General features: G+C 46.0%; 1 long non-coding RNA gene and 1 pseudogene across 1 annotated transcript; both read right to left on the bottom strand.

Annotated features, from left to right (window-relative positions):
* Positions 1-19984: 19984 nt before the first annotated feature.
* LOC141937839 (uncharacterized) lies at positions 19985-29718 on the bottom strand. The gene is made up of 5 exons (XR_012627083.1): positions 29595-29718; positions 28432-28579; positions 26759-26920; positions 23241-23444; positions 19985-20167 (listed from the first exon to the last, which is right to left on the bottom strand). It is a non-coding gene; the product is annotated as an uncharacterized LOC141937839 (long non-coding RNA).
* A 1458-nt stretch (positions 29719-31176) lies between these two features.
* On the bottom strand, positions 31177-55459 carry LOC141938271 (kinesin-like protein KIF20B; annotated as a pseudogene).
* Between the last annotated feature and the right edge of the window lie 213 nt (positions 55460-55672).

The raw sequence follows: 55672 nt of genomic DNA, 5'->3' as shown, positions 1-55672 counted from the left end.
GCCCAGCTCACGGGCTCAGAGAAGCAGAGCTGTAACTCGTACTGAGCGCCAAGATCTGCTCAGCTAAGCTATGCCAAACACTCAATAAAACAGCAGTTCTGGATTGGGTTTTTTGCCCCACTGGATGAATAATCTTTTCTATCTGGGTGCAATCAGGAACCCAACTCCAGTTTGGCTGGGACAGCCTTTCCTCTCATCAGGAACCTGGAAATCTCAGCTCAGCCACTCACAAGTTTCTTGCTCGCAGAGAGACTGCTTATAACAGCGCAGCAGACTAAACACAACAAGCAGTCACTGCAATAATCAAGGCAAACCCAGAGCTGCTGCTTGCCAGCAGAGCATTTTAGTTGAGGGAGCAGAGCAAAGGATCCTCCTTTCACTGATCCCTTGAAAGTATGCAACTGCTTTCCATCACTCATCGCCACCCAGATTGAGAAGGCTGAAGGGGTTCAGTTCTTCCTGCAGTCAAGGCCAAATAACGGGGACTAGTCACCACACACCTGCACTCAGAACTTGTCCACATCTGACTGACACAACCACTGCAATAACACAGCGCAAAATCCAAAGTCTGTGCTAACACTTGATAACCACACCTAGAGGGCACAGCTCATGGAACAGCAGGGCCAACCCTGAAACAGAGATCTGCCCAGGGCATGGGGGAGAACGCGGAGGAAGATGCAGTGCTGGAAGCACTGGCTTCCTGAAGCTAACAGCAGCACGGATGCAATCTAGACCAAAAGCTCTGCCTGCTGCATTCCCATTGAGTAATTAGTGGGAGGTTCAGCTTTCTGTATTTGTAAGGTTGTCCTGTACCTTGCTAGAGGGGTATGTCTCGTGCAGATCTGCAGTAGGGGATGTGCCAATTCACTCACCCCTGGCAAATCAAAGCTGTATCCTAATGACAGAAAGCAGAGCTGAGCCGAGAGATGGGACCCCTGTGAAAGCCACTGCCTGACGTCCAGGACAGAAGAGCAGAGGTCTCCAGTCTCCATCACAAGGGGCCACTCCCAAAGTGACTCCTAACTTCTGGTCAGTACAGCCATAACTTACAGAGCGGTGACATCTTTGAGAAAGGGTCCGAAACCTCCACTGCGAACAGCAGACGAGCCCCAGATGTCTTCAGCACAGGGTTGGCTGGATTATTCACAGCCAGGGAATCAGCTAAATGCAGTTTAACTCAGTTGCCTGCTTAATCCAGAGCACTTTTAAATCCCCATACACTGATCCAAGTTGCCAGAGGTATTTTAACCCTTGAGACCCCCAAGATGCTAAACATTGGTTAAGAAAGCAATTTTTAATATACAAATAGAATTACCTTCAGTGTTTAAGCAACTGCGAATGAACTGCTCATCCATCCTGGCTACCAGCTCTTGCTACGAGGAGGATTCATTCGGCTCCATCTTGCTTAAAATACTGAGCTGAATCAGCAGATCCTGTCCTGGAGGAACAGGTAACCCTGCCCTGAACCTCTGTGCATCACGCAGCCCCAATCTGCTGCTGCACATTAAGGGCCAGAAGCAAAACACAAACAGGACAAAGAATAAACTGACAAACTGCTGGATTTGGAGGCCTGGTAGCCCCCTCCCAAAAGACACGTCCAAAGACACCCGGGCTAAAGGATTGTTCCTTCAAGTACAAGAGGTAATACAGTAAACCCTCTTGTTTTCTCCTGGATTTGGTCACCAGAGAGCTGCCCACCAGCCCCTGGACAGAAGAGCACACATCCTAATTAAAGGCAACATGTAAAAGCCCAAAGCAACAAAAGTAGAGATTCATTGGTGGCATCTGGCGAGTGACAAAGATAACAGCAGCTTTTGATAACAATTCTTTGAAGGGAAAGCCAGAGTTGATAGGCATCACCGCTGGAAGGCTCTTACAGAGGAGAGTGTTAAATAGCGTCAACTGGCAGGTTTAAGCATTGTCTGGGAAATATCAAACACTGTCAAGATACCACAAAGCTCTCTGCAGCCAAGCCCCAGCGAGGGACTCCTGTGGGCTCATCTCTGAGAACACAGACTGATGGGCCACCAGACCTGCCGACAGAAAACACCTTATTAGCAGCTGGTGCAGAGAGTACAGCGCCCTCAAAACAACCAAACCAGTCAGGTCAGCCCACCCAGACACCCAGCATCTCCCCGCAGTACCTGCAGCCACAGCTGCAGCCCAGCCCTGCTGTCAGGAGTCCTCTCGGACTGGTCGGGTCAGCGCTCCCAGCCTTCCAAACCCCGCCCTTCTGGGAGCTGCACTCAGCCCAGTCCAGGGAAAAAAGATGAAGACACCCCTTAACTCTATCTGGAGACTTCCAGGAATTCTCCCACCTCAGGGAAAAGGAAATGGAACGAAAATTTTTGTTCAGCTTTTCCAAAGCAAAATAAAACCCAACCACTGCAGCAGCGAGACAGCTGTCACAGGAGTACAGATCTTCAAAGCTCTGAAATAAATAGTCTTGCCTCTGGCTTCCAGCTGCATGGGATTGCTTTATAGCACCTTACACAAAACCCACAATAAAATACCTCCTACAGGTTGTCAAAGCAACAGCATTAAGGTTGTCCACGGGATTAGGCACTGGCTTCTAAACGCCCCATTCTTTGGTACCTTCAGCAAACCACCAGCTCTGATTCAGCCCTCGGTTGGTTTTCTGAAAGGGTGACAAAAGCAGCTTCAGCAAGATCAGAGTCAGACCACAAAATCTGCTTCCTTTAGAGATCAGGCCCTGCTGCCTCTGAGCAGCTCAGATCCCCCTACAGCCGCTGGGCCTGCAGGAACTGAACAACTCGGGTCTGACCAGGGGACGAGGCAAAGCCTGGGGAAGAAGGCCAGCTGTGAAACAGTTTGACAGAGAAGAGGGGAGAGAGAAAATGTGGGACAATGGAGCTTCCAAAGGAGACCAAAAGAATCAGGGCTTCATGAACCCAATCCATGAACTGGAGGTTCTGTATCTGTACAGATGTTACTGTACTTGGAGCGGCAGAACACTAAAATCCATTGCCCAGGGAGAGCAGAGAAGCTTTGGAGATGAGCACAGAGCACAGCGCTGCCAACTCTTTTAACAGCCAGCAGAGCACACCTCCTCCCAGGGGTGGCCAGCTCTAACTGCCACACTGCTGCTCAGGGAGGACAGGGAAGGAGAGTCAGGACAGCTGCAAAAAGTTCATGAGACTTCTCAAAGGGGAAAAAAAGGAAAGAGAAAATAACCAAGATCTTTTTACCAGGCTGTCTGTGACAAGAGCCATCAAAACATGAGAGTGGGTGATAGACAGCTGGGGAGAACAGTCAAGATTTGACAAAACAGTTCAGGCTGCATGAAATCAGAATGAAAATGAACATTCATAAAAAAAAAAATCACATAGTATTTTGCTTTGCCCGAGAGGTACCTCTGTGTCACAAGGTAAATATCCCATTCTGCTGCCCAGATCCAGACCAAGACCACTCCTTTCCTGAAGGCGACTGCCACAGCCCCGAGGCAGGGTGAGGATGGACACCATCTCTTCTCCAGCTGGTGAACCTGGGGAAGAGGAGCTCCCTCTGATCCGACACACTGACTTTGGCAGGTATTCGAGTGGGCGGTGCTGCTCATACTCATGTATGGCAGGATGGGCCCATGGGCTTGTCAGAGACACAGCGGAAGCTAAATCCAAAGCTCAGCCACCCTGACCTTCCTCTTCTGCTCTGGTTTCATAGAGGTAATGCAAGTTTTGAAAATACCTCCACACACCTCAGCTTTTGTGCCAGGGATCCCATCTTCAGTAGGGTTTTCCCTCTTTCCTTAAGGAAAAAGGAAAGGGCAGGGGGGAGACGGAGCAACTTGTTTCCCATCTGCGAGGAGCTTTTGCTCAGCCCTCCAGCACTTGGAGGCAAATTATCTCTTGGTGCAAGGGCACAGAGTTCAGCACAGTTCTGCCAGCAAAGAGCTTGGCCCAGGTCTCCCTTCTTGATCCCTGCTTCCTAACAAGCATCCCATTGCTGAGCCAGGATTCAGAAAAGGGGCACCCACAAAGCTGAGGAGACCCAGGCTCCCACTCCCTCCTCCTGCCTTCCACAGCAGACCTAACACCCAGGAAAAATAAGATCTGGGAGTCATCAGACATAACATCTTGTTTATTCCTTACAGCTGACCCTGTTCTTTTCCCCGTATCATTATGGTCAAAATACAAAGCAATTCGTGTCCCCCCTGTGGGTACATTCTCCACAAGGTTTTGAAGGGCAGCTCGGAAGCAGAGCTCCATCTAAATAGAGCCAGCTCTGAGATCGGCATCCCAAAGCTCAGCAGGAAGCGGGCAAGCCAAGTCCTTGACAAAAAGTCAGTCTTCCGCAAGAAGCCACCTAGGACACAATTTCTGTGCCCTCTGCCCTGTGCTCTAGCAATTCCCCTTGTCACATCAAAGGTCTGCGATGTCTGACGGTGCAACTCAACAAAGTGCTCCCTCTTGTTGCTTTACAGCACTCCTGTTGTCACAGTATTGCCTCCAAAGCTCCTTGTTTCCCAAACAGAGCAAGGTTGCCCCAGCATTCAAACATCAGAGAACAGGTTTACCTGACGCTTTACAGTCGGCTCAGGGACAGATCAAGCCCTGCACACTTTATGGTGCTACTGGAAGCTGGTGGCTACAGTTCAGGTAGCTGTGCATTTGGACAGGCACAGCCTCGTCCCACCTGCCACAGCCCCCACACTCAGTCCCCTGAGCCTGAAGGCACATTCTTCATGGCCCTCCGAGTCCCAAAGTCCAGACGTTTCCATTCTGTTCTTTCTCCAGACCTCCACGTGCCCAGGCACTCTGCAGCATTTGAAACTATCATTATCCGCTCAGATCCCTGCTTTACTGCCTGGGCTGTGCCCCATCCCCTGACTCAGGCCGACACAGCCCTCCCCTCCTTTTACTGCCCGAGCAGCCCTGAGTAACCGACCAGCACTGGGTTCATATCTGTTTGCGAGAGCCCTCTCCTTCCCCCCAGCTTGCTACAGCCAGTTTTCTCGCTCCCCTAGAGAGCAGAGTTCAGCCAAAAGCATGCAGCTTTCCTCATGTTCTTCTGGAAAGCAGTTGCATCCCAGATCCAGCAGTGATCCCACACCTTTCACAAGGCCAGCTCTGCTGTGACAGCCCAGAACTAGATGTCTGTTCCACGCTAACACAGGGGGGATGTAGTGCCCAACTAGTACCCCCAGCACACAGCAGTAACAGACACTTCTTAAATAATTCCCATTTCTTCATAGCAAGGAGGGGTGTGTTTTCATACAACAGCTTTCCAGCCAGCTCACTACAGCACATCAGTGGTCTACACTTAACTCACTTCCCAGTACTTGCTGACACATCATGCGGGGAACAGATTTCCTGGGTCAGAAAAATCAGAGCCAGGTAAGATTGATTTGCTTTAATGTCCTGCCTCAAGAACTCCTTGTGCGAGGACTGCGTGGTTAAAACTGATGCCAGGTTTATGGTACGGGATGTCCCACTGGGGCTCACGGATGGGTCAGCAGCAGAGGGTGTCACCAATTTCCAGAGCTGTGGTTGCCCTGACCAAGTATCAGACTCAGCCACAAGCACCGTAGTAGCATAAAAGAGACAATCCCCGACCCAGAATAATCATGAACTGTGTTATCAGCATGAACTCAGATGAACACTCAGTTTTTGCCATGAACTACTTTATCCTTAAGGATCACAAAAATTGAGCAGACCAACTTCAGACAACAGGCCAAGGCTAGAAAGGGACACACTAAAACAGAGTCAGAGAGATCCTGGCTGTAGTGATGGAATAAACAAGTCAGACAGAAGCATAATGCATCTGCCATTTACTTTCCAGAAATCCTCAACAACAGACAATTATTCCACTAACCAAGGGCTTTTCTACACAATAACCTCTGCAGCCTGGGGCAATGCAGCCGTGCATTCGAGTACATGCACACCCAGTGTGTGCAGGCTTGCAGCTGAAACCTTCCCATACTTCTCTCTTCATTGCTGCTGAAACATTTTGACTCCCCAACCCTACACTCTGGTTCTGCAATAATTCCCCATACAGTCAAACTACAGTTTCAGGCACATCCCATTGCCTGCCCAGGATGGAATCCCCAGAGTGCGACTGTTCCCAATTCCATTTTTCCCGTAGGAAACAATGGGATAGAGAGGAATGTGTGCAGGCGCCTCAGCAATGCACACAGCCGAACCACACAGGAACAGCTGGTGTGATGTGGAAGATGGTGAGACAGAAGCGAGACCTCTGGGGTTGTCAGCTGCCAGTTCAACACCTGGTAATGACAGAAGTAGTAGAGGAAATTCTAACTGCTTTTAATATACCAAGAAATAACTGCTACTTGCCTGAGCTTTAGAGTAGAAAATCCCTTTATAACACAAAATTAAACTTCATGATGTCCTGGTGACCCCGTGTGACCCATCTTCAAACAAATCACCATTCTGAAACCTCTCAGCTGCTTCTCCTGTGAGACTGAACACCTGACAACTCTTTCACTGCCAGTGGTCCTGCTGCCTCTCCTGCTCCATCACATTTTCATCACCACCTTCAGATGCCTGCTACTCAGCAAGGTCAGTGAAGGATGAAGGAAAACAGGACCATGACAACAGTAACCAGAGCAGGGTATTAAATAACTGACGGCAGAACTCTGAAACAGAAGGGTCAGACAGCAAGGCATTACTGTGCACAAGCTTTCACAGTGCAGACGCAGTATAGACAGGGTAAGAATCTGCTCCCCAGCTCTGGAAAACCCAATCCCCTGAGCAGCAGCACTACTGACACCTGCAAGCTTCCTTCCTTAAGTTCTAAGGACAGAGGAGCATCACCTGGATCCAGATGCAGCCCACCTCTGACTACTGCCATTCTGAGGTGTTGCATTTTTCATATCGATCAGCAAGAACTTAGAAAGCAAGATTTCAGTTAACTGTCCTAAAACCTAAATCCCCAACAGGACTTGCCTCAAAAGGTCGATCAGAGACGAGCCAGCTCCATCTGCTGCATGGCCTCCCCTGACCACCACACACAAAGCTCAAGACCTCCCCAGCCTGTCCCAGCCAGCGCCCCAGAAAGGTGCTGTCAGACCTCTCCGCTCCCCTGACAGCCCCCCGGCCAGCTCCCCGGCACAGGGCACACGCCGGCTGCAGGCTGCCAGCCAGCCTTAGGGACAGGGAGTCACTCCAGGAAAACTCACGTTTTCCCCAAAGACCAGGTTCTGCTCCGAGCCCGAGCTACCGCCGCGAGCCCACAGCACCCTGCCTCTCCGCAGCACCCGAGGGGTGCAAACCCCGACCCGGAGCAGACACCAGCCCTGTCCCACCTGCTTCGCACGGCATCCCTGCAGCCACAGGCACCTCCTGAAAGGGGGGAACCTGCGAGAGCAGTTTTTAAATGTGTTTCCACGAAGACCAGGCAATTACAGAAAACAGATTTGACAGGGAGAAAACCAGGGAAAAGGAGGAGGAGGAAGTCGGTCTGCCTGGCTACATGAAATCGGGGTGAGAACAAGCAGAGATGCAGGGCACAGCAGAACTGAACAGGAGCTTGAAAGCGACGGGAAGAAAAAACAGGCAAGATGAACTACACAGGTGTTCTGGACAGGAGCCTGGTTTTGTTTAAATCCTGATTAGTTCTTCCTTATCAATTATTCTGATGATTAATTCTATTTCCACATGGGCATTTTGTCAACATTTAAGAAGATGCACAGGAGACCCCAGGAGGAGCCCCAACACTCACCTAGGAACAAGGTGACGATCTGCAAGACCGACAGCACATCAGGCGGGACAAGCTTGCAAAGAAACACGGTGCCAACCAGTTACATCACGTTTACAGCAATCCACAGCTATATGCAGTGAAAAGCGACTATTTTATGCAGAGCTGGTGCAGAGCAGAGAGCTGGAGATGAAGGAGCGGCTGACGGGGGAGGCTGAAGCAGTGCCACCCATGGCAGGAGCTCTGCTGGCAGTTTGCAGTCTCAGAGCAAGTGGTGCTGCCAGATTTCACAACCAGAAGCACTCCCAGGATCCCAGCACACAGAAACTTGTCCTTTAATTACTTTTCAATTACTCTTGTACCTTCATTGTGTGAGACTTCTGCTCTGCCTGCAGATGTCAAGAGATTCTTTTCTGAAAGCAGAGCAGGGTCGTTCCAACTTGAAACAAACAGGATTTGTCCTTTGGAAAAGGTGCAAATTAGAAGCTCAGCACAGAAACTGAACTTTGTCCAGAAAGCCAGAGGAGCAGCAGGGCTCTGCAAAGGGGCTGGGCTCCAGCACACCCCCATGCTCACCCCCCCACATCGCTATCAGCACCCCTGACCTGGGAAAAACTGTCCCACAGCCAGAAGGCAAGAGCCCGCCTGGGCCAGCTCTCGCCCTCGGGCTTAATGCCGGTTTCTGATCAGCACCTCTTGGCTCTGGTGACTGGCACCCTCTGAAGCACCACTCTGAGGTGTTCATCAGATTGAACCCACACAACCCAAATCACCACAGAGAGCAGAAAATATTAAATGCGTCACCTCCTTCACACTTGAAGTAAAAATAAAGAGCTAAAATTCACTTTCCCTGGGGTAACCTGACAGATAAACCCTGCAGACACAACAGACCCTTACAGACAGCAAAGACCCAACAAGTTCAAGGTAAAAGGACAAGCACAGTCACACATCAGAACATCTGAACAGCCCAAACTGTGACAACAAAACTTTTTTTAAAAAAAATCAGAACCATGAAAAAGTTTGTGTTTTTAGAACAAAGCTTTCCCCTTCCCTGGCGATCCCACCACCCCCTCCAGGGAAATCGGCCCCAGCCCCTGCACTCACCCACTGCTAGGCCGGAGCCACCACCACTGGTGCTGGTGCTGGTGCTGGTGCTGGTGCTGGTGCTGGTGCTGGTGCTGCTGGTGCTGGTGCTGGTGCCACCTTTGCAGGAGAAAAATTCATTCAGCCATCCAGAACAAAGCGAGTGTTTTAAAAGGAGGAATTCCCACTTGCTGGGTGAACCAAACTCTCTTCCTGGAACATCCCTCAGTGCAGACCACAGAGAGCTGGAGGACCTCCTGCCTAGGCCGCCTCACTGCAGACCATAGGCCCTCGCAGACTGTCAGCAGGAAGTAGGCCCTGTGGGGGCCAGGGGACCCCCGGGGGGGCTCCAGCACGTTGTCCCCCCCCCAGAACCTGCCCACACTCCTGCCTGTGCCGTGAGTGGGGGATTTGGGAGCTGGGGGGATTCTTGGGGGGGTGTTATTAGGGTTCTGTGGGAGTTGTGGGAGTTATTGGAGTCCTGAGGGGGTTATTTGGGTCCTAGAGGGAGTGTAATGGAGTCGGGGGGTGGGGGGTGTCCTGGAGGGGTTTGGGAGGGTTATTGGGGTCCTCGGGGGGGGTCTTGAGGGAGATATTGGTGTCCGAGGTGGGGGGATTGGGGACATCCTGGAGGGGGTTCTGGGGGAGGTACTGGGGTCCTGGGGGTGTTTTGAGGGAGGTATTGGTGGAGGGTCTTGGTGCTTGGGGGGTGTTATTGGGGTCATGGGGGAGTTCAGGGGGTTATTAGTGTCTGGGGGTGGGAAGGGGGGGGGGAGTGTCTAATGATCGTCTCCTGGGGGTGGTTTCTGGGGGAGATATTGGGGTCCTGGGGGACAGTAATGGGGTGCAAGAAGGGTCCAGTGGGGGCTGCTGGGGTACTGGGAGGGATCTTGTGGGGGATAAACCCCCCCATAACATTTCAAAACACCTCTTATATCCCCCATATCCCCCCAAACCACCCCATATCCCACCAAATCACCCCCAAACCCCCCATATCTCCCCAAATCACCCCAAAACACCCCATATCCCCTAAATCAACCCCAAAACCTCCCCATAACCCCCCAAACCCCCATATCTCACCAAATCCACCCAGATCACCTCAAAAGTTTCCCATAGCACCCCAAAACCACACATATCCTTCCAAAATAACCCTTATATCCCCCATATCCCCCAAACACCCCCATATCCCCCAGGTCTCCCCCGCATATCCCATCCAAACCCCCCATATACCACCAAATCACCCCCAAAACCCCCCATATGCCCCCAAATCACCCCCATATACCCCCAACCCCACCATATACCCCCATATCACCACAACCCCTCCATATATCCCCAAATCACCCCTAAAATTCCCCATACACCCCCATATCCCCCATATCCCCCCAAACCCGCATAAACGCCAAATCACCCCCATATCCCCTCAACCACCCCCATAACACCCCCAAACTTACTATACCCGCTAAACCTCCTCTATATCCCCAAATCAACCCCCAACCCACCCATATCCCCTAAATCACCCCCCAAACCTACCCATATGCCCCCAAACCCCCCCATATCTCACCAAATCCCCCCTAAATGCCCCATATCTCCCCAAATACACCCAAATCACCTCAAAACCTTCACATATCACCCCAAACCGTCCCATATCCTTCCAAAATACCACTTCTATCCCCCATATACCCCCAAACACCCCCATATCACCCCCAAATCACCACTCAATATCCCCCCAAACCTCCCCATATGCCACCAAATCACCTCCAAAACCACCCATATCCCCCCAAATCACCCGCCATATCCCGCCAACCCCTCCCATATCCCCCATATCCCCCCAAACTCCCCATATATCCCAAATCAACCCCAAAACCTCCCCATATGACCCCAAACCCACCCATATCCCCCAAATCACCCCAAAAACTACCCATATCTCCCCAAATCACACCACAATATCCCCCCAACATCCCATATCCCCCCAAATCACCCCAAAACCACCCATATCCCCCCAAACCCCCCCAAAACTTCCCCATATCCCCCATTTTACCCCCAAACATCCTGTATATCCCCAGATCACGCCAATACCTCCCCACATCCCCTAGATCACCACCAAAACCTCCCCATAAGCCCCCAAACACCCCATATCCACCCAACCCCCCCAAAACCCCCCATATCTCCCCTATATCCCCACAAATCATCTCAAAACCTGCCATTACACCCCAAAACCCCCATATCCTTCTAAAGTCCCCCTTATATCCCCCATATCCCCCCAAACCCCCAAATATCCCAGCAAATAACCCCCCAAAAACCCCATATCCCCCCAAAACACCCCCACATCCCCCAAAACCCCCATAACTCCCCAAATAAACCTAAAACACCCCCATATTCCCCCATATCCCCCATATGACCCCAAAACCACCCGTATCTCAACAAATCACCCCAAAATTCCCCATATCCCCTAAATCACCCCCAAAAAATCCCCATATCCCCTAACCCCCCCCAAATCCCTCCTAAATCCCCATATCCCCATAAATCACCTCAAAACCTGCCCATATCCCCCCAAACCCCCATATATACCCCAAATCACCCCCCCATCCCCTTAAACCACCATACCCCCCAAATCACTCCCCAAACCCTCATATCCCCTCAAAACACCATATCCCCCCAAACCACCCCAAAAACCCCCATATACCCTAAATCACCCCCAAAACCTCCCCATATGCCCCCAAGCCCCCCATATCATCCCAAATCAGCCCATGTACCCCAAATCACCCCAAAACTTCCCCAAACACCCCCGTGGCCAACCTCCACTCCAGTGACCCCCACACACACCAGGGTACCCCCCGGACACCTGGGTTCCCTCAGAGTGGGGCTGGGGACTCCCCAGGTGCCTGGTTCTCCCAAGACACCCCTCTCTGTCACTCTGTGTGTGTGTGTGTGTGTGTCCCAGGCACCATTATATTATTATTATAATATTATTGTATTATTATATTGGATGAGAAAAGGGGCTTCTGTGTTCATGGAGGTGCTGGGAATGCCGCAGCACGTCCTGGAAACATGAAGGAACGAAGGTCATTGGAACTAGGCGTCAGCATGGAGTCAGCAGGAGAAACCCTGCTGGCCCCACCTAATAACCTTCTGTGGTGAAATGACTGGCTGGGGAGACGAGAGGAGTGCGGTGGCCACTGTCCACCCAGACGTGAGGAAGGCTTTCCGCAGCGTCTGCCAGAATAGCCCCGTGGAGACGCTGAAGCAGCGTGGGCTGGCTGAGGAGAGGGGGAGGTGGGTAGAAAGTGGCTGACCAGCCAAGGCCAGAGGGTGGTGAGCAGCGGCACCAAGTGCAGCTGGAGCCCGGGAGCCAGCGGGGAAGCCCAAGGCAAGAGGCATTGCCAGCAGGTGGAGGGAGGAGGGGTCCTTCCCTCTGCTCCGTCCTGCGCTGGGCTCCCCAGGGCAAGAGAGGCGGGGCCATGCTAGAGAGGCGGGGCCATGCTGGAGAGAACGCCCAGCCTGTGGCCCCTCCCACTGTCCGTTGGGGTTGGGCTGTCAATCAGTTGGAGCCAACAGCCCCCAGCGCCGGCAGCACAGAGCTGTGCTGGCACAGAGCGGCACTGGGAGGAGGCAGGGTCTGGCCGAGCAGCGCTGACCAGGCTCCGGCAACCCGCTTCCCATCCTCGCTGTCACCGGCTGGGCCGCATCCTTGGTGCACAGCGAGGGTCCTCCTGTCCCGGGCAGGATGGGCCAGGCCAACGGCTGCTGCGGCTCCAGGTGGGCTCCCCCCGTGGCTCGGGGACAGGGGGACACGGCCGGACCCCGCAGCAGCGGCCTTTCTGATGCCTGCCGTGCTCTGCTCCGCAGGGACGCTCTCGCCGATGCAGAGCCGGTGCTGAGCGCAGACGTGCAGCTGACCCGGGGCTGCAAGAGGAGCGAGAGGCGCCTTCTCCTCCTCCAGGAAGAACTGGTGGTCACCAAGCTGCGGTAAGACCCTCCGACCCAGCTGCCCTTGCCCCATCCCTGGCCCCGGCTCAAGGGCTGGGACACCCTGGCCCCCGGCCCCAGGACCTGTGTGCTGGATGCACCAATGCCCATCCCAAGGGCAGGAGGGGAGCAGGGCTCTGCCCGGGGGGGCACCCCAAGGAGGCCACCTCCAGCTCACTGCCTGCCTCTGCTCTCTGCAGAGGTGGCACCACCCTGCGCCCACAGCTCCGCCTGGCCCTGGACCAGCTGTGGGTGCTGAGTGACGGGAAGGAGGCGGCGTGGGAGGAAGAGGTGGAGGGTGTCGGCAGCCGCGAGGAGAGGAGCTCCCTCATCTTCCTCTGGCCCAGGGGCTCCTGCACTGCCACTTTCGGGTGAGTCGTGGTGCCACGTCCCACGGCCGGGCAGGAGAAGTTCCTGTGAAGGGCCTCTGCCCTCCGTGCAGAGCCTGGGCAGGGAGCGGGCAGCACGCCGGCAGGGAGGGATGGGGGGCATTTCTGCGTCCTGCATCCCCTGGTCACCTTTTGATCCCCAGAAGGGAAGGACCAAAGCAGGTGCTGTGGCAGGACAGAGGGAGCCAGGGCTTGGGCAGCAGCTCTGTCCCGCCCCATGGCACTTCGTCCTGCCCCTGTGTCCTTCCCCAGGGGGCAGGGCTGTGCAGGCATCCGCCTCTGCCCACGGGCTGGGGGGCAGCGGGGCCTGATGCTGTTTCTCCTCTTGCTGCAGCTCCCAGGCGCTGAAGGAGCTGTGGGTGCATACATTGCTGGGGTAAGCTGGGGGGTGCTGCAGGCACAGCCAGATGGGGGAACACAGCTCCCCAGCTGGGGAGAGGTGCCCCCGCGGCTGTGGGCAGCTCTCGGGGAGAGCTGCCTGATGAGAGAGAAGAGGTGGCTTGGGGCTCACCCAGCTCTGTCCCTTCCCGGTGCACAGGATACCCGACGCAGCCAAGAAGCCCCGAGTGACCCTTGTCCCGTCACTCAAGCTCCTGGAGAAGCTGAGCCGCCGCCATGCCGTGAGTGTCTGTCTGGCCTGGGCGCTGTCCCCAGCACTGCTTCTCCAGCCGAGCAGCACAGGCATCACTGCTCACCTTCTGCCACTGCTTCTCTCTTGCCAGTGGAGGCCGTTCAGCACCAGGAGCCTGGAGAGGCTGGTGGAGCACCAGTCAGAGGTGAGAACGGCTGCCTTTCCCCTCTGGCTGTGCTGGGGTGCAGGGATGGGCGTGCAGTGGGGTGAGCTTGCGAGGGAGGGAGGGAGGGAGGGTCCCCTGGTGCAATTCAGGGAGTGGGGAGGGTTGAGGAGCCACCAGGAATGCTGGCATATCCTTGCTAGTGGCACTGGGAGAAAACCTGCCACACGGGTCAGAGAGCCCAGGAGGGCAGAGGGTCCCCACTCCGCGGTGCTCAGGTTGCTGGTGCCGGGTTCTTGCAGGCTGATCTCAAGCAAGGGCCTCCGATGGTCCCGTCGAGCAGTGAAGGGGGACTTTGCTGCTCACCAGGTGAGTTTGGGAAAGAAAGGACCCTCCTGCAAGCAGCTGGGCTGTGCTCACTTGTCCCTTGAGTGTCCCCATCCAGGTTGGGCAGCCCAAGGGAGGACATCAGCCAGAGAAGGAAGGACAGCGCTGGGCAGCGGCCGATGGACGTGGCTCTGCAGGGACACGCAGCCTCTGGTGCTGCCCACAGCCTGGAGGAGGACAGGGCCAGGACTGGGCCAGGCTGTCCCAGGCTCTCAGGAACCCCCAAGCCGGAGCTGTTGAGCTGGAGCCGTGGTTCCAGCTGCCGGCTCCCTGCCTGTCCTGCCACACCGCTCAGCACCATGCTGCAGGCAGGGCAGGGCAGGCTCCGGGAGCGCTGGCCTAGTGGCATCCACTGATGGGCTCTTGCTCTCTTTTCCTTTGCAGCAGGAGGGATCAGCAGCAGAAGCAGCAGCAGCAGCAGGAGGAGGAGGTGGAGGGGGCTGCCCTGGCCCTTCGCTCTGCGGCCGAGCCCGGCCTCTGTCCCGGCACCAGGGCAGGCGGGCTCCGGCTGCAGCAGGGCGCTCTTTGGGCAGCCCCTGGCAGCCCTCTGCGAGGATGGCACACTGCCCCGGCCCATCCAGGTCAGCCAGCCTGTCCAGGGGGTCCCCAGCCCTCCCTCCGCAGGCTCCGGAGGGGCAGCAGGTGTCCCCAGGAGCTCCGGGGATGGGGCACTGGGCTCTTCACCCCCAGCACAGAGCCAGCTCTGGGGCAGTGCTCTGGCCACCGCCGCTGGAAGGTGGCTCCTCAGCCACGCAACTGTCCTCCTGCCTCTCCTGCAGGAGCTGCTGGCTGTGCTGAAGCAGGAAGGACCAGCGACCGAGGGGATATTCCGCAGAGCCGCCGGTGGGACAGAGCTTCGGGAGCTGCGGGAGGCCTTGGACTGCGGCGCAGACGTCGACCTGGGAAGCCAGCCCGCGCTGCTGCTGGCCGCCATCCTGAAGGTGAGCGCTTCTGCCCTGTGGCTGGAGGAGCTCCTGGCTGGCCCTGAGTGTTCAAATGCTCACTTGGAGCCCTGGGCCTTGCAGGACTTCCTCCGGAGCATCCCCTGCAAGCTCCTTGTGACTGACCTCTACGAGGACTGGATGGCGGCGATGCAGACGGCCAGCAGGGAGGAGAAGATCAGGGAGCTGAGAGCGTAAGTGTGGGCAGCAGCCTGCCTGTTGAGCAGGAGCCCTGACCGCTGGCCCAGAGCACCTGGAAAGCTGCGCTGGCTCCCACCAGCCTCGGGCGAGTCTGGGGAACGCTGTGGGCAACATCTGCTTTATTAGCGCCGTGTTCCTGTTCCCCCAGGGTGGCCGAGAAGTTGCCTGCAGCCAACCTCCTCCTCCTGAAGCGGCTGCTGTCCCTCCTCCAGCACATCGGCCACCACGCAGCCACCAGCAGGATGGGCTGCAGCAACCTGGCTGTCTGCGTTGGGCCAAACCTGCTGAGCCCAGCCCACGCAGACCTGCTCCCGCTGGAGGCCATGCTGGAGGTGACCCACAAGGTACACGTCCCCACCTGCCGGGGCAGCCTTCCCGGCCCACCAGCGCTTGGCTGCGCAGAGAGCTCTGCAGGCCTCCTCCCGCCAGCAAATGCTGTCGGGGTGGCTGCCTGGAGGAGCAGCCCCACAGCCACAGGCTCTGGGCAGGAGCAGGGGGCAAGGGTGGGAAAGGCTGCTTGGTCCCTTGTCAGGCAGGGGGATTGAGACCCACGGTTTGATGTGTGCAGGTGAACGTGCTGGTGGAGTTTCTCGTGGAGAACTGCAGGGATCTCTTTGAGGAGGAAGCGGGCAGCCTTTCCAGCCCAGCAGACAAGGAGCTGCCAGTCCCCCTGGAGAGATTCAGAGGTGAGATGGGGGACTGAGGGTTGGCACCGGCTGGGGCTTGGGACACCAGAAACCTCCGTGTTGCTTCTGACAGGGCTGGGCATCGAGTGTTGTCCTCTCAGCCCCGCTTGTCCTGTGGCCTCTCTTGCCACTGCTCTCCAAACATGAACGTCTTCCTCTGCAGGATGAGCTGAAGCCTGCAGACAGGGCATCGGAGGGCTGACCACAGAAGTGTAGGGCTTCGGGTGGGGGTTGCTTTAGCTCTGTTTGCTTCCAAGAAGTCACCATGTTGCACATGCTTTTGCTTTCTAGACCTGAGTTTGGAAGAGAAAAGTGTCCCTGCAGGCAAAGTGGACACCGAGCACCGAGCAGAAGCTTTGCCGCATGCACCCCCCTCTCTGCTCGGTGTCCTCACGGAAGATGGGGGAGATACGGCGGTGGAGTCTGAAGTGGGAGAGGTACGTCAGCTCCCTAAACACGGTGACAGCGTGTCTGGGGTAGGAGGGGAGTCGCTGCTGTGCCTCTGCCTGGCAGTAGAGGTGGTGTGGGTTTGGGTTATTCCTCCACCCCTTGGGATGATACATAGCAAGGGAAATTGGCAAGGTTGTGTCTCAAATGCACTCGGCAGGTGCTTAATCAAACCAAAGGCCCACAAAATGCCTACAAAGAGGCAGAGGGGAGCAGCTGTCAACTTCAGGGGGGTTTTGCTCAGGCCCTACTTCATCAGAGCTTCCTCAGGTCTATTTGGGGGTCAGCAGGGGGACTGTGTGAACTGTGGCTGATGCAAACCAGCCCAAGGCATCTCCTCTGGAGATCTCAGGTACCAATTTAGCAAAGAGTCGCTTACCACTCCAGGTCACCCCTTGCCACATGCCAACCGTGACATTTCTGGTTTAGGCACTGCCAGCTTTGCCTCGAGCCACCCCTGAGAGCATGGCAGACTCCCTGGGGCGCCCAGAACAACTGGCCAGGTTTCCAGAGGAAAGAAGGTAAAATGAGCTTGCTTTGGTTAAAATCAGAACTGACTCCAGTGGGTCGTGGCTTTCCCTGTCTAATCCCACTGTGGGATGGAAAGATTTGCAGGCTCTGCCCACGACGAGGAGAAGAAGAGGAGCCGGAAGAGAAGAGAAGCCTGGGGAGAAGAGAGCGAAAGCTGCGTGGAAAAGAAGAGGAGGAAGAGAGAAGGTGCTTCTGGCGACGGACCAGCGAAAAGACGCAGGAAGGCGCAGCAGGTCGGGCAGCCCAGGTGCGTGCCGGGCTCTCTGCCCAACTTTCACACCTCTCCACACTCCTCTGCGTCAGCCCAACGCGCTGGCGAGGGACAGCGAGGGACGGTGCTGCGCGGGGTCTGGAAATAACTCCCTGGCAGGGCCCAGGGGCTCCCGGCCGAGCCCTGCGGCGTGGCACAGGGGCACTGCGCGTCTCTGCGCGCGCTCGGGGCTCGAAGGGCATTGCCCGGGGGACGAGGCGCCAGAGCCACCCCGTAGCCAGCGCCAGCAACAGCTCTCTGCTCTGGGCCGTCAGCAATTCCTCACACACGGTGTTCCCCGGAGAGGGCAGCACAACCCTGCCTCTTCCTGCCGCCAGGGACTCACCAGAGCTTTCTGACTCTCTCCTTGCAGGTGCCGATTCATTGTCACCGCCTGATCCGCTGACTTTGGGGCCCCCAGCGTTGCTGTTTGCAATAAAAAGTTGTTTTCTCTCTTGTGACGGAGTCTGCCACAAGACATTCTGGAGTGGGGGCTGTTGTTCTGTGATGGATCCTGGGGGAGGAGTTTGGGCTGGTCCCTTCTCCCAGCACCCTTCCCAGTGGGCGTCAGGGCTGAGTCGAGGTGCTGTAGGAGGGAAACCCAAGCCCAGAGTCACGCAGGAGGGTGGAGGTTGGACGGAGCCTGTCCAGTTCGTCTGGTCCAAGCTGGGCTCAAGCACGCTCAGCTCGAGCAGGCTGCCCAGCACCACGTCCTGGGGAGTTTGGGATTTCTCCCAGGAGCAGCGCCGTGAGCTCAGGGTGAGGGCGAGACGTAGGCAGGGCACAGTGGCCAGGAAGGGCTGAAGGTCCTTATGGGGCCACCATCCCCGGCAGCTCGCTGTCCCCCGGGGCCCTCATCCCTGCACACGGATTGTCGGGCGGTTTCCTCAGAGCCCCCAAACTCATGGCAATGGTACAAACCAAACGTCCCCTCTGGGCGGTAGAAACCCTCCCCTCAAACGCTGCACCCACTCCTGGGTTGGAGTCCTGCAGCTGCGCCTGGGGGGTTTCCTCCAACACAATTTTCCTCTGCACAGGGAAATACTAAACGCTCCCAAAGTAAGGAGCTGGTCGGGGGTTTCTGGTGGGTGAAGGGGGCAGCCGTAGCGCTGGGTCTCCCCGCCAGCCCCAGGGGGTACAAATACCTTTTAGATGGCCCGCAGGCACGGTACTGAGCAAGACCTCAGCTTGCCTTTGATTTTTTAAATCAATAAACAAGTAAATAAACAAATAAAAAATGCTGTAAATAGCCTAAAACAAAGCTTCAGATGGAGAAGACAGCCATGCTGGGGCACGCCGGGGCAGCCTGGTTTGCTGACAAGGCAGCTGGAGGCTCACAGCCCCCCCAGCCCCACTCCCCGATCCCCTGAAGGCTCACAGCCCCCCCCAAATATTTCTGTAGGACCTACACCCCCCCCCCCCATTGACACTGACTCCACCCCACACCTTCACTGCAAGGTTCTTTATTCCCTTAGGACACCCCCGCCCCCCCCCGACAGAAAACCCCCCAAAATACACCAAAAATAAAAGGGGGGTGGGACTTCCACAAGCCACGCCACCCCCCCCCCCCCCCCCCGCCCCGCCCGGCAGGTTTAAGGCACTTGTGGGGTGGGGGGAGAGCAACCCACCGGGCTTGGGGGGGGACGGGGAAGTGAGGGGCTGGCGGGGGTGACCGGCAGAGATGGGGGGGTCGCTGGGGGGGGGGTGGTCACTTTGGGGGCCAGGGCGGGAGGGGTACACCACCACGCACAGACGCTGCCCAAGGTGCATCAGGGCGGCTGCGGGAGAAGAGGGGGCGGAAAGGGGGGGGGCTGTGACCCCAAAGTGCACTACAGCTGCCCCCAAACTGCGCCCTCACAGTGCTCCCCACAGACCTTAGCACCCCCAAATCACCCCAGACAACCTCCATATCACCACAACCCCCCCATATCCCCTCAAATCACCCCAAAATTTCCCTATAGCCCCCCATATCCCCATATTACCCCAAAACCTCCCATATCCCACCATATCACCCCAAAACAGCCCATAACCCCCCAAATCACCCCAAAACACCCCCATATCCCCTCAAACCCCCCATATCACCCCCAAACCAACTATACCCCCAAACCTCCTCTATATCCCCCAAATCATCCCTAAACCCCCCCATATCCCCTAAATCACTCCCAAAACCTCCCCATATCCCCCCAAACACCCCATATGCCCCCAAACCCTCCCAAACCCTTACATATCTCCCCAAATCCCCACAAATCACCTCAAAACCTCCCCATATCACCCCCAAAACCCCATATCCTTCCAAATACCCCTTATATCCTCCATATCCCCCAAACACCCATATCCCACCAAATCACCCCAAACCTGTCATATTCCCCCAAATCACCCCAAAACTTCCCCATATACGCCCATATCCCCCCAAATCCCCCCCAACCCCCCATATCTCCCCAAACCCCACAAATCACCTCAAAACCTCCCCATATCACCCCCAAACCCCCATATCCTTCCAAAATACCCTTATATACCCCATATCCCCCCAAAACCCCCCTGATCCCCCCAAATCACCCCCACATTTCCCCCCCAAACACCCCCATATTCCAGAAAATCACATTAAACCCCCCCATAGACCCTCAAATCACACCCCCATATCCCACAAAACCCCCCCATATCAGAGAGACCACAGAGAGCTGGAGCAATACCCAGATAACATGGAATAAGCCTTATTTATCCTGTACAAACCTTTAGAGCGAATAATAACAGGAGAACTTTGGAAAAAATCTCCAGTTTTTCGTAGTGTTCCATCTTTCTTTTTAGCTGACTTCTTACTTGAAGTAGATTCTTGCTTTCTTAAGGGGTATACGTTTCTAAACAACTTTGTAGAAGACATCTGTACAGAAATACAAGATCATTGTTTAAGTTGAAAAACTGACTTATCTTCAAGTTTAATTCCATTTTATTTGACTTCAATGTTATTTTCAAGCTGACATTCTGAGCTTTGCTACTGATACCTCTGTTCATTATACTAATGATACTGCCACAGCAAGCAATGTAGACAACCTTATTTTATACCCAAAAGAAAAAGAAATATCAGAGTTTCACAGAATACATTTAAGGGCACGAGTAAGATAGGAAACAAATAGTTTCTTTTACAAAAAAGTAGATTCAAAGTTTTAGAGTATTTCATTAGACCAGCTGTTCTAGTTATAACACAGAAGGAAACTGATGGTGAAAATAAGTCTTCTGTCCACCCTTTGAGCCTGCCCAGGTTACTACTAAGGCCTAAAATCATATTTTTATAATTGTCATGCATACAGATGACACAAACCTTAGTTCTACCTCAAAAGGAATTGCCTATAACATGACATATGCTAAGAGTATGTTCAGACTAGTCTTCGTAACTACTCAGCATGCAACATCCTTCCCTGTGAATCCCTGTACGCTGCAGCTAGTACACGTTCTTGGCAAATACAGACTGACTCTCTTTGGTTAGCTTAGAAAGTTTAGCAGGAAGACAACGTAAGTGTTTAAGAATCCTATCAAAATACATAGATAAGGATAAGATACTGCTGCGTAAGAATGTTTGCTCCTTTCACGAGTCCACCTATACAGAAAAGGTGGACTTGTGAAAGGAGAAACTAACTTCAAAATTGAACATAACCAAACTATTGTCTTGTTGCTTGTAGAAGGTGAATTAGTCATAGCAGGTTTTGCATTTTTCTTGTTCTCACTTTTCACAAAATCCTAAGAAAATAAATATGACAAATTTTAACTAGGATTCTTCTGGAAAGAACAATTATCTGTATTAGAGAAGCAGCCACTGTTTAAATGCTATGACTAACAGTAGGGAGGCATTGACTAATACTGGATAGAGGTAACTATTCAAATGTGAATGAAACGCTAAACAAACTTGTGGAAGGGAACTAGAAATGCCTGTAGTCAAACCATTCTGACATTTACTATTTTCTTCTCTCCATTATTTCCTATACTTTTGTCTTTAAGAGATTTGACAAGCCAACACACAAATTGAAATTAATAAATCTAAGTGTAAATTCAGATTTATGGTGACAAGTATGAAAGCCAGGTTGGTAGCACAGTGCCTGCTTAAGCTGTCTTGTAATGACATCTTCTATCTCGTGAAGTGGTGCCAAGAGAGTTCAGATAACCCACAGCCATACCAGCTGGTAACAGCATCAGAAAATGGAAAGAGGGTTTTGTTCTTTAATTAGAAGGGAGTCTCTGCAAAAGATTTGGTTTTGTTTGTTTCTAAAAAACCAAGGGGGTTTTGTTTTATTTTTTTAAAAAATTTGACACGAGCAGTATGTGGTTATGTTAGCACTACAGGTTTCCCCTCAGTCCTTAGTTTTAGTTTTAACAGTGCTTTTCAGTTTTAGGAAATTTAAAAACCAAATTGTGTCTTCAGTAGACTTGTAACAGTTAAAGTTACTGAATCACTTTATAATCTATCTCTGTTTGGCATATGTAACATGAAGATAAATATTTAAGAGTAACATTCAGGTGAATAAAACAGCAATAAGATACTTTTAAAATTAGTTCCATGTTATTGAAAAATTACTTAGCTAAATGTTCTCCCATCGGGGTATGAACATCTACACTATGAGAGGATTTATAAACGGATCAGTACAACAGTCTTCTCAAAACATGGGTGACTACGTTAGATGAACTATATCCATCTGTAGATAAGTGCAGTACTTTTTCAGTGCCTTCAGAAGGATGATTATTTTTACACTTACTTTTCCAGCAGCCTAAGAGAATACTACTCTCAAAGAAAATTGGTTCAAGACATAGGAAGTTTAAATCAACTCTGGACATTATTCCAGAATGAAGTGTTCAATTCCAGATGAATTAACTTACACAGCTTTTAACAGTTACTTTTGCAATCCAAATTTAACAAAGTGAGTTTATCGAAGTACTGTTGAACACTAATCACTGAAGTGGCCATTTCCCTTAACTATTTTACTAAGAGATTAAAAAAACATCACAATGCTAGAAAAGCATCAGACACTTCACTCCCCAGCTGAGACAAACTCACTCAAAGCGTCACTTACCACTTATGCAAATGATCCACAGGTCACCTCCCTTATACCCCCCCCGTCAGCTGCAGAAGTCCTTACAAGTGCAGAGATTCATAAGATTACAGGTATGTAAGTACCACCACAATGAGGTGTCAGGGTTTCAGAGCCTCTGTAAGTGTTGTAGAGATAGCTGTGTTTGTGCTAGTGCTGATAAAAGGCAGAGGAAAGAAATGTGCAGTTCGAGTAGGAGCGGAGAAGATTTTTACCAGCCTGAACTGCTGTGAAGCCTTAGTCTCGCATGTAGACACCACAGCACTCTAGGAAGGCTGGTGCATATAACCTAGCACAGCTGAAGGAATTAAAGAGGAATTAAGTTCTACAGAAAACAGGGAGGTTCAGGTGCTCATGCAATTAGTTCTGTATATTCCCTCTAAGTACAAAAAGATCAAAGAAAACACAGACTGGACAAAAAGTCAAAGGAAGTGGTCTTGAAACTCTGAAATGCATTGATTAAGCCCAGGGGCTTAACTTGTAACTGCCTATTAGAAGAGATTATAATTGATACCAGTGGTTGTTTAAACCAAAAGAAGCAGTTCTATTGAACTGGTCTGTAATCCTGCAGATCACAGCTAGAGACAGAAGCAAACAGTAAGAGCAAGGAGAGAGAAATTAAAAGGTAAAGAGGAAGTACCGATCAGGGACAAGTGTCCAGAGTCTGGATAAATTGAAATCTATGACTTTATTCAACATAGGCCAGAGATCCACCACTTGGCAGGGGGCGGGGCATGGGGGGGAAGAGGTTTAAATATTCTCTCTATGTATCCTTAGGATCTCAGTGAGAATCAAAAGGATAGGATTTTAACAAATGATCGGAGTAATAAATTGAAAAACTGCACAATGTATTTTGTCAGTTGGTCTAAGTCATACCTCATCCATCTCTTCACTCTTCCTTTTCTTTCTTGGCTTGAGCATTTTAACTGTAAGTGGTAAGGTGCTGCCCTGGTGCTTCACCTCCATCTTACTGGGTTGCAGAGCTGTGAACTGGATTTCCACCTCTGGTTTTGGGAACTGACTAGTATTTCCATTTTCTGTGGACACTTCTGAAGAGTGAAGGACAATTTCTGAATGGTCCTGCAAATACATGGAAATTTTAAGAACACAAGTTTTGAAATAACTGAGTTAAAAAACCCATAATACATATCTTTCCCCAATGGATTGCAAAGTAAGCATTCCATTTTCCAGCTGTTCACTTTCAGAACACTTCTAATTGAAGGAATCTACTTCAAGCATAGCAGAGTTTAACCCTTAATTTCTAAATCTTTATTACATTTTAAAAAGTTAATGTTTCTATCCACAACCACAGAACTTGAACTCAGCCTGATACTTTGTTTCCAAGTCATTTTGCTCAAGGGCAGAGACAGTCACAGTTTTCACAAGTAGCAGGAGTAGAATTGATATGACTTTCATCTTAACTCTGCTGCTCCTGAGGAGCTAGGCAGTAATGGGAGCTTTTGAGAGAAAAGTATAACCTTTCTCTAGCCTATCTTTAAGGAACTCTCCCTTCCCCTTCTACACCGGAGAAGTTGTGCAAGTAACGAGGTCCAACCAGCAAGCTACAAGCCAAATTCAACCTATGAGAGACTTCTACATCACCACCTGTTCTCTGGAGGAAGAGCAGGCACTAAGGCAGCCCGCTGCCCACAAGCTGAAAACCTTGTCTTGTACCTGCTCACAGCCAAACCGCACGGACTGCACAGGGAGGGTGGGACGGAAAAGTCAGTTTGCACAATTTTTCTTCCTCATCAGCACTTACCTTCCACCATCCACCCAACCTGTTTTTCTTAGCAAAACCAGCAAGTTAGAGCTGTGGTCTTCCCAGCTCCTGCATCTCTGTGGCAGCAGTTTAGCTGGGACTCTGAGTGGGAATACGAGCACCACTGCATTCCCAAAAATGGAGTTGGCTAATAAAAACATTTTTCTTTGTAACTGCTACTTCATGAGAGTTAGCAATCAAAAAGTTACGTAGGAATGGCTAGCGTCGTTAGCTAACAAAGTTATACACAAGAATCCTGCAGTGGAAGAAAGCAAATCCAATTTGCCCTGCTATTTCTCATCCATTTAAAAGGGTTTATTCATCTTTTTTTCAAGTGACTTATCTAATAATCAGCCACCTCATAAGCATTGGTGAGAGGCAGGATTTCAAGAGCATGCAGTTGAAGTCAGATATAGCTATTCACGTGATTATGTTACACATCTTTCATTTCTACCAAAAGCCACTAAATCAGGTGATCTGATCACCGAGAAAGGTATTTGCAGAAGAAAACTTTAGCATTGTTCAGACAGCAGGATACATTTTCTTCCCTATTCTGCATTTAGCAAAACCCATACAACTGCATAAAATTTTTAAATTTCAGTTTTGTACCTACCTCACTTAATGAAGAGGCACTGCTAAGACATCGAGATAATGAATAATTCCTTTTAACTTCATCATATCTAACTGGAATACTTTGTCCAAGTAAAGGATTAGTTCTGCTTTGTTTTTCCATGAAGTGTAAATATTTAGAATGAGAAAAGATTATGCTAAACTGTAAACCTCAAAATATTTTGATTTTTCTAAAGCTACAATACAAAAGCTCAAGTGCAGACAGCTAATGAACACCTGGGCTGAAAGACAACACAAGTCGAAGGCAGTAACCTCGACTCACGATGCCATCATAAGACGTGCCCTGGTGGGTCTCACCAACAGTCTGTCTAGTTCAATATTCTGCCCCAAGAGTGGCAAAGGGAGATGCTATTTAAGGATAACGTGTGTGATCCTGGTCACCTTGTCATCTGTTCTCTCCATACTCTCCCAGCATTCTCAGCTGTTGCATTAGAATTGTCAGAGTCTACACCACTGCCTAACCCTCAGAGTATCCATTTAAAAATACATTTATGGATTTCTACTACAAAATTTTTCTAATCCCTGCTGACAGTACCTGTTGCCACCACCTCCAGAAGATTACTAGCTGCTTCATACAGGAATATGTTATTTTAACTGTCTTAAAATTATCTCCTATTAGTTTCATGAAGCGCTGCCCAGTTCTTGCAGGATTTTACCAAGGACAGTTGTGCCTTCTGTCTACCCATCGCAGCCATGATTTTGTAAACCTCAGCCCCACAACCCTCTGGTGGCCTTAACCTCTCCTAATCAGAGTGCCAGCTTCTTAGCCTCTCCTCACAAGGCAGGAGACACACATCGTCCTGATCACCTTAGATTTTCTTCTTTATCTCCACTATATCTTTCCTGAGAATTATTTGACTTCCCCCAAAAACTCTACCCCATTCACTTCACCACCATAACAGTTTCTCACATGATAATCCTGTTAGTAGCCTCTCCCTACTCATAACATCAAGTACTGCTGCTACTGGCTTGAGGTAAATACTTCAGCACCAACTGTTCACAACAATTCTTCTCTAGAACTAATTTTATAGCAAAAATAACTAATTTTATGGTGCTCTCCTAGCTGCCATTACAAAGCTATATAAAGCAATAACCATTCTGACAGCTACTCTCTACTCCCTCATACATCACAAGCTTTATCTATTCGGCACTAGCTGAACTGATGAAGTAGCAAGAAACTGGCCAGTCTTATTTGGCAGTAGACAGGAAAGAGATGAAGAGATGCATTTTATCATTCAGTCCAGTTCTGCCACAAGAGGAGAATCGCATCTTCTAGCAGCCAGGGGAGGGTCTGCTAGGAGATCCATGTTCAGCTCTCTTCATTACTAGTTAGCAATGAAGTCACATAGCATTAATTCAGTTTAACAGGAAAACTACCTCATTGAATACTGCTCATGTAGCACACAGGGATTTGGTCAGAATCAGAAGGCTCAGTACAGGTGCAAGCCTTTTAATTTTTGTTCAGGAAATATGCAAAGTCGATCTTTTCTTTGTGTAAACTTCAAATATTGTTTTGTTTTTAAGTAAGATGAAAGATACTGTTCTGTTCTTGTGAACCCCATATGGACTGGCAGCTCTAATTACAGAACCATCTCTATTACCACACTATAGGTGATATCGGGAAAGTTGTTTGAGCTGAAATCCCCTTACCAGTGACATAACCAAACAGAGGTGACATCACAAATATTATGTCTTCAGATCTCTAGAACCTGGATTAGTTAACTAGTTTTTCCCTCAGGTACAGAAGTTTTATAGTGTATAGAGAGGTGATGTTCTATTAACTAAAGTACTTCTTATTTCTGAGAGGGGACTTGAAAGAGGGAGAGGGAAGAATGAACAAGAACTCAGAACTAATGATACAGCTAAAGTACGAAGAACTACAGGAAGTAACTTTTGGGAGATTCCCCACATTGCTGAAATATATAGTGAGCAAACAACAAAACAACAAAGTCATTAACAACATATCATTAGTACATACTTTCTACAAATATAACAAACATACCTCTTTGTTTACAGACTGATCTATTTTATCTTGTCCTTCAGGTAAAGGTACTTCTGCCAAAGACTGAAGACTTTTATGGTTAACGCGTTGTTTCAATTCCTTTATAAAGTCATCTTTCTCAGCCACCTGTTTTCTTAGTTCTTCTGTATCAGTTTCCTTATCCTAATAAACATAGCAAAAATTGCCACAAATTGCAGGATTGGCAAAAGAAATTAACATGTGCATGAGCATCATTACAATTACTCAGCAGCATCAGTTTTAGAATTGCAGGCTCAAACAGCCAGCTGTCCAACAAAAAGCCAACAACTTCATGTATGAGTGGCCTCTATTTAAAGTCAAGAAAGGTCATATAACAGCCTGGGAAGATGTAACGCAAAATTTTTATTTTACTCTACTTATGTAGGGTTATAAAAGTTCACCTCCCATTTGCTCATGAAGTTCTTGGTTCTGTGAAAAAGGCAGCAGATGTGATAGTTGTTTCAGATTTCCAGTCCAATCAAATCGCAATCAAATGATCAAATGGACTTGAGTGTTTATTTGAACTAATAAGTTTTTTGAAACTTCAGTTACTGTTACAAATTCAGTTTCAGAAAAGCATAAAGCTTTTTTTATATTAGCTGCAAACAATTTCAATATGTTTGAAATAGAGCCAAAACTTCTACAAACCATCTGAACTGTTCTGACAGTTTAGTTTGGCATAGTTAGTACTATCTTATGGCCTTAGTAGACTTGAGATGTAGATCTTAAAAAGCTCACACCGAACTAGTTTCACTACAAATATACAAAAGCAAACCATGCTTCAAATTAGAAAAAAATGTGTCTATACTTATACTCTTTGTGAAGAGAATTTTTGTCAAGAACCACCACTCCTGCTTGCCCACTTTTTGATTTTATTACTGGAAAGTCTCAGGCAAGCAAAGTCACAGACAAAGTGAAAGTAGTCCTAAGCTCCTAACATCCTCCTGTACTGATTGCAGGTCCAGAAGGTCATTGCTAACTACTTCTAGATGCAAGTATAGCTTTAGATTGTACAGATTCGTATAATAATTTCATATGCTCAGGAAATTACAACCTTGATACAGTCCAGTGACCAGGCAAGGTATCCGCCTTGTTATCAACTATCAGTCACTCTACTTTGAAAGCGATATGGGAGCAAAACCACTAGCATTTTGACCAAGTATTTTTACTGGAAAGAAGCTTTTTTTGTCAACTACTGCCTGCTTCTTCTCTTCCTGCTAAAGCCTCATAGGCTTTTTCCTCCCCCCCCCCCCCCCCCTTTTTTTCAGAAAAGCCAAGCAAGAAATCTTGTTTTTCAAGGTATGTTTTCTCAGCTTCATTAAGTAGCAATTCATTTAAGCATAGGTTACTTATTGGTGTTTTACACACAAGATGAAGTTTGAAGAATTCACAGCAAGGTGGTGGTGGTGATAGGACAGAAAGGAACAGGCACTTGCACTTCCATTAGGTATTATGCTTTTTCATGTTGTGACACTCCTGTTCTTCCCTTTTCACATGGAGAAGATCTCATGTAGGCTTTGCCATGTGATAAAGTGAGGGGACTTTGACAAAGGCCAGCTCCCCTCAAGCGCCCACACTGTTAACACTTGACACGAGATCTGCTCTGTACTAAAGACTTACGCTAGAGGACTCTGCTGAGACCTCCAGTCACTTACAATTTCTGCTTGTTGCTCTACCAACGTTTTCCACAAATTTTCTCATTTCTCTGTTGCAATGGCTCTCAGCTTCTTTCACTTGACTTATGAGTCTCATTTTCTCCTCCGGCCAGTTCTTTCTATCAGTTTGATACTTTGCCTCATTCTCCTATTTTAGTGGAACCAGAAATAAAGCCATAGGCAGAGATTAAGCGACACAAAAACAAGTCTTAAAATCCAAATTACCGTTAAACACATTAGTTTCAAAAAGATATCAGAAATACTAGCACAGTTTTACTCCAGCATATTCCCAAGTGCAAGTATTACATTCTCGTTTGTTTTTTCCATTTAAAACAATTGTTTAGCAGTTTTCAGAATTTATTATTCAGACTGGCATGTCTTCAGGGAACAGACTATTTTTCCTCTAAAAATGCTCTGGGTAAGTCACAAACACTATTAAAGTTACACCAAAGGTAATGGCAAAAAGACCCTTTTTACTTACAAATTCCCAATCTTTTATACTGCCTTGCAGGTCATGTTAGGAAACCTACTTCAAGACTGAAAAGCAAAAAATGCAGCACAATTTGAATGGGAAACAGAGACAGTGTGTAACCAGGAATGTCACTTCAATCCACAGCAACTTTGCCTCCTTCTCTACCACAATCAAACCTCTTGTCAGACATTCTCCCACACAAGACAGAAGGCACCTGAAAAGCCGCCTGGGAAAAAAGGCTACTTTCTAATCTAAGGAGAATTAAGAGGTAAACCCTCAGCCTAACGGGAAGGGCTTACAGATCACACAGCAAGCACAAGATCTTTAAAGTGTCCAATTTATTTGCCCAAGCAACTGATGGGAAAAAGGTTTGAAACAATCCAGCTCCTGACATCTGTTCAGGACAGCTGTAAGAGGAGCCCAGCTAGAGAAGCACCGTCCATGGCAGCACACCACAGTGAAGGGTGCACTCCACTGTGGGGCATCAGTGATGCTGTGTATTACAAAGACACTCCATCCAGACTTTGCTGCACTGACGCACTGCAGTTTTTAGAGGAGGTTTCCTTCACCAGTGTAAGAACTTGCCACATCATGCCCTAGCTCTTGAAGATAGTGACACAAAAAAAATTTAGACTTCTAAATGAAAGTTATGGTTTTAAACCTAAGTATGAATTACATCACCATGTTTTACCTTCAGTTCTTTTTGCAGCTTTATTAATTCCTCATTTTCATCTATGCTTTTTTCCACGGTGTTGCTCATCTTTTGCCGCCAGTCACTATTGCTCTGGTTATTCAGCTCTCTATATTTCTGCTTCCATGCTTCCAGTTCTAGTCAGTACACAAAATGAGGTTATATAACACACAGTTTTAAATGCATATTTGACCACATTCACATCCTTTTACTGAAGTTACTTGGATTTATCAGCTATGACCACAAAGGGACAACAGAAGCCTTTAACTGTTAGAAGTTTGTTATGTACTATATAAAATTAATGCCTAAATAACACTCAACAAATCAAAACAGAGATTTAAAGCAGCTATCACAATACATCCAAAACAATTTTGCCTCCTTGCTGCCGTTTTCAGGTTTTGGGTGAGGTTGGGTGCTGCTGGGGGCGGGGGGCGGTCGCTGCGCTCGGTAAGCCACGGCCGCATTTTACCCGCTTTTTGGACTCACTACTGTTACTGTTGTTTTCTTGTTATGTTTAGTAAATTCTTTCTTTTTATTCAACCTACGAATTTTCTTCTTTTTGTCCCTCCCCTATTTCACTGGGGAGGGGAGGGGGGAGGTGAACGGCTGCCACGTGGCGACTGGCTGCCGGCTGAGCTCAAACCTCAACGCACACAGATCTGAAAATAAATTTACAGATGAGCCCCCATCCTAGTTCCCACCATTCTCTCCCAAAGTGCCTTCACCACAAGCAATTTCCCCCATTTCCTGAGATCTAAAGCTCTATTAGAAAGAAATAGAGTATCTCCACAGAACTTTCCAAATCCAGAATTCTGAAGTGATTCTCATCCACTCGATTTAGGTGAGCATTTCAGTGTTAACGTCAGGCTAAGGGTTGTATTATATGAAAAACTAACTATTGTTCAACTGCTGAGTGTTTATCAAACCTGCAGAAACTGTTGTTGTGCTAGTTCATGTTTCAGTGTTTGATGTTGTTAACATGGCCAACTAAAGTGGCAAATAAATACCAATATCGAGTAAGTTAACACTGATATAGCAAATCCAGTCTTTCTTTGGGGCTTATGCTTCTTATTCTGAGGCTGTTTCTTTGCTTTCAAATATTCCTGCTAATAATGATTCAATAAAAATTAGTTCCTGACTGTAACATTTTAATGCCCAGGTTGGATTTTCTCAGTATTTTAAAATATAAATATGCAAGACTCTCCAAATTAGATAACATCACAACTCATTATGTTGCCATTCCACACCCAAAAAATGGCGCAGTAAGGGCTTTTTCTGACCTTTACACACTTTCTCATACTGTTTGGAGATTTCTTCCAGCTTCTCATTATTCGGCTGCTTCTAAATACCACATTGAAAGCGAATTAAAGAAAACATGTCAAAAACATATTGAAAGAAACAAATATACTGCTACATATTAGTAGCTTTTCATTCTGAGCCTCAGTAAGTATTAAATGAAGTATTTAAAGACAAACAGTCGAGAATAAGTAAGTTTTTCATGTAGTGAAAGGAGCATTCAAGCTGACTAAAAAAGTGTTTAGAAGACATTCCTACTAACATATCTAAGCGTCACTGATCAGAATCAGGGTATCTGCAGGTATTAAGTATGTATTTACTAGGCAGATTACTCGATTTAAAACAATTTTCCAAGGTCCTGCAGTGAGAAGTTCTTTAAACATCTTTCATTCATCCATTAAGACTAATTTCATCTGGATACTCTTGTTTTTACCCCTATTTCTGTAGGCTTTCTCCTGTTGGTTGGAAAATTTGCCTCATTACTGGATTACTTAAAAAAATTAAAAGCAAGTAAAATTTAAAAAAATAGAATACCTTTTTAAATTGCAGGATTGTGCACTGTTTGATCTCTAATTCTTTACTAAACTGGTTTTTAATTTTCTGAAGTTCATTAACTTTGTTCCTCAGGGATTTCTCCTCAGATTGCATTCTACACACCTGTAACAATGCATAAAGACAGCAAGCAAAGCTAACATTTAGCTATAAGCCTTTTACAATCTCTGCAGGTTATCTAAGTAAAAAAATACTTTCATCAAGAATCAAATTTTCGCAAGCATCTTTGCTAAATTTCAGGGGCTAGAAGTGCACTATGCTGTACATCCTGCCTAGGGAACAATTTTCACCATAGAACAGAGTATTAAGTTTGGCAGGAAAAAAACGAAAAACAACAAACCACACCACCAAAACCAAACCACCAGGAAATAGCCTAATCGAACTACAAATTCAGTTGTCCTTTAAAAAAAAAGTGTTTCCTGACATGCGATCCCATCCACTCCTTGCTACTTCCCAAAGGATTATACACTGCATGTTGAGTAGGGAAAAAGTCCTGAAATGTTACGCTGCTGGGGAAGACATTAATACTCTTTTAAGGCTCCACTTTCAAGCCCAAACTCTTGCAATAGTCTTCTGGATTCTAAGTTCTTGTGATATCCCATGAGGTTCTAAGAAATTCTACTGCTTAATAACTAAATACTAACAATCAACATTAGTAAAAGTTATTCCATTTTTTCATTTATTTTCCCCAAAATAACAGAAAACATCTCAGATTTTAAAAAGTCTCTAGAATTTTGTGCTTTCCTTTTCCAATTAATCCATCTTTTCCTCCCAGAGATGAGCATTTTCCAAAAGTCTGAATTCTGAGGCTTTGCAGTCAGCACAAATAACAACAGGAGGCTACTGTTGTTATGAAGATTACAAAGTCCTCCTCCATAACCAGGTTAACCTACTTTTGACAAGCCTTTTTCAAGTGTATTAATAAAATTTACTTCCCCCCTTCAATATCAGTACTAATCCATGTTTTGACACCTTATCTTTAGCTCACAGCTCAATGGCAATGTAACTTTAGATTCACTCTTACTCTAAATGGATGGCTGAACACAGCCTTGTTATGAATCACTTTTAACAGCTGTAGCTTGAGACTTGTGAAAACAGGTTTTACTAACAGAACCCCAAACAAACTTGCAGAAGAAACATTTGCCCTAGGGTTACAAACCTGGTTTTGTACTTGCTGAATTTGTTTCTTGGCATCAGAAAGTTTCTCTTTCAAATCTGCATATTCTTCCTCTTTCCTCTGCAAATCCTTTTTCAAGCTCTGTACAAGGGCAGAGCTCTCAGAAAGATCTTTACGTAGCCTTGTGTTAGAAATTAAGAGACATAAATAACATTAGTGTTACACATCTCAAAGAAACACCTTTTACACGTTAACTCAGGCTCTTCGATGGCTGGTTTTATTCATGGATAGAATCCCAGATCTATCAGCTAAATGACAAGCATTACAATTTTGGATTTCAGCTACATATTATATGATCCTGAAGTAACAAACCGCTCAGATTCACTCTTGAACAGTGCAATTTTTTAAAATTCTTTTTTCTAAGCACAGTAGACTAACCATTTCTACCACTAGGTGTCCTTACACAGTAACAAAAGGGACAAGGTTAATATCAATTAAGTATAAACTTGATATTTACATCCCAGACCTTGTAAGGATCAAAATAAATAAAAATCAAAAGAAAGTAGAAAAAACAACAATATTGTAACAAGTCCTGTTGTTATTAAGTGCTATAAAGTCATTAAGAAGTTTAATGGGTTTATTTTTAAATGGTCATATTTATTTTAAAAAGCTTACAGTAAGTTACCTTGGATTTTTACTTCGCAATTACCTAATAGAAGATTTCTTAAATTCTATAATTAACAATGCAAAATAAGGTCTCACAAAAGGAAAACCTTTCAAAGTTCCCCAGACCTTCATGCTAAATTGTATTTTAGAGTACATGCACGTGCCCACAGATATCAGAACTAAAGAAACCCTAGTCAGAAGGGCTACACAGCATCTTAAAGCTATTTTTACATGATTGCAATTTCCTTGCCACATAGCAAATATAATCTCTCAGATACATTTAATCTCTTATTTCTTAAAGATTTAAAAACTAGAGGGGGCTGGGGAAGTTCTACTCTCCTACACCCATTATTCCTTCAAGTTCTTATAGTATACTGTGTTCACCTAAAATAGCTATTACCAAAACCGGCTGTTTACTGTTTAATTACTAGGCTTTTTTTTCCTTTCTTCTTTTCCTTTTCACCATTCAGTCCTTTCTAAAGAAAACATTGCCTGCTTTTATACGAGTGACAGCATATAACATTAAACTACGTCATTTCCTCCAAAAAGGGTATGTAACATAATACTGTTAGAAACCCCCAAATAATTCATCATTTCCTGTTTCCCCCTACAATAGTTCTGCATGATTTAGATCTATATTTCTGAAAGAATACAGAAACAGGTGAGGAAAACATAGCTAGCAAAATATGCAAATATAGAAATCAAGTAGTGCATTAAAAGTTCTTAAGCAGTTTGGTTAATAAAGTTGACAAACATGAAGATGTGTTATGTCAAAATAAATTGATGTTCACAGAGGGTAGTTTTAACTTGAGTCTATTCTCAAAGGGCTAGGAATTATCTCATTATTTACTTACAATTCTATAGATTGTATTTGCTCACCCTCATTTTCCTCTTTTTCTTAAAGAGTGTGTTTCATGTTCTGCAAGCTGTTCATCAACTGCACAACTTCCTCCTTTAGATTTGCTTCCTGATCATTTAATTCTTTCGTTTTTTTGTCTGAATTGGCACATTCCTCTTGCAGAGCTACTGTATTACTTTCCAGATTTAAAATAATAGATTCTTTTTCTTGAAGTACTTCTTCTAACTTTGCTATGCTGCCATCTTTAGCTCTAAAAGCCTCCAAGAAGCATTCAAGCTCTCTTATTTTTCCCTTGGAGCTGGTAACTTCCTCTTCAAACTCTGCAATTACTCTGTGATCTTCTGCAGCCTGTTTTTCAAAATCCTGGGTTTTCTTCTGGATGTGCTCTTGTAACTGACTCATAAGATCTTTTTCCTTTGTGGACTGATGATCTCGATTTGCAGTCTCATTTAACTTTATTTTTAGTTGTTTATTGCAATTCTCAGCATCATCAAGTCCCTTAAGTCTTCACCTTGTCGAAGTAGTTCTTGAATCTGCTGACTTTTTTGTGAAGAAGCCTTAATAATGTTTTTGCATTCTTCCCAAATGCTTTCAACACTGCAATGAAAGGAGCTCTCCTGTCCCAGAGCTGCTGTAGAAGCAGTTTGGGACTCCATGCACACAGGACTCATTTGAGCTCTCTCCAGTTCATCTTTCTGAGAGTCTAAGGAATCCTTTAGATCAACTGAATCAATATCCCTAGTGTAAGACTCTAACTGACATTTATAGAACTCATGTACTTTGGACTGCATTGTTTTAATTAGTGGCACTTTATAAATTATATTTTGTTTAGCACCTTCTACTTCGTTATTTAGCTGAATAATCTTTTCTTCTTGTTCCATATTGATAGTTTGCTGTTTGTCCAATTCAGAAACAATCTCCTGATAGTCAGCTCAACACTGCTGAAGTTCTTCACCTAAGCCAGAAGCCCTTTCTTCAGAAGCAGAGAGCTTGAGGTTCAAGTTTTCTATTTGCCCACTGAACTCTTCTTTTTTGTTTTTTTCTATTCTGCATTGTTCTTCAAGTGCAGCTAGCTGCCCTTCCAAGGTTTCAGTTCTTTCCTTCAGTGCTAGTATTTCTGCATAGTTCTCAGTATTATTTGCTTTCACATATTCAGTTCTCTTTTGATCCAGAGAGTCATCTTCCCAACTCTCCTTCATACCTCCTAAAAAAAAAACAAAAAACAAAAAAAACCCAACCCAAAACAACAGTTCAGGATGATTAAAATCAGTAGTACAAGTCACTAGCACTGCCAAATAGCAATTACTATGTGGAAAATGGTCACCATCTGAAAGCCACACCCTTATATCACATGGCTTTTTGAAGTCTTGAAGTAAAGCCCCTCTGAACAGTTTAAAATGCAGTAGGTGCCTCTTAGGCTTATAGACGTGGTTTGCAGCAAGAGGTGTTCAGGAGCCTTAAAGAACATTCTGCCATGGCTCTGTTCCAGCCTTCTACTCTGCACCACTATAGAAAAATCTAGCTAGTTTTACTAATATGTAGTAATATCTATGAGCCAGATAATGGTCACAGTTATGTCTAGTTTCCACTTCCACTGGTTCAACAATCCTTTTAATACAGCCAATCACCCATTTTACACTTAGAAAAGCAATGGTATTGTATACTTTCCTGAGAATTTTCATTCATACTCAATATGCCCTTACTTTAAAAATTAAGCTAAAAATCCAGCACAAGTTTTTTGCTTAGTGTTTGGGACTTTCTTCTCTTTTTTCAGTTTTTTCAGGAGAACTTATGCCCACACCTAATGTGTTGCATGTAAGGTTCTCCCAGAAAGATCTACAACACTCCATATCACGATCCCAAATTTCCATAAACATTTTATTAGCTTAAGACTGTTTTTTCCCTGAAGTAAAATCATATGCATTTCACCACCATCAAAATTGACTCCAGCTATATTTTACACTGTTTTAGAATCCAACTGTGTCCATTTAGTAACATGCATGTATGTTTTAGTATTAAAATCAAGCCTGACTATCACTAAAGGTTTAGGTCATCACAGCTATGTACTCCAAAGTGATACTATAGATTTCTGTGAGTACTGCAACTACAGTAAGGTGGAGTTTGGCAGTCATCTCGCTTTGGGAGCATTAAGCACACGGGTACATGTGTACTGCATGGAAACATCCTCTGAACAGATCCAACAAGTTTTATAGAGTCACTAACAAAAAGTCATACCGAATCATTAGCAATAGTGGTTTCCATCTCAATTCAGGTTTTGGGTTTTGATTATTTTTAGAGGGATCAAATTCTACAGGACACTTTTTTCCTCCTGCTTTTCTGTACCCTTTCTTTTCTGTTCTAATTAGATGTATCAAGTGTTCCTGCTAGGTCAGAGGAAACAGCAGCTTTACTTTGGCTTGTAAAGCCATGCTTCTAAATACTACAAGATGAAAAAATTGGAATTGGGAGATGGTTTTCTCTGAAAGCCTAGTTGTGTGGTCTCAAGAAAACATATCAGACAAAATACTACAAACTCCTCACACTGGACATGAATTTAACATACTTCACTAAAACGGAGAGGTGCTGAGATGTCTTAAGACATATTTTGCGATCTAAGGTGCCAAGATACAAAAAGTAGCAGAGTTTTGCCCAACAGCTATAGTGAGAAGAGTATGATCATTCATAAGAGGATTTAGAGGTGATCGAGATGCTTTGTACTGACAACCACAATCATGTAGCAAAGCAGGATAAATACTAGTGCAAGAAGATGCATGATATTCAGTGCAGAAGCTTCTTATGTAGGAAGTACTAAGAAAGGAAAAAATCCCATCCCAAAACATGGGAGGCAAGTCCTAGAGAAGACTACAAAAACCTGAACCTCAAGACAAGATAACCTATCTTCTCACAAAATAAGCTTTGGTCATAGGCCACTAGCATGTCTAAACTCTACAACAAAGCCATCACAATGTACCTGTGCTCATTTTTCTATTGTACCAAGTATGTTTAACAAGAACGGTTAAATGTAAGCATATATAAGTTTCATCATTACAGAGCATCTAGTAACTCAGTTTTGAAATTAGATGCCTTATATTCTCAACAGCCACATATCAAACATATTTAACATGACTGAAGAGCCTGCTCTTCCCAATAAAAAGAAAATCTCAGTGCTGTCATTAATTGGCACTGTTAACTAACTTCTTGTTTGAGAAGAGCTATCACTTCTCTGTTTTTTGCTTGTTTAAAAAAGTTTCAGTCATGAGATAAGAAACCTACTACTATATAATATATCAAAGAGTCTACATCAGCTTCAGTTCTCACCCCCTTCCTGTAACATTTATATAGCTGGCACTATCAAATGGTCATGCTAGGATCCAGTATTCATCCCAGCCAAAAAAGGTAGAGACAAATCAGAAATGCATCTGGTACAGACAGAAGCTTTTCTTAAGACAGACTTCAAATGACACGTTTTTGAACAAGCTGCACAGACATCAGAAGTGCCCTACTGGATGACACACCATCAGTTGACCTAGCCTAATATTTTGCCTCCTTTTGCTGCTGTTGGCAGGGCCAGCCACTTTCCACAAACCTTTTCTGACATAGAACACCTGGGAATGTTGGAGGAACATGAGACAGTAAATCCCTGCTTAACCCTGTCAGTATCTATGTATGAACCTGTTGGCCGTTAGCTTGTCTAACCACTCCTGGAATCTGAGAATTATCTGTCTCTCTCACCTCCTAGGGCAACAAATACTAGAAGTTCACTACCCATGGCATGAAGTGCTGTGTTCCATAAACTTAAACTGATCTTCTAGATTGAGCATTCCCTTGTTCTTTCACTGCAGTGATGAATGACAGTCCAGCATTCAGTTTATTCACCATCTGTATCCTCAGTTTTCTGTGATCATGTGAACTTGACAAGTCTCCTTGTAACATATTTTATCCCTCTTTATGGAGATAGATATTTTCTGATCCCCATTTTTAACCTTATTCTCTTTTTCTATCCTATCCTCACCCAAACAATTGCCTGGAAGATCTTCTTACTTGCACCTATTCTGCAGGAAGAAGGCAAGAAAGTGAGGGATACAAAGGGAAGATCTTTCATTCTCCTCTGGCATATGCTTTCCATAGTTCTACGAGAAACTGGAGCCCAGCTCTGTCCTGAAGATCTTACAAATACCATTTTGCACAAGTCAGTCCCATAAAGCTCAATCTCACCAATTAATAGACTTTAATGAAATGGATAACGTAAGTAGTGGTGTCCTTTTAAGTTTCACCTTCATGCTTGAAGGTCTTCAACTGTAGCTGGTTTATTCACCTCATTCTAAAAAGACTGGTAAGCTCACAGATAAAGCAAGGAAAGCAAAAAAGATTGGAAGTGCAAACGTGAGAGCTGCACAAAATATGTATCTGTGGACTTAAAATAATTTTACTTCCATTCAAGTGAAAAGCTTTTCTCCTTTGCCAGCACTGTCACCTTGAGCAAAGCTGGTGTGTTCACAGCACGCATACAGCATGAAACATCAAGTTTCACAGTCCGTGCTGTATGACTGAACAATCAGTAACTCACTGACACCGTTGACGCTTGCGTAGGCAATTTTAAAAAAACTTGAGCAGGGGATGCTACTCTCCCAGAAGTCCAGCAACAGCAAGTTTAGTCCAAAAACAATTGTTAAGAAATTAAGAACTACAGCTGAGTCTGCAAGTACATTAACAGATGAGAAAAAGCAGCAGAAAGGAGAGTCTAAAAACTAACGTTTATTTTAAGCATTTAGGAGTGAGCAGTATAGGACCTTCTGCAAAAGTGATATTTACATAATAGTTACTTTGATTTACAGTTTAACATAGTAGATTTTCTCCTCACAACATAACGTTTACACTTCACAATTTTTCGCTTCTGTTCTGGAATAGTAATCAAGTTTTTTTGGAAGGCCCCCTGTGAGTGATGGTAGAAATTTTACCTTTCTCTGCAGGTGGCTCTTTTTCCACAATAGGCTTACTTTCAGAGCAACGTTTTCTTCCCACTTCCAATACAGTCTCCTCACAATCCTTGAATTGGCTGCTTTCAATCACTTCCTTAGAGTTTTTTTCTGCGAGTTTTCTTTTTATGGTAGTTACAGTGTTGTCCTGTGTTAAAATAAGATCAATTACTTTGAAGTTTTACCAAGTGAGCACTTAAAAGCCTTAGTAATCCTTTAGATGCAAATATTTTTACAAATCTATCTGGGTAACCTGTATAGGGGTTGTCAGAAGAACAAGTCAGTTACAGATCAGTTACTCAAGCAAAAAGCAGGTACACCTTCAGACAGTAATAAGCACAATGTTTTGCACTGTACAGAAAGTAGAGCAAGAGACTAGGAAACTACAAAATGCAAAACGAGTTTACCACCTGAAGTATCCAGTGTCGAAAGAGCTGAGGAAATTCATGATTTGCTCAAAGGGCCAATGGTCAGCTCTACAAGTTCACCACTTTCTTGTCATGGTTGGTAGAGCTGGGAGTTTTAACCTCCTTCAGCAAAGCCACAGATCATTTTTATCATGACAGATCTGATGCAATTTGAAAGCCTAGTCAGTTCTGTCATATATACTTTAGACTATATATTTGACTAAGAATGAAGTTTCTTTACTCACAAGATGACACAAGTGGCAAGCCATGCTGGTTGCCAAGGACCAATCACTCATCTAAGTAATTCATTAAAAAAAAATAATCTGTAGAACAGACTTGAGGTTTGTGGTCACGTTTTAAGTTTCATGCCACAGAGTCTCATAGAAACGCTGGACAGAGCTGGAGCCTTTCTCTTGGCAGGAGCAGTGATAGGAAGCAGTCATCACAACTGCCATCACCCTGAGCATTCCTGCTACTGAAAAGCTAAGGTGCTCGGAGGCAGAGAGGGAACAGAAGATTAAGTATGGTCAAAGCCTTAAGTTCACAGTGGAAGAGAAAAAGGGATCAGAGTGCTGCCTAAGTTTAATTTAAAATGTTCTCAGAACTACGTTTCAGGTTACTGGGCATCAGGCTCAAAAAACCACCTAACTGCATGTTTTGATTTTTTTCTAACCTGTATACATGTAGCCAAGCCAGTCTTTTGGCATTCAGCAGCTAGCAGCAGACTAGCCAGCTGCAAGTTTTATTGATCGCATCAAAAGCAGAGATACCCTGGCCATCCACTCTTAGTTCAAACTCTACTCAACACGTTCATATTATTGCTCTGCCTTAAAAAGTTTGTGTGCATGGTGGTAGTAGGTGGAACACACTGATTTTTGTTGGCAATTTACACAATCACTGTCCTTCTCACATTAACTTCTAACTTCAATTAAATCTGACCTTTTGCTGCAGCAAAACCTCCTTTCCTTCCTCTTCCATTCAGGCAAAAATAAAAAGACAGTGACATAATCCCTCTCCTCCCACTGCTAAAGTCCTCCCAGTTTGAGTGTTGGGTTTTTTTTTCTCTTTAGAGTGGCTCTTCATAGTCTCATTGACAGTCCTCCAACAATAACTCCAGATCACTGCTTCCAAAAGTCCTATTTTCCACACACACCTCCACACACATTCTGCTGTAACTTCAGTTTCAATGCCAACTTCACCTGCTGCCATTTCAAGAAAGAAGCCATTACTTACAGAAAATTTCAATTTTCCAAAATAGTCAAGTCCATTATAAGCACAGATTTAGATTTTTTTTGTAAACAGAAAATTAAGATGTCTCAGACTTACATAGTCTTTCATGGTTTTTTCTAAACGGGATATCAAATCTTGCAGTCTCATGGTAACATCATCTTTTTGCTCCACAATATCTATTAGTTCTTGAATCCTTTTATTCTGTGTATTCATTTTCTTAGAAATCAAAGTAGTTCAGTCAATGTTAAATTCTTGAACTATACGATGCATTTAGAAGCAAGATCAGTTAAGCTAAACTTGATATAAAAAAAGCTAGAAACGTACTACAACAGCATTTTAAGCTACTGAAATTTTGTATTAAAGCAAGTAATTCTGCACAAGTTTTTTTTGAGAAAGTTACCTCAGTTGGTTCTTTAAGCTGCTCAGCAGACTCATCCGATTTAATCATCTGCATTTCAAAGTCTGTAACAGGAAAAGAACCCTGCATCAAATAACCAGCCATTACATATTTTACTCAGTAATCCATTTTTCCAGATCTCCTGGTCCTTTAGTAGCTTTTGAATAGACTCATTTATTTTTGTGTTGGCTTCTACTTGCAGGACACATTTCAAAAGTTTAGGGTTTTTTGAATAGAATTGGGCCCTGCAACCCATATAAAATATAGATCATGTCAAGAGACTTCTGCTGAAATCATACTATGAGGTATTGCTACTTTTACCTATCAGTGTTCCACAGAATACCTGAAAACACTGCATCAGCAAAATGCAAAGTGCTGGGATCATAATATAACCATGAAATCACGAATAAATAATGTTGACGTGTTACCCCACAATTCAGAAGTCTTCAACTGACAGTTTTAAGTTTTGTCTTAAAAATGAAATAATCAAGGCCTGTGCAATTGTTCAACCTGAACATACACAAAACAATTATTATCACCTCTATACATATGATTTGGTTCCAAAATCCTGCTCAACTGGATTTTACAATGCTCAACTACTATTTTACAGTAGTCATTTCTTTTTTCTTTCACATCACACACACACAGAGCTCACCTTTGGTTTTCTGTGTCAACTCTTCTTCAATTTTGATTAGTTCATTGGTTTTCTTTGTCAGCTTTCCTTTGGTCTGAGTTAGTTCAGTGGTAGTTTTGCCCAGCTGTTTTGCAAGCCAACCTATAGCTTCCTGTGGGTCCTCTAGAGACACCACGTGTCTGTGTTTCTTCTGCCTGCTTTTTGATATCAGTGACATCATTCTGCAGAGAATCAGTAATGCCCTCAAGATCAATGTAGGTGCCTGGCCCTATGCCATATTCTTCATTCTGAAAGATAATTTATATCCTTTTAGAAATAGAAATAATTACACAATATCCACTATTTCTACTGAAAATTTGGAAGACCATTATGTCCTCAAACATCTAAGTACAGTTAATTCTGACTTCAAAGCCATCTTGTGGGTTCATAGGCAATTGGATTGCCAGTTTCTGTCTACCTTCACACAGAAGTCTCCAGCATCAAGGAACAGATACTTTATTTTTAAAGCACTTAATGGCCCATCATCACATTCCCTTTTATATCACCACAAAAGCATCCCCTCCAAATTTAATATAAAAGCTAGCATTTTTACCCAATGAGAACACTGAATGAACACAGCAAGCGAACAGTTTTAAAATGAATACATCAGAAATTTTCAAATATCAGTAAAAGTTTGTGAGGTCAAATAAGTTTGTGGTAACTTATCAAATTAAGTTGTACTTAAAACATTGACTTTATATCTTTCCTCCTTGTTTTTTAAAAACAAAGGGTTCCAAACTCACAAGAACCAGCCTCAACTTAAGGGTTTAGTTATGCTTAAGTGTATATACAATTGTCATTGCTTCAGTTGTAGCTACAATAACCTAAAGAGGAAAAAAGTCTCTGGGACCACTCCAGTACAGTCCATATATGGGGCCTAAGAATTCAGCTTCAAATACCTTAAATATGCACTTAATGCAACAGTTTATAGCACAATTGCAGCTTTTCCCCCAGCTTCTTTGTACACAGTAATTTTCACTTTGTGTTGCAGAAATGCAGAAAACCCCAAAGATTCCTAAATGCATATCCGAGGCACAGCAACTACTCCTATTTAACATGATAAATATATCTTGCTGAGGATACAGTTACACAGCATGCAATTCCTTGAAACCATTCTTCTAATTCTTGAGACGTACCATCACCATAACAGGTAGTTAGTGAAAGGGATGTTATCAGGGGGATAAAAACACCAGAGGTCCAGCTTGTTCACTGCAAGGCTGATCCTTTAGTTTATTTTCTTCATCCATGTCTTCACGATAACCATCTACAAGTTCCTTGAAGATTTCCAGGCGTGTGTCAGCATCTTCTTCAAGCCATTCTCATTCGTAAGAAAGGCACTCACTATAGTAGGAAAAATAAGTCAGATAAAAGCTAGCTAGCATGAGCTGCTAAGAAGTTATTAGTACAGCTGCTTATAAACAAAGATGTTTTTTTCTTTATTTTGGCACAATAGAACAATACACAAAATGGTGTTCCTACACCAAAACAGAAGTCTATTTCCTGCACATACACTCCCGAAGAATGAGGGGGAGACATATATATACACAGATTATGGCTGACACCTAACTACAAGCATTGTTTCTAAGCTTCTTGAGCCAGAATACCCATTTGAAGTACCACTAAGACTGCAGTAACCAAAGAATGTGCAAGTGTCACTCTTTCTACAGACATCCTATCAAAGCTCTTCTGTTAGGGAAAGCTCTGCAGGAACACTGCTGACAGATTACACACACCCCCCCTCCATCCCCCCCAGAATCAAAGCCTTTCCTACACAGTATTTTTCCTGAACTCATAGTCCAAACAGAAACTGATCTATTAACAGAGGCAGTAAGTCTAGCAGAAGAGTGTGGTCTCTTATAGCCAAGAGACAGATTTAAGAAATAAGTGAATTTAATTTCATTTTTTTTAAATCATTAACTTTAAAAACCACTTAAAGCTAACTTACTTGAAATATATTTCCTGCTCAGCAAAATATCGGGCAAATTCCTGTGTCACCTCTTCATGAATTTGTAATTACAGCAGTAACTTATTCTTCTTTTCAGCAAGAAGTTTGTTCAACTCTTCTATGAGACTCAGCAGCATCTAGAATTACCATTGTTATTAAGTTTTTCATAAAGAAATGGTTTCCCAGAAGTGAGATTTTTCTCATTCCTCAAACACTACAACACCACTTTACTCTTGCACCTGAAAAAAGCTCTTCCAGTTCTTTTATTAGCTTATTCATAAACAGGAAGATTTATGAGTAGATCAAAATATCTCTTTGGTACTAACACAGCAATTTTTAAGTTTGCACAGAGCAGACATTTGTAAAGAACATCCATTTTGTTACAAGAATTGTTGAAGTTGTCTTAAACAGGCTTAAGCTCCACAGAAACTGGATCTTGTTTTCCAGATGCTCATTTTTGGGGCAATATTAATGAAACCTCCATAAAACAGTTTCTAGCCCTCTGTTCCCTCCTCATCTTCCCTAGAAGTGACTAAATTTGCTTAAGGAACAGTTTTCAGCATTTTCTTGTGCATAGAATACAGAGGAACAGTCTTGTATTGCTAAAAGCAGGTAATATTTGCTGTGCATTGACAGGAGGAGGAGAGAAAGCCAAATCTGCAATTCTTACTGCCTAGTCTATATTCAGACACATTATACGGTTTTCCCACAACAGGCACCACAGGATGAGTAATCCCACTTTTAGTTCTTAATGCTGGATTTAGATAGAATAAGGGTGATCAGAAAAAAAAAAAAAAAAAAAAAAAAAAAAGGTGAGAGATTGGGAAAACCAGAATACCTTGCTTCAAGACTCCATGCTACGCTAATTCTTAACATAGCCCTGGCACACACCATACCCTCTTTTTTTCCCAATAAGAACTGTATTTTCTACAGATTTCTGCACTGCTTCTTCTCTTGACATATGCTGTTCCTCCCTGTCATTGTCATCTTCGATCACATCTTCTAAGCTCCTGTCCCATGGGGCAGTAACTCTTTTCCTTGAGATTGGCATTTTAGTGTGACTGAGTAGTGATGATGTTGCTGATTTCTGGCCAAACAACTGATCTTGGACAAGAACAGATGTGTCCACTAAAACCTACTCAGAAAACAAAGAATAAAGTCTTCAGTATTTTTTAATCCTCTACTGGCACTTCCAAAATACACCTGTTGCACTTCCCTATAGGTCTCCTGAGCACAGTACTCCCCCAGTCTATCCTCTGCTCAGAGTCACTGCTCAGACCAGTTTCCAGCTAGAGTACAAAGGAGGCACTTTAGAGTCTAACCCTTCTTTGGATTGCAGGAACACCAAGTTTCACGAGCTTGACAACCTACAAGAGGGCTGCCACCTCACGCACCAACAGATTTCTGTATTTCCTATACTTTGAGTTTCTAGTTGCATTACACGAATGCCATCCCACAAATTCTGTTTCTTGAGCAGTTCTATCACCCTTACAGTCTGCTCCTTTCAGTGTTGTACTTGACCTGCTTAGATGAGCCCACATTCTAAAGGGCTGGATCTCTTGTCCTTTGAACATATCTAACTGTCAACAGAAGTTTTCCATGGCTTCCATTAAGGCTGCAGCACTGATCCCCAATACTTTTGTCTTCCAACTCTGCCAGGGTTATATCACTGCACTTACTCCTACTCATTCTGCTTAACCTCCGCCTTCCCACTGAAGCTCCTAAGGACATAAAGATGACTTTCAAATCCTCTTTGGTGCTCAACCTATATACCTCAGGTGAGCAATATTCCAAATTAAGATAGCAGTAGTATATGGGGCAGCTAGACTTGCTCCTAGGTGAGAGCATGTTATGACTGCAGAAGAAAAATTCACCCAGATCTCAGGGAATTTCTTCCAAATATAACAAGTGTCTTGTCAGGCTGGATATTTTATGGGAATTATGGATTTTTAATAGGACATGTTCCCACTCCCACAAAAAAAGAAATGTATGTCCCAACAAAGCCTTTTTAAAAGCTTTACAAGGAAATAAAGCCTGACTAGGAGCAATCAGAAAATACGATTGCAACATGAGACAGAAAAATCCAGTAACTAAATTCGTATTCTTAGAAGTGAGGGAACCTGCTCTTTAAAGGCGAATCAGAAGTATCAGAAATCAGATCAAGATAAACTGCAACACACTTACTTTTTGTGCAGTGGCCAAGACCTTTAACACATTGAGTGTGTTATCATATGCTGAAGCACACTGGCTTATGTTTACCATCATGTATACCTTCCTCTTTCCACTGAAGAATCCTTGAAGGAAATGAGTTAACTTCCTTCCCCGAAAGGGTATGTGCTGCTGCAACCTTTAAAGACAAAAGAACAGATGACCAGATGCTTAATAATGTCCAGCCAGCGTAAGAGCTATCCAGCATGAAGACTTAAAAATATTTATTAAAGCAGTAGTCATTAAATCATTTAAAATTGTTTTGGACTAGATGCAGCTGTTTGTAGAGAGACTGTGTGCTGTTGGGACTGTGGCTTTAGCCATCATCTCAGGCAGGCTACAGCAATACAATCGGGGGAGCACCTAAACCAAGGGAGTGTTCGACCTTTAGCCTTGGGCAGGTCACACAGCCTCCTGCTACACCAAACCATACCCCAACCTCTCTCTTCCTTTCACCATTAACGAAGAGAACATGTCTAGTTCTAGGCATGCAGTATCCAACATCATCAGAGATCTCTCTCACTCAGTATCCAGCCTCTGAGAACAGACAATAGCAAGTGCCTAGGCAAGAAAATGAGCATACACCAAACACATGGAGATACTTTTCAGAACTTTCTTCCTAATCTCCCAGCAGTTTGGCACTTGAATTTAACAGCTGGGGATGTAGGTTTTGATGCTTATAGGAAATTTTATGAGAATTCCTAAAACATGACTGAACGCACACTTGCCACCAAATAAGTTGGCTGCATTTTGGACACATAACAGCTATTCAGTTATATGAACAGTGCTACAGAACTCAGGAAGACAGTGACACTCCTACAAGAGTACATAGACAGCTCATAAATAGCTTTGCTGCAGGACTGACAGTCCAAAATAATTTTAAGAAATTTACTGCTTCCTATTCAACTTGCAAGGGGTAGGTATTAACACTTTAAGAGATCATGCTTCAGAACATTTCTTCTACATTGTTAAAATCCCAAGTTATTAGGATCAGAAAAAGACATTCTGAATACATTAACAGCCCTCTAGGCAGCTGCTAGTTTTAATGTATCCTTCCTATCTGGAAAGAACAGGAAAATAAGACAGACTGTAACATCACAAAACATAATCAGGAACACACACTAGCAAAGCTCTTTCAGCTTAAGGTGTTACAGACTTCGAACAGGCTGTCAGGAACAGTGTGACAGGGTAAGTGAATTTGGCAAAGCACATCAATCAGCAGACTGAGTTCATTTAACTTCTGGGACAGAAATAGATCTGCAAATGAGAACATGTGGAGAAAGCAGTTCCTAGACAGTTATATCCAGCTGTGACTAGGTATCGTACTGGTTTTTAGACAACTAACTTCTTGTATTATTTCACTCTTATTTAGATCCCCAAGCTAGGGCATAAATAGTAGGAAGGCTTTCTTTTGTCTGCATATAGTTAGCTGGATCAGGAGGAGAGTGTTAAAAGTTACGTCAGTATTTATTAAAGCCAGACAATTTTTGTCAAATGGTGCACAGTTATGATAGCACAGCAATATTCTGCTGATGAAAAAATGTTACACTAGAAGTATGTAGACAGCTGAGTTAGTTCATAAGGAGTAATAAAAGGCTAAAAATTTGACTCTTACTATGACACTAGTGAAAAGGGGATTTTAAACTTATTCCAAAGTTTGTTTCTTTGATAAACCAAGCTCAGAGGAGTAAAGTTAAATTGCTAAAATATATGATAGCATGCTTAAAGGAGATTAGACCTGATGATTTAAAGAGCAAAACAAGGCAAGTTTAAGATAACTTTGGTAGATCGACAATTCTATACATTGTTTCTGCCAAAATCTTAGTGTTAGCATTGCATATTTTAAACAATAGCTTTTAAACATTGGAGGCAGTACCTAAAAGCCACAACCAGTTTGCAATTTGTAAAAGAACTTACTTTGACTGTTGACAATTCTTGAGTGTGTTAACACACTTGCCCAGCATCAGAAGAGAGGTGTTTATATTTCCACTCTCTTTCAATCTATGACCTTCACTGTGGGTCTTGGCATATCTTTCTGAACCAGCAAGATCACACAGTGACAGTCTGAAGGCAGATAAGGAGAATTCCCTTTATTACCTTAGAACATGCACAAATTCTTCACTTTTAAAAATGATCACTTTTTTTAGAGGAAGAATTTCTTGATCTTCATCTGCACAAACACTTCCATCCTCTTCAATGTTGTTTTCTCAATCAAATTTTACGTTACTTCCTGACAAACCTTTTCCCAACACACCTCCTATTTCCCCTCCCTCCCGCCATCTCTTCCTTCTGAGGACTCAGAGGAGTTCAGGTGTACAGCAGGCTAACAGAACCTTGTGCTGCACAGAGGGGACAAGGCACAGAACAGCCCTGCAGCCTGATGGCTGGAGGTAGAGGGCCAAGAACTGTGTGATGGTAGGAAGTGGGGAAACCACCACACACACATGAGTTTCTATCAGGAAGCACTGGGTGTATAGTGCAGTACCAGCACACCAACACAGACCATAACTGACAGTTCCCAGTACCAGCACACCAACACAGATGATAACTGACAATTTCATCACAAAGAAGAGAGGGTCTCTGCTCTGAACTTACTCATTGACTCAGGTCACTCGCGGTGCTCCCGAATCTTCAGTTTTCAGTATCTTAACTGTGAATATGCTGTGGCTAAAAGGAAAAGTTTAAATCAGCAGAGAAGTGATAAAGTAGACAAATACATTCAAAATATTTTTAACCTCCACAACATCTGTTCAAAACTGTTGAATCTGTCAACTTCTCTAAGCATATACTCTATCAGATACAAACTTTTGAAGAGATGCTTATGTAGCCTTTATTTTGCTTTTTCCTCAGACATTTAGATGGAATAAAGCTAAGTGCTTTTGCTTGAAGGAGAGTATTTGATAAAACTGTTAGCTTTTGAACATGTTCATCTTACTGAAGGATTGAATCCTTTTGACTAAAAGCACTGGGTCACATAGTGCTAAAGGATGTCAAACCTAGATATCTAGACCCTGTTAAAGCCTCTTCCCCTCCTAAAAGCCACAATCCATATTTTAGCTCCCCCCTCCTCCCAGACACCATCCTATGCCCAATGTTATTCAAAAAGTTTCTCACCTTCTGCTGGAGCAAGTATTTAGTTTCTTGCTCGCGATACTCTGGTGTTTCAACCCCAGTTTTAGAAGTCTAAAAGCTTCTTTAGAATCAGAAATCTGAACCCACTGCAGATCTTTAGGAAGAACAAACATGGTAATCTTGTAAATATTATCAAAAAGAAAGAAGGGATTAAGGGATAACATACGCACACCAAGAACGTTTACTTGAGACATAAAAACATTTTACTAAGCATGCTTCAGACAGAAATTATATGACGACAAAATCAAGATTCTTCCTTCCATGGGAAAGGAAGGGCACATATATGTCATCATTTCATCCTATTAGCACACAGAAATATGCTCCATCCAAATTAAGTGAGCAACCTTAGCCCGCGCTCTGAAAAGCCAAAGCACAGGGTCTAATATGAGCATGAACGCCCTATGTTCATACTCATCAAGGCAGAATTCTACCTGGACAGCTTCTCTGGTTTAGCCTATGATCTTGAGGGCAGGGGGGGAAATCACCTAGACATCTTTCAGGGCCATCAAGTTAAAAAAAAAAAAATCAGTGAAGAATTCTGTCTGCAGTATGATGACTGTATGTCATCTTGGTATGGGCTCGAGTAAATACCTACAACGCTACTAATGGAACTTATAATATGAACATTATGGCCTCTGTTAAACTAGAGGTCACCAAAATTGTACTAGCAAAAATACCAGCTGTGACCAAGAAAAATAAGAAAATCAGTAGCTGGTTTTCCTCAGTAACATCAGGAACAGCCTTATACTTCCAAATGTTATAAAAAGAGATTATGCTGAAGCATAGCTCAAAGCAGACTATTTCCTACTTCACACATCTTCTAGTCTTTGAAGAAATGAAGGAGTTGGGTTTATCATCTGATTCAGCTTTCTGAATCTATAGTTTGGCATATGAAAGATAAAAGTAGCAGGCCAAATACCTACAAAAAAGCCTTTAATCTAGAATTGGGGTCTTGATTATTCAAAGAACCTATAACAAATCAAACAGGATTTGAAAGCTGTTTTTCCCATGGCCAGAAACAAACACTGAACTGTTAGAGTTCTGCTAACTCCCCGCCTCGCCCAACCCACAACAAATTACACCACACGCTTGATTAGAGTACTGTAAAATGTAATTTGCAGTCAGACTGAACTTTCTCACATATTCTCTGAAGTGTATCTCTACAGAAAATACTAAAAAATAGAACTGTTGAGCCAATTATAACTATAGGTAAGAATTTGGAGTCTTTTAAGAAAATGGAAAAAACCAAAACACTAAAAAATTTGTCAATTGTCCTCAATATTTCTCCCATTTCAGAGAAATATCAAGGCAGTGGAGTGCACGCAGGCTTTTAAGAGTTACAGTTAAGAATAGAGAGAAAACACTATTAAAGGCACAGATACTTCTGTGTATGCAGGTTGTTGCCTTTCATGCTCAAGGTAGACATTTCTAGTGCCACAGTGAATACAGTTAGGGGTTTTCTAACCTAGAAAGAAACATTATTACAGGAAGACTGACTTTTCAAATTACACGTTTGGCAGTTTGCAATGTATTCTAATCACCTTTTACATAAGAACATCCCTTGATGTCTTGAGCAAGGCGTAGTGTTTTTCTTTTCTTGTCATTTGATACAGGAATCAATAGATCATAAAAACATTCATTGCAAATCTCACAAAATGAAACCCAAAGAGAAAACGTCACGTGATTTTTCGCAGTTGTGCTAGAATGTTCTGAGCCTTTTAAGAGTTCTTCCAAATCTGCCAAGTACAAAATATTACAAGTCATTATAGACCTTGTAAAATGAACTTCATTCAAAAAATTAATAAGAGAAAACTGGTATTACGGCAGCCTTCTAAAAAGCACTTACCCCAGACAAAAATCCCTTGGAATTTTTCTCCCCTTTCTTAAATATCTGGAAGTCACATGCGTACCCTATATATTTGCCAGACACCTAATCTACCACTTCCTTTCCCACTTACAAATTCTATCAAAAACATGCAGCTTTGTTAGAATTATTCAAGTCTCTTCAATGTCTTCAGAAGATAGAGAATCAAACCGACAAGTACATGACATTCCAACATTTTAAAGCAAACCTAGTATTTAGGTAGTTTTTAAATGCCAGAATTAGGTTTATCTGATTACATACAGGGTCAGGATACCACTAGAGACCATAGCATAAGTAGTACTACTTTTCCTTGCCATAGCCTCATCTCATTTAACCCCTGTTCAGGTATACTTCTAACCATTTTATCCTTGTGTTTTCTGGCCAGGTAACTTACTCACTATCCAATTCACTGGCATATAAAAATGTCAAGTAGCCATTTTATTATTAACATAGGCCAGAAGTCAGTTGTTGAACTTAAGAAAGCTTCTTTGCCTGCTTTAATTGCAATTCTTTAATATAAAACATACCCTTATAACCAACTGGTGCTCTGCTGTTAGTGCTCTCTCGATGGTCTACCTGCCAAAGAGAACAAAGACTTTAGGACACATCGCTGGCAGGACATCACCAGTTACTTGTGTAACAGCTCCACTGGACAGTAACACAGTGTCGTTGCAATATGCCAGTACAAAGATCCTGACTACACATCATGTCTAGTTCAATGCACCTGCACATTCCTATTGAAAGGATTGTTCTTACCTTAACACTTGTTCATGACACCCCCCTCAGCTCAGGCCCTATCACAGTAGAGAGCATTTCAGCTCGCTGAGCCAGAGGAAAACTCACCACGGAAAAATAGAGGGGTGGGACCCCGCAGAGAAGCAGGGTGATTTAACAGGATGATTTGCAGAAGTCCGGTTGTAGTTCACACATTATTCTTAACCTGGTGAATCTAGACAGTCTGGAAATTTTTATTATTGGTATTTTGCTAATTCAGAATTCCATATCTTACAGCTTCCTAGGTCAACTCTCAGAAACAGAGGTAAACATAGAACACTTGTTCACTTAAGAAATTAAGTGAGCAACTTACAGCCTGTATCATGTAGTAGTATCACAGTTGAAATAAAGCCTAGGTTTTAGAAAGAGAAGGAAAACTTCCTTCTGCTGAATCTTAAAAAAAAAAAAAAAAAAAAAAAAAGAAAGGTAAAACAAATCCCTACAGATAGAGGTTAATACACATACACTCCATTCCCACTCTTAGTTTTGGTTGTTTGGTTTTTTTAAGCAGAGAACTGCAAAGAAGTGCGACTTGTCTACCAAAACCAGTATGCTTAAGAGAAGAAACATGGATTAAAAAACAGGTGTGATTTGGGTTGGGTTTTTTTAATGTTTTGTCAAGAGCATACGTCATATAAAGCTGGGATTCCATAAAGCGGTTCCTGAAATAGTTAAATACATATGTAATCAAAACTTTCAGGTTTAAGCTTTACACACATAAAACACCCACCCAAACCTCTCTCTGTTGAAGTAGGTGTAAACTTTGAAAACTGTTGTTACAAAAACAATACTTCAGCTTATAAATTTAGTGGCAAAACTACAGGGGACACATACATGATCGTTTTTTCTGAAGCCCTTAAAGACTGCTAGAGCTAGATAGAACATATGCCTGTGCTTTTGAAGTGAACTCTTGAAGAATTCTGCTGCCTCCTGCCTTCCACACTGGAGAATTCTAGTTAACTAACTCGGATAAAAATCGAGGTAACAGATATATTCCATCCCACAACAGTCACAACACTGTATTATAACCTAGCATACCACTAGGGAGATGCTTAATTCTTTTCACTAAACATAAAAAATGCACTGCAATCCCTTTCTAGTTCCAATTCCCAGCATATGCTCAGTTTTCTTACATTCTTGCATTCATTTCAGAATTAAAGACACCAGGAAGAAGGTATGCTTATACAAAATACAATCCCCGTAACTCTAATTGGACTAAACAGCTTTAGAATTCCAGGCACTGAAGTGTATTTCTGGACTAATCAACAGTGATCTGTTTAAGAATAAAGTCCAGCAGAAACCTGTTTGAATTCAAATCTTTAGAAGTCCAACAGCTTTATAGCTCTGCTGTTCCAAAAAAACTGTTCCTTCCTTTGAGGTTATTTGCACAGACTGGAAGAGGGGAACAACCCCAAAATCATTCATTTCTGTCAAGTATCCTGAAAGAGAGTAAATTGTTTAAAGGAGCAGACCTACTAGCATCCCCACAGATGGCGAGACTATTTGCATTCCGTCCTTATTAAGCACCAGTAACCCCAGAGGATAAATTATCAGATGCCCAAGCTATAGAAAAAAGCTCAGTGTTTACATTCTATCAAGTATTCAGCCACAAGGCAGAAATCCACAGAACAGGGTTCATCAGCAATATTGCTCACTTTGCTGCTAATCTGAAGAGCTACCTGACAGCAAAGACACATCCATACTTAAATACAGAGAGTTGCTTCCCACTGAAAAATGAAGAGCACTGGGCTCTCTAAAGATGCATGTACTCATCAGTACAGAAAAAAGTGCTCCTCTACCTCCCCGCTCCGGGACCGCCCCTGGTGCCTCCCAGCCCGCCCCAGGACCGACCCCCGCTATCTCCCAGACCGCCGCGGGACCCGGACGGCACTGCCGGCCCCGGCACGGAAGCCCGGTGCCGTGGTGCCTGCTCCGGGACCGGATCCCGACGGCGCTGCCCGCCCAGGGACCCCCGGGGCCTCCCAGCCCTCCCCGGGACCACCCCCGGTGCCTCCCAGCCCGCCCTGGTACCGACCCCGGTGCCTCCCAGCCCTCCCCGGGACGGCTCCCGGTGCCTCTCAGCCCGCCCCAAGACCGACCCCCGGTATCTCCCAGACCGCCGCGGGACCGGCCACCGGTACCTCGCTGCCCGCCCCGGGAACGGACCCGGACGGCGCTGCCAGCACCGGCACGGAAACCCGGTGCCGCGGTGCCTGCTCCGGGACCGGATCCCGACGGCGCTGCCCGCCCAGGGACCGCCCCCGGTGCCTCCCAGCCCTCCCCGGGACCTATCCCCGCGATTTCCCACACCGCCGCGGGACCGGCCGCCCGTACCTCGCTGCCCGCCCCGGGACCGGCCTCCGGTGCCGCGCTGCAGGGTCCGAACCTCGGCGGCGCTGCCCGCACGGGGACCGCCCCCGGTGCCTCCCAGCACTCCCCGGGACCGCCCCCGATGCCTCCCAGCACGCCCCAGGACCGACCCCCGTGCCTCCCAGCACGCCCCAGGACCGGCCACCGGTACCTCGCTGCCGGCCCCGGGACCGGACCCGGACGGCGCTGCCGGCCCCGGCACGGAAGCCCGGTGCCTCGCTCTCCGCCCCGGGACCGGATACCGACGGCGCTGCCCGCCCAGGGACAGCCCCCGGTGCCTACCAGCCCGCCCCAGGACCGACCCCCGGTATCTCCCAGACCGCCGCGGGACCGGCCACCGGTGCCTCCCAGCCCTCCCCGGGACCGCCCCCGGTGCCTCCCAGCCCGCCCCAGGAACGACCCCCGGTATCTCCCAGACCGCCGCGGGACCGGCCACCGGTACCTCGCTGCCCGCCACGGGACCGACCCCGGTGCCTCCCAGCCCGCCCCGGTACCGACCCCCGGTGCCTCCCAGCCCTCCCCGGGACCGACACCCGGTATCTCCCAGCCCGCGGCGGGACCGGCCGCCGGTACCTCGCTGCCCGCCCCGGGACCGGCCTCCGGTGCCGCGCTGCAGGGTCCGAACCTGGGCGGCGCTGCCCGCCCCGGGACCGCCCCTGGTGCCTCCCAGCCCGCCCCAGGACCGACCCCCGCGATCTCCCACACCGCCGCGGGACCGGCCACCGGTACCTCGCTGCCCGCCCCGGGACCGGACCCGGACGGCGCTGCCGGCCCCGGCACGGAACCCCGGTGCTGCGCTGCCCGCCCCGTGACCGGCCTCCGGTGCCACGCTGCAGGGTCCGAACCTGGGCGGCGCTGCCCGCCCCGGGACCGCCCCCGGTGCCTCCCACCCCGCGGCGGGACCGGCCGCCGGTACCTCACTGCCCGCCCTGGGACCGGACCCGGACGGCGCTGCCGGCCCCGGCACGGAACCCCGGTGCCTCGCTGCCCGCCCCGGGACCGGCCTCCGGTGCCGCGCTGCAGGGTCCGAACCTGGGCGGCGCTGCCGGCTCCGGGACCGCCCCTGGTGCCTCCCAGCCCTACCCGGGACCGCCCCCGGTGCCTCCCAGCCCGCCCCAAGACCGACCCCTGCTATCTCCCAGACCGCCGCGGGACCGGCCACCGGTATCTCACTGCCCGCCCCGGGACCGGACCCGGACGGCGCTGCCGGCCCCGGCACGGAACCCCAGTGTCTCGCTCTCCGCCCCGGGACCGGATCCCGACGGCGCTGCCCGCCCAGGCACCGCCCCCCGTGCCTCCCAGCCCGCAGCGGGACCGGCCGCCGGTACCTCGCTGCCCGCCCCGGGACCGGACCCGGACGGCGCTGCCGGCCCCGGCACGAAAACCCGGTACCTCCCATCCCGCCCAGGGACCGCCCCCGGGGCCTCCCAGCCCTCCCCGGGACCGCCCCCGGTGCCTCCCAGCCCTTCCCGGGACCGTGCCCGGTGCCTCCCAGCCCTCCCCGGGACCGACCCCCGGTATCTCCCAGACCGCCGCGGGACCGGCCGCCGGTACCTCGCTGCCCGCCCCGGGACCGGACCCGGACGGCGCTGCCGGCCCCGGCACGGAAACC

This window comes from Strix uralensis, chromosome Z (assembly GCF_047716275.1).
Source record: "Strix uralensis isolate ZFMK-TIS-50842 chromosome Z, bStrUra1, whole genome shotgun sequence".
NCBI lineage: Eukaryota > Metazoa > Chordata > Aves > Strigiformes > Strigidae > Strix > Strix uralensis.
Note: the sequence above shows the minus strand (reverse complement) of the source record. Positions and strands in the feature narration are given on the sequence as shown.